Consider the following 61,097-nt stretch of genomic DNA (forward strand, 5'->3'; position numbering starts at 1 on the left):
AGTAGGGTTCAGCATGACGGGAAACGTACGGCGACAAGAAGCGCCAACGCACGAGCATGTCTCGCTGTTGGAGTTCTGCGGAAGGTCGAATCAAGTGGGGAGGTGCACCGTAAATCCAGAGACGCAGCAACATTCATGTTAAAACATGCGCCGACTTCTCTTCTCTCGCCGGTCCTTTTTTTTGTCTGCACAGAGGCTTAGGAGGTGATTGCCGGGAAACTGTCTCCTCAGTTGAACGGCGATCCGCGGGCTTTATTAGTTTCCGAGATGATTGTCAGGGCCTGAGGTCCTGTTCGGTATCTGTCTGGAGGGCAGGACAGTCGCAGCCCATGACGGTGGTAGACCGTCACCACACACGAAGTTTCAAATGTCGCGTAAGGCCCGACTAATTAGAGACAAAGTTGAACAGAAAAAAAAAAAAAAGAAAAAAAGAAAAAAAAACTGGAGTTCAAGATAGACCAAACCGGTGGAGCTGGCAATGGGGAGTCCGCTGCACTTACTTCGGTACTAGTAAGAATGTATGAACCGTGTAAAGCTGGGGTCGGATAGAACTACTAGATGAGAAATCAGTCAATATGCGACATTGCCTGAGTCACCCACAATGGACGAAAACAACTGTTTGGATTCACAGCAATGCAAGGTCTAGATCCACTCTACAGCATAGAAACACGCCAGGAGCAATTGAGTGTCGGTGGACATCTGAAAAAATTCCCTAAAAGTCTACGAGGAGCACGGACTGTGAATGACAATACCGTAACCAAGCACTACACGTGACTCTGTAATCTCAGATTCGAGTTTGATTATTGGTTACTGATAAGGAATATCTATGGTTTTGTCATCACCAACCAAATTAATTACGCGTTTCCATGAGGGTACACAGTGGAGTCTCAATGAATACTTGGCAGCAACACCGTTCCTTCTAGACAATTAACTAACCTATGATAATTATATTAATGTCCAACTCTTCGAGGTGATCGTCTCAGTACCTATGCACTCGCACTACTCTCGAGCTCAACTGGCGTGGTTGTCCGGTTGAGGAATAGTTTCCCGGTCTACCCCCTGTTCTTCCCTCGATCCTAGTCACTTTAGGATATTAAAACTGTATGATATGCGCCGGGATTCATATGGGATATCAATTAAGCCATAGACTCAATCCAGCCCGGCATATTCATCCTTCTTCCATACGTCTGCATGACCTATTCCTTTAAGGAGTCCAACTCGTGTCATGCTAATAGTGGATGAAGCTATAAGATCGTCAGGATAAGTTACCCGGATCGAGAGAGAGAGTATGTATGCACCCACTAAATCTGGCCCAACTTTTCATTCAATCACCCAAGCAGAGCTAACGCATTTCCTCTTACATTGATAGCACATACTATAGAATAAACACTAAAGCTTTAAGAGCGGTAGAAACGGTAGAAGGACCGCTGGCTGGAGAATGAGAGACTCGGTAATCTCATATAGGGGAACCACGACGAAAACGGGATTGATTAACTACCGTGATAGAAGCCGACCAGGCGAACATCTGTTCTGAATGCTCCCAGCATAGACTTTACTCTATTGGAATGTTGTCCGATGAGGTGCAGCGTTGGGGAACGTTGAAGATTATGTAAGGTGCCAAAGTACGAGGGGCAATGCAGGCTATCGCAGAGCGGGCGGGGCCAAAAATGAAGATATTCACAAGCCTTGCGAGCACCGAGTCTACAGGGAACAACACGGAGATGGAACGACCGGAAAAGTTAAGTCAAGTCAAACAGGGAGAATTCGGGGGATTGTTCGTCCACCTTGTTCTCCAGAAATAGATTCTGCGCTCAGATGAGTTGGATATATGGTAATAACAAAAGCCTCCCAGATGCATAATAGCGTGCCCAACCCAACAATGCTCAAAAGATGATGAAAAAAGGAAATAGCCAACCCCATGCTTTTAAAGATGCATCCAGTCTATGAAATGCGCCTTCACCCAAACTTATATCATGATGTAACACAGAAAGAAATACACCAAAATGAAAATAAACTAAACCAAATCAAAGCTAGCCACCATCATATGAGATATTCAACGAATCCAAAATGCAAGTCAAACAAGTGTATAAAATCAACAATAGATGATTGAAGGGGGACAAAAATAAGAGAGTAAAAAGAAGTAAATAGAGGGGAAATGAGTCCAGCAAGCATGATGTCAGATAAAAGGAGACGTGGTAAATGATGTCGAATGTCATGCGGAGTCGTGTTAAGGTCACGTCATGCGAAATGGCCAACTCAATCATGCTCGTGCTTGGCGGGAGTTTGTGTCAAATCGACATTGAGCATTTCAGAATCGTCAACACTAGTCCGTGCAGAGGACAATAATCTCCGCACTTCTTCTGGGGTGGCGTCCTCCTTGCCCGCAGTGTACGAGCCCCGCAGGTTGGTCTCGCTTGCATGACATTCATGCTGCTCGGTGTGCTTGGAAACGGTCTTCGAGTCACTCTCCTCCATCCAGAAGCTCTGGATGGCTCCAATTATGCAAACAATGCCACAGGCCCACCAGGCCAGCACAGAGTATCCACTCTCGAGACCTTTCGAGTGAAGTAGGCCAGTTACGGTTGGGCCGAAAGCACGGCTCAGACTTGCCGTAGAGGCAGCTGCACCATTAATGGATCCAAGCACTTTGGAGGACGGAGCAGCATTGGCGAGCAAAATGGCGGTTGACGGGAAAGCGATGACATGGAAGGTGATCTTGCTGATCAAGGCAACATACACCGCGGTCATCTGAAGCGTTTCGGGGAGGAGAATGAGGTATGGAACCAACAGGTAAAGAGGAGGCCAGACAAGGAGCACGAAGCGGAAAGTACGCAAAGTGCCAAAGTGGCGTACAACGAATGGAAACAACCAGAGCTGGGCTATCATAGAGTAGACACCCTGCACTGCGAGCATGAAGCCGATTGTCTTCGTGGGCAGACCGAGGCCTCCAGTAAACTTGAACGGCAATACGGTATCTTCGTCGGACTTTGGGGTGCTTAGGAAAACGGGCATCAGCTGATCGAAAGAGACACTGTGGCTGTAAGGGATGTTAGTATCAACATCGGGCCTCGTTCTGCTAGATCGGAAAATGCTCGGGGGTGTTACTCACTATGCAAGGATTCCGTAGGCAATGATGTTGAAAATAACTTGTTTAGTAAAAGCCTTAGGAGTTCCGCACTTCTCATTCTTCATCAGGCCTTCAATGTCGTCATCATCGGACAGATTATCCAAATCCTTCATCGGCGACAACTGCGGGGAGGATTCATTGCTCTTGTACTCAGGCGGGGGAATATCGTAGTCGAGATAATCCGCTTCCTGTGATTCCACCTTGATATCCGTGTCCTCGGTCAGCTGTACAGAAGATCTGCAGCATTTTCCGATGAGCCAGTTGCCCAACTCCAAGCCAAGGTCCCGGTGGTGCTTTTTCTCCGGATGGGTCTCCTCCAAAAACAGGAAGCCAACCACGATGCCGAACAGTAGAACAACAACGCAGACCACGTTGGGCAGCAGAAATGGGAAAGTTTCGAGGATAGTTCCGCGCTGAAATAACCAAGGATAGTTTTCGCACGGCTGTGCCAGCGCACCGCCCATGGCGGGTCCGATGATCGATCCTAAGCACCAAACAAACGGCATGATCGAGTAAGCCCGGGGTTGGTGTTCCTTGACCGTTACAATCTCCGCGACGGTCGTCTGAAGCACTCCGATGTTGCCGTTCAGCAAGCCACCTAAAGCTCGGGCGATCATAGCAGTGGGTAGGTTCGGGGCGAATCCAAACACAATCATACTGATAGCGGTTCCGATCAGCCCCATGATTAGGACTGGTTTTCTGCCAATCTTGTCGCTCATGCGCCCCCAGAACATGCCTGTAGAGAATTCGGCGAATGTAAATGCAGAAGTGATCATGCCCGCGTAAAGGGCAATTTTGCGATCATTGTCTGTCACGTGGAATGATTCCACCATGTGATAGACATAAGGAAAAATGGACATAAACGCAATTGGCTCGCAAATTCGGCAACATGCTTGTCAAGCTGTCAGTGATAAATTCGGGGTCAAGGAGAATCATGAATCGATAAAAGGAGAAAGGAAAAAGAAAAGAAAAGAAAAAGAGAGAGAGATAGCAGCAAACAGACATTGCCGCACCTGATACAATACACATTCGGATCTTGAAATTGGGCGACACTCCAGTATCGACATACCTAACACAAAAAGTTGGCGTACAGGAAAGGCGGACCAATCACCATCCTGGCGCTGTAGACCACCCGAGAGACGTTTGAACATTTTGGCGGCAGAAACTCTTTTCCAAGATTTGAATGCCCTTGCGAGGAAGAGAAAGGGATTTTAATCAGTCTCTTCCTTGCTATAGGATAGCAATTGACGGAAGATATGGCCGAGAGGAATGTGTCTCCGTTCCAGATCCTCCGGTTGTTCTGAAGGGAGGGAATGCAATGATGATAAGATCGTTGAAAACGGTAGTACGTAGAAACGTTTTCTTTTTATTAAAGGGGCTTCGGCATATCTTGCCCCTGGCGCAAGTTAATCTCAGTGTTGTTCTGACCGAATACCACCTAGATTGGTTTTTTGACAATTGCAGCAGTAATTGCGCAAACCCTGATTGTGGACCAATATAGGAAACACCAAAAAGGGGTATTGAGAGGAATGGAGATTAAAAAGACGGGATCTTCCAAAACAATGGCGGTGTAAAAGGTAACAGTGAGAAGGATTCAAAAGTGTTACCAGGTGTTGGAAGGAGGTTAGAGTCAAGAGTGATTATAGTTGTCTTCAGGTCCGGTGGGTTGAAGGATAGTTGAGAAGGTTAAGGACCGAAGCAAAAGCAGAAGTCAATTATATTGGAAACGAAAATGATATATATCTCTTAGAAAGAAAGAAGGAGAGAAGAGGGAAAGAAATAAATTATAAAAGGAGGGACCTGGACGGGAAGTGGAATAAATGAAGTATTTGAAGTGGATAACTGAGATATGTGATCAGGCGAAAGACTAAAAAGCATCAAACTACAGTACATCGATCATGACAATACTATGGAGCCCATTTCGGTTACAGCTGTACAAGAGAGAGAGAGCCTGGTGCGTGATGCAGTACAGCAAACAGTTGAGTAGTAACGGGACCCACAATAAAAGTATTTTTTATTTTTTTATTTTTTATTTTTTAATTAATTTTTTTTATTATTTTTTTATTATTTTTTTTTCAGTTTTAGTTTTTTTGGGTTAAGGTATGATGTTTTCAGAAGATAAACCGGCAGAAAGCAGATTATGGATCGGGGCCGTCCGACTAAACCGGAAGACCAACCAGACCTGACAATGGGACGTACCACATCCACGGAAGGGAGTCCCAAACTCCCAGTGCCTGTTGGAAAGGGGTGGAGCCAATAGCAAAACATAGTCAACGGAAGGTTACCAATCACTCCAGAGAAATGATTCATTGGAGGTCAGGTACTTTTAGGTACCTATTTTGCTTACTCCGTCTGGTGTTCAAGCAAGAAAGGGAATAGTAGCCCGGTTCCTCATCATACGCAAGTATTCGTTCCTTTTCCTGACGGAACTACACCGTAATTGCCTGTGGTATTATAATAATACCACTGGAATATTAGACAATAACAATCATCTTAAGAGTCGTCACTGTCGAATCAAACAGAAGCTGTGCCGCAGCAGGATCAAATTCCGATTAGAGTCGGGCTAGCATGCTACAGTAACAGGATATTATCCCTCCCACACCACATAGATGAGTTAAAAAAAAAATCAAATCAAATAATACAGAAAACAAAAGGGAGACAGAGAAAGAGAAAGTGGCCCAGCTGCTCCCAGCTGAGAGCCTCCGCCACAGATTGACCGGTAGACCCATGGCCCTGATCCCCGGGGCCCGGGGAAGTGAAAGAGAGTGTCTCTAGAAGCGCGCTAAACAGTCCCATAAGGCAAGGATGATCAGCTTTCCAGAAGTCTGGTTTAGTGCGACTTAGTGAGATGATAGATCTAACAGCCCCTACCCACTTGCTCCTGTCCCGCCCCCGAATAATTAGGTCTCCTCAGGAATTAAAATAAAAAAATATATAAAATAAAAATAAAATAGATAAATAACAAAATACAATCGAGGGAACCCCGTATGCATTCCGTATGATGTATGTATTGATGCTGTATTGTCCTAAACACATCCTCCTTCCTCTCTCTCTCTCTTTCTCTCTCTCTCTGTGTGTGTATCTTGACCCACTACCGCGGAATTCAAGTAAACCCAGCCGGGTGCCCACTCTAATCCTGGATAATTCAACTATTTTGTAAATAGGCCAAAGATCGATGATTTCATTCATACTGTCTTGATGCTTACTCTTTCAACCGCGCACGAACAGGGATGTACTAACTATTACCTGCGAGGCCGGGATGGACAAAGAATATATACAAGTCACACCACCAAGTCCGACTTACAGCAGGAAATTAGCTTATGCTCAGTGACAAGCATTTGGCAGTCACAATGGCGGGGGAAACGGGGAGAGATAAAAAAAAACTTGACTTCGAGTACAGTTAATATGCGGTGTACTCAGCCAGGGCAAGCGGTAACTGCTACGACTTGAATAAGTAAATTAGTTCGAAAAAGAAAAGGAAAAGAATAGAGGGGAGAAAAGATGAAAAGAAAAGAAAAAGAGGCTAAAATGATCTGACATCGAGGGGGGATCCCAAAAAGAGATCAAGAAAAAAAATTAAATAAAATAAAATGAATAATTAAGAAAGGGAAAAAATGGAGTGGGTCCGATAATTGTAGACTGGTAACGGTGGAGGAGGGAAGTGAGCAATCGACAATCAGCCCTTACGGTGAGAAAGGCGCTATTGCTTCCTGTTACCCTAAGTGGACCGGCAACGGGTTGGAAATCGGGAGACAGGATGATTGACGTCTACTGCTCATCTAAAGCTGATCTCCCCCGTTGGAAAAAGGAACATAAAACAATCATAAAGATGAAATTTGTTCTGTATTTTTTATTAAAAAGGGAGATAGAGAAAGAGAGAAGGACAAAGAGACCCAAAGCTAGAAGAGAAAAAACAAGAACAAAAATTGGTAAATTTACAATTCAAATTGAATAGCTCGGATAATTCCTGCCGTAAGGTTGTTTCGGCCATAGAAATTGGTTGGATCTTCCACTGGCATGAGGGAGCAGGTAAGCATAACCCCTCGATATTCTCCTGTACTATAATAGTTGGGCAAGAAAATCTTCCGGAGAACCTAGTTGCTCTCCATATGTACTGCTACATGGAAGGTCTTATTAGACTTTCTACCATCATGCGTATGATAATAACAGTACAGAACCTGGGGCAGGAGCAGGAAGGGAGAGCTCTTGAGGAAAGGGCCAAAAGCGAGGAGTTGAGCTGGTTGCAGCATATAATTTGATGCTGATTTACGCTGCAGTCAAAACTCTATTTTCCCCTTCTTTTTGGGTTTTGGTCGGCCGGAAGAACAACAACACCTAAAAAAAAAAATTCTCTCGTCCATTGAAAGGGACAGCGCCTTTTGGGCAAATATCTTTGACGTCATTCTTGTTCAGTGTGAATTACCCGCATGCAGTGGGTACAGTTGCCAGTCTGTTGGGGTTTTCGCGACACTAAAGATGACTATCGCAACAACGGCCATAACTCATACCCGACGATTTTCCATGTGTTGCATTCCATGACATCTATATAGGCTCTTCCAATCATAATGATAAAGTAGACTAATTTCAGTTAAAAGAGGTCGGTAGAGAACGGGAAAAAAAGAAGGGAACCAAAGAAAAATGGAAAAATGGAAAAAAAAAGCCAGAGGTGTTAAAGCCACCTGTCCGCCCCGTTATCCTGGATACAGGCGCTAAGAAAGGCGGAGGTGGGAACCTGTACCTTCCGCCTAAGGACCAAGGGATTGGAATTCTATTGCAGATCCTGCTTGCCGATACAGGCCCCATACCGTACGGACCAGGGCCGGGTACCTCATACAAGTACATACATACCTCAATGATACGTAACAGCTGCAAAAGGTAAATAGTCTAGTACATGTTATCACATAGGCGGTGGATCTCATAGTGCCTGTCTTAGCGTCGTCCCCGATCTGGAGCCACGCGAGCCAAACGGGGTGGAGGAAGAGGAAAAGAAAAACGATAGAAGGAAGGATGCTGCAAGTGATCTCTTGACTTCTCACTGAGATGTGACAGGACCCATAGCCATTTAGATCAATCTCTACAGGAGCGCCCAAAGGAATTGACAGAGGAAGCAGCTACGACGTCATCGTACTTTGACAGGCAGCTCTCCAATCGATCGGAGTTCAAGCAAATTGGTTTCATAGGAATAGGGATTGTGGAAGAGAATTCCGGAAGTCAACTTGAAACTGAATCTGGTGATCCAGTGTAGCCGTTGTGTTCAGAACAGCCCATACACCACCCCTACACATGGTTCCCACGAGGGAGGATGCAACCAAGAGATCCTATACGGTGAACGAGGTTCTTAGGTCTCAGGGAACACTTCCCAACGGGGTTAAACAGGCTAATCGAAAGCAAACAAAATGAATTTCCTCAAGTCCGACTGTCACGAGTATTTCCTCCCCAAGTAACCAACAGGTGCCACATTGAGGCCAATGCCAGTGCTTCCCCGGAGATCCCGATACGTTTGCTCATTCATGCGGTGACGTACCAAATTCCTTTTTCTTCTCTGAAATAATTACTCTTCTGGGTTTAGACCCGTCCTTTACTCACGTACCATATACAACAAATGTATATCGAAGAGTGCTTTCATTACCTTCTTTACATATATAAATATATATAGTATTGGTTTCTAATTGGGGTTAGGAGTAATTTCCTTTGTAAGAACTAATAAAATGACAGACGAAATATTCCCCAAGTTTTTAGTGTTGGCGGATGATGCGAAGATGTCACAATACATTATCTGGCGGTGTCGGCGCGTCACTCTTCAAATCAATGTATGTTACGCAGGATAGGACGATTGAAAACATCGTGTCTCTCTTACGTTAGCATCGTGTCCATGTCGGTGCCCATTCGGACGGACCGGAGGGAAAAAACAAGAACAACCGATGAGATGTCATGGCAATGCACCTAACGATGTATGCATCAATGCTAGTCATGTGAACCTCACTTGTCCGGGGTGTTACTGCCCATGGGTATTGGGCGTTGTTAATTCTCGGGGATTATTGGGCCGTTGACACCAGTTGAGACGTTGGCACTGACTAACAGGAGTCATTTGAAGGTCAAGCCAGTCGCATCGGTGAGTTTGTTGGCAGCTCAACGAAGAAGCCCTGCAGCAAGAATGACTTCAAGTTGCTTCTCGATGAAGTGGAGGTGAGGGGCAATCAGGGATCGTGAAATCACCGGCAGTAAGCGGTCAAGAAGGAGAAAGGAGGGGCTTGCAGATTCCTTGGGTACAACCCTCCATGCAGGGCACATTTTGACAGCATCTGTCCAGATCCTGGGCCATTATTACCTGTTGCCGCAGTTTATTCTTGCAGGCAACTATTATCATAGGTCGGCCAGGGGGACTACGTCCTATTAGCTTGGGCAGGAATGAAATGGCGGATAAATCCTGATACGATCAGCCTTAACGTATCACTGGTGGACCTTGTCGACCTTGCAGAAGGCCGATCAGGATCAGAATCAAAATATACGGTGAGTAAGTAATAAATGATGACCTGATCGGATTACTCGGTACACAGCCACAATAATGGACTGGTAGGCAGCCATCTACAGAAAACGAACATTCGTGGGATATGGAGATAGGATAAAAATTACCTCGGGCATGTATGTGCATTACTCTACCTATACAGCTCGTCATGCAAGAGCTAATTCATTATCTACTTGCTGACTCTTACGACTCTGCTGGCTTGAGGCGGGGTTTGGGTTGCCCCGCGATCATAATGGATTGCGCGTAGGGTATTACCACGATATGGGAGAAAATACCGCAGCGTCATGCCATTCTGTAGTTGCTCTTGAGAGGTCATAGCGAGGTTCTTCGGTCAATTTTCTCTTGCTGCTCAAATAATGGCATTAACCTTTTAGGGGAGGTCAAGTCTACCTACAGTCATTCTTACAGATGTGCAAACTTGGTCCGGGAACTATCATTATCCTGTCATGATGTTTTCGGTACAGGGAAGACCCTTCTTGATCAGTATTAGTTTTGCCCTTAATTAACACACTTACAGACCACTGATAAGCTCCATATTGCAGCTCTCAAAACAACAAGCCACCAATTTTTTTGTTGGATGGAGACCATATTGTTTTGTGGATCATTCTAAAGCCGCAGCTCCGTTCCAGACTGTCGGGACGTGACGTCGGGATGCCCTCAAAAGTCAGGCAAGCTCGGAGTTGGTTTTCGTACTATCATTTTTTTATTTTCTTTTATTTTGCCCCTTTCACTCCAGCAAAATGACTCAGGATGATTGTCAAAACATATACATTTAGCAGGAAATAGAATAAGGGAGGTCAGGGAAGCGAAATACAAAAAGAACACAGAGAGAGAGAGAGAGAGAACTATTTCACCGCCTTTTCCTAGAGATGTCAATTTCTTAATCTCCGACCGAATAACAGAATGATTGATTGGCCTTTTATGGAAGGCAGGCCGGTGGGTGTGCGTGGACCGATGTTTCATGATGATTGTTTACTCCTTATTATTAATGTTGCAGCATCTGTGTAACATGTGTCGAATCTTTCTAGAATCAATGTGGTATTATCCACGATCAGTTAGCCGAGAAATCAGCCCACCTGCACTACTCAAATATCGTAGTAGATTCAGGCGAGGCAAATGCGAGTGCGGTTGTGGCGGGTATTGTGTGTGGTTCCTGTTTAGAGATGGCTGAAGGTCCTCCGCTTGCATGTTATGACAGCAGCCTTTCATAGTAGCTGAGCTAAATTTACAATACTGTAGTGCACAGGGTCGTATCAGAGAAAGAACTAGTGTAGTTAATTCTCACTTCAATGTTTTGAGATTATCCCTTCGGACTTTCCCTTTCTCTTCCAATCCTGCCTTACCATGGTTTCTGCGGATACCGTCCACTGAACATAATCGTAATCTCCAGGAGGCCGAAGGGAAAACTCTGCTGAATCCACTCTTGCTTGTGTTACGATTGACGTCAACAATAATACCACTATTTTCAAATGGAACAAAATATGGACTCTACTAGTACTAGTACTAAGCATCTACCGAGTATGTACTACTAGGCAAAGGTACTGACCTAGTACCAGAAAAGGTACAGCGCAGGTATGGGAAAATCCACGGCTTTGTGCCTGGAATCGGATGCCAGCCCCCGGGCCAATAAATCCGTTCGCTTTGTAGATTTACGCCTACATTAGTGCGAGGTGAAACATGGTTCTGGGTCATTAGAATGCTTTTGGAGGCGGTACCTTGTTTCATTTGCTGGGATGTCACGAGCTAATTCCGGGGAAGGCTTTCGGAACCAAAAAAAGTACATCCTCGTCGTACTTCCGGTTCTGGTGGCTAATGGAAAACTCCACTCCTGCGAGCAGATGGCAAAAGGTAATACTACATACTAGTTTCCAACGATTTCCGCGCCGGAATGGCAACGAGGTAATTTGTTCTCCACATGCCCAGGAAGGAAGGGGAGAATAAGTACGTACATACAAGATCCTTGACCGTGGCAAATTTTCTAGATTTCTAAAACCGTACTAGTCAGTAGGAGTCGGAACGAAGGATCAATTATGCCGTGTGCTGTGTCGCGATATGGCCGGCCGGGCCTTTCGGGTCTGTGAAAGTTAATCCGGCAAAGGTACCAAGAATGGGGGGGAGCAACAAAAGACTCAAAGTACGACGACCCAAGTAAGGTTTGTACGTATGTATTGGAGGGGATCCAGGCTAGCCACTCCCGGTCCGGTCTAGGAATATTAAAAAAATGCTCCTAGTGGCAAAAGACGCGAAGTTAGAAACAGTCTGCCAGCGTACTAAAAGATTTCTCCACCGGAATGCATGATCCGGTGCCGCGGTGACGGATAACAATCGTCCTTCCCCCAGGGGTATGGTCTTTGTGGTCCCTTAGCCCAAAGTTTCTTGTCCCTGTCTCATAAAAAATGATCACAATTAAATTGGAATGATTGATTTCTCAATTTTCGACTTGTTTACTCGTGCTAGTACGGACTAGGAGTAGGAATTGCTTCCCCTGCCGCCCCTTTTTTCAAGACCCCACTAGTGCCCTCTATGATCATGTGAGGCAGGATCCTCTCTTTCTCTTTCTTTCTTTCTCTATCTTTCCCGTTGTATCACTACTGTATTTTCAGCTGCCTATCAGCCCATCAATTATAGAACAGATAAACTCCACTCCGGAAACGCCGCTCCAACGGCTGTCTTGCTTGTGTTACAACTTGATTTCCGTCTCGCGAACATACCCAAATGCGGAATTTTAGCCTTCCAACTGGAAGGATCTTACATCGTACTCTCAAGTACATACTGCGTAGTAAAAGTACGTCGTGCACGTCTGCGTCAAGGCCAATCATAGACCCGATCCTTTCTCTCCAGGAAGATCATGTGCCGATCTATACCACACTAGCCTACAGTAGATTTAAGATTTGCTTTGCAGATGCAGGTCCTGTGATAGTGAACTACCAATAACTAAAGAGATCCCATTGGATCTATCACGGCCCAACAATCTAGATCGTACAGTCATATAGTTACCAAGTACACACTACAATTTGCAGGGTTAAGATATGATGACAACCTAATTTTAGCCCTCTTGGGAGACCTTGCTTACTTGCACTGTATGCGTGACTGTACATATGTACATACAGGTGGAGCCTTGCCATATCACAAAGAGATGATATTGATTCCAAGTGGGTAGGTTTATGTATGCTGGGCACGTAATCCATTATTTCATTATGATCACATTATGGACCTTCACCAAGTTACCGACACCTTCATGCTTGTTTGTTCCTGGTTTATAGCCACCTGGTCACACAAACCTGTTTGACCTTACCTGTTATGCTGTCTTACAGCCTGTATATCTGCCCAAATGCCGCCTTTGCCTTGTGTATGCACAATAGACCAGCACCATTACAGTCGCATAGTATGAATGTATAATCATCACGGGTAATCTTTGGAATGAATTCCTACCATTTACCTATTGTGGACTTTGCAAGATACGGAGAGATCAACCTTAATCTACGGAGTAGATAATCGATAATTTGTCACAGCTGTCAAATATGCATGCAATCTAGAACCAGGGGTTTTTTTTTTTTTTTTTTTTCCCTCCCTTTTATTCCATTGTTCCCTGTTCGACGCATCATCTCCTAACTGGCTCTTGATGTCGATCGTGCCCATACCAGATACAAATTCCCCACCAGTTGTATTCTGGCCGACCACCTCATCCATCCATCCATCCTGACCTATAGTAATACCAGCGAAGTTCGCTCTAGAAGAAACGCCCTGCCAAGTACGCCAGGTATGAGGCGCACAATTTCCAGCAAGTTATATTGCTATCTCTACGGTGATGACGCATCAAAGTAGGCCAGCTGGTGATACCATATTGCATTGAAACAGGGTTCCTTTGTTCTTCTACAAAGCTGCCTTTCCATTTAAGACTTCCGAACTGCGACGATAGATTCTAGACCCTCGTAAGTCTGGGCCTCTGGAGCCAGGATACCCGTTAGTAGTGAACAGTCATTAGGGAGCCACGACAACAATCCGCCTAGATCATAAGATACGGAAAAGAAAATACGATCCAACTCCCAGTCCAGACCTCCAGACGCCACAACGATGTCCCGAGTGAATCAAGGATTTATTTGTGTATCGGTGAAGGGAGGCCGTCGATAAACTAGTCTAGCGTAAGCTCAGATCACATAGTCAAGTGCTAGAGGCGATCCTCCGCCCCAGAATTGGCTTCGCCCCCCGGAGCTGGCAAAAGTACGGACTCATTCTTAGGGTCTGGACTTTGGACTGGCCTCGTTGACAAATTTTTTCGTCATCCGTGGTTCACGTCCCGCATCCGGTCAGGAAATATTCCCCAATTTTCCCCCCGTCTTCGACAAACTCTAGATGTGAGGGTTCCATGGATCGAGTTTACCGATCGTAAGGTAGCTGGGCGTGCGTACGTGCTTAACTATCGATTTGTTGGAACTCAGTCGGCAGAGCATCTCCGGCCAGGCTGATTGGCTCACTTGATCTGTCACCATCACATTTTCAAAGTATCGATTCGTGAGGAGGGCGAATTATCGGGTTCGATCCATGGATTACTGGGAATATCCTTGTTGATAAGCCAGGAACTAAGCATATCGACTTTTTTTAGTTCTCAATGAGTTCAAACCCTATTCGAGTCCATCGTGTGAAGGATTCAACCATGCGCTATTGGCGCCACTCGTCTATTAGTCCCGCCCCACCAGTTGAATATCAATATGTGACATGTCCACTGCGCAATCTATCCATTATTAATTGTTGGAGCCAATGTGACAGACAATGCCATTATGAGGAGTTAGTTGGATGTTTGTCGCTTGTTCGCAATCTCGGTTACGCCGAAGTTGTGGTGTAGAATCAGTCTTGGGGCTTGCCTGCTGCGTTGCGACGGCGCCATGCAGCTGTTATCCACTTCATGAACATACGGCATAACTATCGAGGGCTCAATAACGGACAAGTGGTGCTATTAGCTCGCACAGTATCCAGTCTAATGGTCTATTGCAGCTGCTACTGCTACGTTCGTCGCATTGCTGTGTGCCGTCCGGCGCAATCACGCAGGTATACAGTAGCGCGCGCTATCTCCTCGGAACTCTGCCCCTGCTATTACCTGCTTGATACCATGTACAATCGCTTCTGACGTTTAGCCTCATTCTACATGCTCGGCTATGGCGGTTAGGAATCTTATTTGGAGCGTTTGCCCGAGTCATGGAAGACCAGGGTATGCCACATGCCTTATATTATCCTTGCCCTATGCACAGTTTATCACTATCAGTAGCCTTAGTTTTTTTGGTAAGTGTCCACTTGGCGCTGTGCTGTATTCCACTTCTTATTCTGCGGCCGACGATGCTAGTCATTGATACAGGACTTAATTATCGTCAAGTGATACTCGCGGCCGATCGCGGAATAGCTTCATAGTTACTATGGTAGCCGGGAGAGAATGTAAACCAATAGTAATTCTACCTTGCAGTAGTTTTGGCAATCTCGTAAGGCAACCGTTCAACGGTTACACAGAAAAAATGGTCCAGAGCTATAGCGCAGGGCCTTCCATTATACATATATACTAATCACAGCATGGAATCGAAATCTCTGTCGTGTGAATGCCTCATCATGCAGTTGCAGTTGCGATGCGCCGCAACCGCTAGTCAGGGGCGAACTGTCGTGAACACGTAGTTCATTTGTTAGTCGACCCTGTATGTTTCGTAAGGCTAGATGTATAGTTGACGTTGCAACTCTCATATAGCAAGCTGACAAGTATCATATCTCGCACAGGGAACAGGCTTCGTGATTGCAGTTGGAGGGTATAGCATGGCTATCCTATAAATTGAAACGGCGGCAGGGTTACACTGAGCTGCGAGGGACTATGGAACAGAGATAAAGCATAGAGACCCGAAGCAATCCGGGTGGTGTCGCATTTCAATTTGTCCGGATGTCAAAAGTACTCAATAAGCAAATCTGCTATAGTTCTTTCTATGACTAGAATGTAACCACTTGTATGGATTAGGGTAACAACGAAAGGTATTTTCGACCACAAATACCTACAGCACATTCTAGACCATGATTCTCAATTAGTCAAGCCCAAATCAGAACACAATTCTTGACGAAAATCATTGTCCATAAGTGGTTGTCAAGTGTCCAGTTTTGCCTCATTTGCAGGGCATCGATATGTATCACTTATCATCAGGTGCTGATAAGGTCACGTGCAATGCAGGTTTGCTCCAGAGCGATGACAACATCGACTATCAAATACTCTCTTGACAATCACTTGGGAGTAAAGTGCTTTACAAGTCAGACGGAAGAAGAAAAATGCTTTTGAGTTGACTTTAGGCTACCTCCCGGGCTTTATATTGACCAATCGCTCATCCTAGCATGAGCGACAGAGCTTGTGCTGCACAATGACGACGCAACGAATATATCTATCACGAACCCTCCCTTCTCTCCTCCGACGCACTGTTCATATACCCGATAGGAAAGGATCGATAGGAATTTCCTGGAAATATCATCGACAGTACAGCACAGAAGCTAAATCCGTGCCACCAGCAGAAAATCCTACCTCTCCCGACCAGCCTTCCGTACCTTCGCATCTCAATCCCTCACCCGAAGACTATTCTCGATTCATTTTCCAGGATAAATGTCGCTCGGTAATCTACGCTGGCGCAGGCGGTAACGGGTGTGTTTCGTTTCTCCGGGAGAAATACGTTGAAGAAGGCCCGCCGAATGGCGGCGATGGCGGCAGTGGTGGGAGCATCTACATCCAGGCCGTTGAGGGGCTTACGAGTCTACATAAGCTTGCTCGCAGGGGCGTCATAAAGGCTGGTCGAGGCAAGAATGGACAGGGTAAGAGCAAAGGCGGCAGACGAGGCGAGGATGTTCTCCTTCAGGTGCCTGTTGGTACAGTGGTGCGTGAAGTGAGCAGGTATGATCCAGTTGCAGAGGAATGGGCACTTCGGAAAAGGCAGAGAGCCCAGGAGAAAACCGAGGAAGTCGACGAATTAGACGAGATTGGGCTGCCATCTATTCGTCATGATCGATGGGTACTTTATCCAGGTGCAAATCCTTCAGATTTCTTGACCACGGTGTTTCCAAGGAACCCACCTAGGAGACAGCATATCGCCGCCTTGGAACCAAAAGCTCCGATTCATCTTGATTTGTCGCAACACATGGATAAACCTATTCTGCTCGCCGCCGGGGGTGTCGGTGGCTTGGGAAACCCGCACTGGGTGTCCCGTTCGATTAATCGACCGAAATTTGCCTCTAGAGGAGAAGGTGGCATGCGCCTTGAGTTAGAATTCGAGTTGAAGCTGCTTGCCGATGTTGGGCTCGTTGGAAAGCCTAACGCTGGAAAAAGTACACTGCTCCGATCGTTGACCAACAGTCGCACACGGATTGGGAACTGGGAATTCACGACATTGTCGCCAAACATTGGGACGGTCGTCATCGATGATTTTAAAGGACGGCCACTGGTTGAGTCCAAGGGAAAGGCCCCGCGAACAAATTTTACCATTGCCGATATCCCTGGCTTGATTGAAAACGCACATCTCGACCGTGGCTTGGGTCTAGGTTTTCTGCGACATATCGAGCGGGCGGGTATCCTGGCTTTTGTGGTGGATCTTAGTGCCGGAGACCCCATCCAAGGACTTAAGAACTTGTGGCATGAGCTCGGCGAGTACGAGCGGATACGTGACACGGAACCAGTGCTTAAAAATGAGGATGACTCCCTCGCATGGGTTCCACCGACCCATGGTCTACCTGAGCTTCAGTCCGAAGCTCCTGAGACATTCTCTAACTCAGAGCTTCCCGATCTTACTCTCCCCCCTATTCACACAAAACCTTGGTTCGTTGTAGCTACCAAGGCCGACCTGCCAGAGACTCAAGAGCAGTTCAAGAAACTGCGAAACTATCTTTCAGCTGTGGAGAAGGTTCAGGTTGAGCATCCCGGAGGTCATTCTGATGGCTGGAGGGAGAAGATATACGCAGTCCCCGTGAGTGCCATGAGAGGAGAAGGTGTTGAGCGCATTCCAAAACTTGTCATGGAGTTCCTGTAATGATCGCCATCGGATCGGCAAATGCAGCTAGGATTCGAAGTAATATTCACTATACGGTAATATCCTGACTTCAGTCTTTGTATTTATAGGATCCTTGTATATTATTCACATTGAAGATATTTGAGAACTTCACGCAACTATTTACTTGAATAACCTTTAAATTATGGGTTGTTGTAATCTTTATTTTGAGCTACTAAATAATGTTGTCGAACTTAAAATATAGTCCCCGCATGACGTCGCGGTAAAATTAGTGAACCAAAAAAACAAAAAAAATAAGTGTGACCGCAACATATGCGACGCTCATCAATTACAAACCACCGCTCTCTAACCATACCTTCACTTACAGATTGGTGCCGGTGATAACAATTCTATCCGGGTATTGTCTCTCAAACCTCTCACCAGGGAGACAATGGTTCACCTCCACCAAATCATTCCTATCGCACTCTCCGCTATCGCAGATCCAGCCTCCGACGACCCCATCCTCGATTGTCTCAACCATCTCAACCACGACCTTGAAGCCCATCGGGAACTCGTTTTAAACACCCCAGATGAGGCTCTGCATCTTGCCGATGCGAATCTACGCGTTTTCCCATTCAAAGATGTCCAAACATGCTGGCGACGCCTGTACACAGACGCGACTGTCGTCAAGGCTTGTCTCAACATATGCCACAACTGTGAATTTCCACGCGAAAGAAACTCGCACAACGACAATGCGACACACAATGTATCAATTTATCCGCATTTGCTCCGCGACATGAACAAGTACATGGGTAGTGGAAAGGAGCAGGAGGCGCTAAAGGTGTCCCCCAATGCCCCATGGTTATCACACACTATACGCATTCTCGACAAAGCCTTGATCATGACGGGTGCTCCTTTACGCGAATCACTTATTGAATCTCTACTCGATGCGCTTCAGGCTGCCACTATATCCTCTGAAGATGGAGGGGCCAAGGGTGAAAACCCCCAAGACATCGATGATACATCAGACCGAGCCGCGAAGCGCAGAAAACTTTCTCCTCCGCTGTTTTTACCAGATACTATCCCTGCTCCCGAGCTGAAAACCCCCATCCCTCGCATTTCGGCTCCTTCATTCGACTCCATCGAACATCATATCCGCCATGTCAAGACTCCCTTGGTTATTACCGATGCGGTCGAACACTGGCCGGCGATGTCGAGTAGGCCCTGGGCCTCGAAAGATTACTGGTTCGATCGCACATTTGGCGGACGGAGACTTGTTCCAGTGGAGATTGGGCGATCGTATACAGATGAGGGATGGGGACAACGGATAATGGAATTCCGGGACTTTGTCGACCGATATCTATGGCATGGCCAGATGCAGTCTTCAACCCATTTTGACAGTGAACAGTGCCAAGATGGGATCGAAGACGATGAGGGGCATACCGGCTACATGGCACAACACGATCTGCTGGCTCAGATTCCAGCTTTACGAAAGGATATTTGCATCCCCGATTATTGCTACATTGATCCACCGGGGCCGGAACCTGGAACACCTGTATACATGAAGAAGCTCCGGGAGCAGGAAGGAAAACTTAACGGGACAGGCTCGCAGCCAGCATCTACTGGCCAGGATAGCCACCACGATGATGACAATGATAGCTCGGCTTCGGAGCTGGGCCTCCCCGCTGACCCGATCATCAATACCTGGATCGGTCCCTCTTGGACTATATCGCCTCTTCACCATGACCCGTACCATAACATTCTGGTCCAGGTTGTGGGCGTGAAGTATATCCGTCTCTACTCTCCAAGGACGCCTGCGTCCCAAATATATCCGAAAGGAATGGAAGCTGTCCAGTCATCGGAGAACAAAGATAATGCGGACGGTAAAGCCAATGAACCACGGCTCATTGATATGTCCAACACATCGCAAGTCGACCTTGCAGCTATCGAACTCTCCCCCGCCGAGTCCGACCAATGGGATGCAATGTGGCCGGGATTTATGCAGGCGGAATACGTTGAAACGGTCCTCCAAGAAGGGGAGTGCTTATATATTCCTGTTGGGTGGTGGCATTATGTGCGTGGCCTGAAGGCAGGAATCAGCGTTAGCTTTTGGTGGGAATAAATCCTTTACGATTACGATGGCTTTCTTTGCGTGTCTTGTCAGATACCCTATTATCGGCTGGTTATTATCTTCAAGAGCAAGAATGGGGTTATGGAGTTCAGGTGTTTTCTCTTTCTTTTCTGTCAACATATTCAAGCTTTGATTTACCTGTCAAATTCATTGATCATTGCCTACAGGTATCAAAAAGTTGTTGTATAAAATTCGGACAAACACCATAGTGCCGAATAGCTTTCCAGTTCAAGTATTTCTCACTAATACCAAAGGTTTCCCGGCCTCTATAGAATCACCCGGTTGAACCAGGACCTTTTCCACTGTCGCACCAGCGGCATGCAGTTCAGTCCGCACTGCGATTTCGAGTTTCATCGCCTCCAAAATAACCACAACCTGGCCCTCATCGAGCTTGTCACCCTGCTTGACCTCGACTTTCCAAATATTAGCATTCAACGGAGCTTCGATTGGAAGAATCCGAGGGTCTAAAACGGCACTTAGTAGGCATTCTTTCTTGTTGCTGTGTCTCCCTTATTCCCAGAAAGAAATATGGACTAGAGGTTTGTACATACCTTTCAATAAACTCTCAATGGCATCAACCGGGACACCTTTCTCAGCTTTCTCCTTTGCCCAGCGTTCTAAGAGTTCCGCCTCAAGTTTGTCCATCTCAACTTGTGCCTTGCGCTGGCGTGCTCGGATGGTTGCGACTTCTTCTTTGGTGTCGCGGAGGAGCTTGTTGTGCTCTGCCATATCGAAAATCACTTCTTCCCATTGGTATTCGTATCGGCCGCTGTTGAAGAGGGCCAACTCCTTTTCGTATTCTTTTTCTGATACGCGATAGAATGTGATTTGGTCGAATTCTTCGAAGAGCCATGGTCTATCAGGTGTGTATCCCCTCTTGGATCCTAGGATGTCGACGCCTGGGATCGTCATTCCAGTCATTTGGTAGCCTCCGGGAGAGTTCACATTGTATAAACTAGATGTGCACGGAGCTTCCGTTAGGATCCACTGGACAAGATAATACAAAACTGGTTGGTGTGGATATAAAGAAAGGACTACTTACGCCATGCAACTACCACCCCACGACACTGAGCCTGCAGGCGTGTAGACTCGGCTGGGATTCATTTTCGGGCAGTTCATTCGCTGGCGCGGGTCGACTGGGAGTGCTAGAGGGAGCGCTGTGAAAAATCCAACGGATACGACCATTAATCGTGCAGTTAGATAGATATTCTCGACTTCCGCTTTTGTGAAGGCGTTGTTCTTTGCAACGAAATTCATGTTGTCTGGGAGGTAGGAGGCGTAAGGGCGCTGTGTCTCCATGTATCGTTCGATGGCGGTCTTTTGGCGCTGGCTTTCAAATGCGAGTGGAAGCTTGAATAGTCGGCTGGGCATCTTTGCTTCGCTGAGATCGCCCAGCTTGGTCTCGAGGTCACAAAGGTAGGCTATGAGTTTATGCTGGGGGAGTTTAGTGCCGTCGTAGTAGAGCATGAGGGCTTCATTCGAAGGGTTAGCACTATATCGTCTTGCTTAACAAAGTGAATCTTACAGTTTCCACATCCAATCATTGAGACCAGTCCGTTGGAGAACGTGATATCTCCATTGCCTTCACTTAGGATTTTCTTCAGGGCAGTAACTCTACAGCGGTGGTTCAGGTCGAAGGACCCCGTGCCATAGTCGATCAGGATATAGTCGTCTCCCGCCTATTTGAAACACTTATTAGCATAAATTGCACCTTGTAGCACTTCTGCAAATACTACCTACCTGTCGATAATTAACGAGTGGTTGAGTTCCCTGCTCCTGGATCTGGTGAACAACCCCAGTACCACGTATCTCTTTCGTCAGCGCTGAAGGGAGGGTATCCTTCAAAGGAGCTATGTCACCAAAGTTTCCTCCATCGTGACAACATTTGACAACTTCGCGAACAAATCTCTCCGTATGGTTGCGTGACGCTAAGGCATCTTCCAAGGAAGTAGCTCTGTATTTCAGTGTATCACCTGCTTTCACCTGCCCTAGCTTCCACAGATCCGCCTTAACGATCGTGTGGCTACTTATAAACCCACCGAAGTCCGGCGCATCCTGCGGGAAGATCACAGGGTCGTCACCTGTCCAATTAAGTGAGCCTATAGCGTACCCATACTCTATCAGATTGGATGGATGGGCGCCACCCTCTCCTCCATCCGAGCGAGCCCACTTCGGCTTAGGTCCGAGAAGACGGATGCCGCCTCTTGCTGCATTGTGGGAGATCTTCCATTCCGTTTCGTACAGCATGTCAATACTCTCGGGGGTAAGATACCCTTCATCATAAGGTCCCGGCATAGAAAGGAACTCCCAATGGTCAGTGTATTCGGGAAGGAGGTGCTCCGGTATAGAGAGATTACCAAGACCATCGGGTACATTGTTAGTTATTGATAGTAAGTCACCGGATGCAAGCTGCCGGCCTTGATAACCTCCGACGCCAACCATTGGAGATGTAGACTTCGACCCGAACCATTCGGCGACGTTCAAGAAGCCTCCGAATACTGCTAGGTAGGCTCTGCAGCCATTCCCGATGGTCTTGCCAATCTTCAACCGTTGGCCGGCTTCTACTTTAATTCTTGACCACATACGTATAGGGACGTTGTCAAGGCTGGCTTCAATGGGCGCCCCGCAGAGAGATATGAGTGCAGGTCCCAGGAAACGTAGTTCTGGCCCGCTTAAGGTTATCTCAAGAGCCTCCAACCCAACGGGATTTCCCACAAGCGCGTTTGCGATACGGAACGCTAAAGGATCCATTGGCCCGGAATGGCAGAACCCTTTGCCCAAGGTTGGACGACCAGGCCAGTCCTCAATGAGCGTATAAGCACCACCAGACATAACATCAATAGCTGACAGCTTCCATTGAAAATCGTCCAGGAATCTGGTTAGGGTATTTCCGGCGACAAACCGTTCGTCAGTAAGAATCTCAACCATAAACTCCAGGTTAGTTGGGGGGCCGCAGATTCGGGACTGTGCTAATATCGTCCTCATTCCCTCAATGGTTTGCTCTCGGCTTGGGGAATGAAGCATGACCTTCGCCAGCAAAGGGTCTGTTGGCTTAGATGAGTTTGTACTCTTGTTATTACTGAAAGTAAGTCAAAGGCAACTCACCATAGTTTGCGGATATTTTAATGCCTCTGTACACCCACGTGTCAATCCTTGATCCTGGCAGTTCCTTCCATTCCACATTCTGTAACGTTCCAGGACAAGGAGCAAAGTCTTTTGTCGGATTCTCGGCATATACTCTAGCCTCGATGGCGGCACCTGAAGGAGTATCGACTGGGATGCTCGTAAGAAAGGCTACCTCAAGACCCTTCTTTCCCGAAAGTTGAGCATCTGCTTGATTCAGCATGAGTTCCACCAAATCAACACCGTAGCATAATTCTGTTATTCCATGCTCGACTTGAAGTCGGGTATTCATTTCAAGAAAAAAGAATGCACCAGTCTCATCGTCAACAAGATACTCGATCGTTCCGGCTGATCCATAATTGATAGACTCCGCAAGACGAACAGCAGCGTCGCTCAAGCTTTTGCGGAGCCCAGGGTTTCTGGTGACAAATGGACTTGGGCACTCTTCGATTATTTTCTGGTGTCTTCGTTGTATGGAGCATTCGCGTTCGCCAATGGCAATGGCCCTGCCGTTTCCATTTCCAAAGACCTGCACTTCGATATGGTGGCTAGACGGATAATATCGTTCAATGAACATTCCGGCATTCTTGAACAAGGCCTCTCCTCTAGACCTGACGGTAGCGAACGACTCGCGTACTTCGTCTTCGGAACTGCATGTCAGTAGACCCATCCCACCGCCGCCAGCGGTAGCTTTGAGCATAACCTGGAGTGCAACATATTAGCTTTGCTAGGGAAGCAGGTTAGCTGATGGCATACCGGAAACCCTAGGTCTTTGGCTACCTTCACAGCCTCCTCCTCGCTCGTCACCAGGCCTGGTGATCCAGGTACGATAGGTACCCCGGCCTTTGTGGCGAGGTCTCGTGCCGTATGCTTCAGCCCAAATGCTTCGATACATTCTGGCGATGGCCCAGCAAAGACCATACCGGCCTTGGCAATGGCTCTTGCGAAATCTGCATTCTCTGACAGAAAGCCATATCCTGGAACGATAGCGTCCACATGGTTACGCTTCGCTAATTCGATTATTTGGTCTCTAAGATCCAGTCAGATGGCGGCCATTGCAGAGAAGAATGGGAGAGAAACCCATCGATGTATGCTTTTGAAGGTGGTCCGTCAAGCAGGAAGGCCTCATCCGCTAGTTGAACGTGAGCGGAAGCGGCATCTGGCTCGGTGTAAAGAGCAATTGTTCGCAAATTTAGCTTTCTAGTGCAATCAGTCGGTTAGGGTTCAAAGCCGAGCGACAGGCATGGTCTAGAGATTCGTACTTTGCTGTCTTCAAAATCCGCACGGCTATTTCGCCACGGTTTGCGACCAGCACTGTCTGGAGTGATTCCATCGTAAGTCAGGGTGCATTGATAGTAATTCTACAAGTCTCGCCGTTTGGGTAGTATCGGGTGTTTAATAAACTGAGTAGACAAGTAGTCAACCTCCTTCACCCTCCTGGCTAAAAAGTCCTCGGCGCTATAGACCAATAGCAGGGGTGCCATGACTTCAGAAACGAATCACGGATCCTTGATAAACTTGGAAGGCTGTCTCAAATTTGGGGTTAGGCGTTGATGGATGGCAATAGGTTGGAGAAATTGGAGGCGTGCGGAGTCAATGCAGCGATAAGAGTGGGACACACCCCCTCCTTTGCGTAGCTAGGGTGGGAAGCTGATATCATAAGAAGTTCTCCCTCGCAAACTAACGATCTCTTCGTTTTCATATAATACATCTTCGTGGTTGTTGTATTCTCAGAGAAATCTGAAAGTCGGTTACATAAAGGCCCATGCATCATGGCTCCAATACAGCAGAAAGCACTGATTAACTGTGATATGGGCGAAGCTGTATGTCGCTCTCCCTCCCCCTGGCTTTGCACCGTCGATATACTTAGTTAATATGGTTTGTAGTACGGCAATTGGGCTTGCGGTCCTGATCTTGAGCTCCTCCCAATGATTGATATCGCAAATGTTGCCTGCGGATTCCACGGTGGCGACCCTCTTATCATGATGGAGACCGTTAGGAGCTGTAAAGCCCATAATGTTCGGATCGGCGCACATCCCGGATTGCCGGACCTCCAAGGTTTCGGACGACGGGAGATGAAGCTGTCACCCGAGGAACTCACAGCTATGACCATTTATCAGGTGGGGGCACTTCAAGGCTTCTTAGACCGGGAGGGTGTTCCCCTCAACCACGTAAAACCCCACGGGGTACTGTACGGGATGATGTGTCGAGACTATGAGGTAGCCAGGGCGGTCATGCTTGGGATTCCCAAGGGCGTGCCTGTTTTTGGGCTTGCTGGGACCAATATGGAGAAGGCTGCCAATGATCTTGGGATAGAATTCTGGGCCGAATTATACGGTGACGTCAAATACGACTCGAGAGGAATGCTCGTCATTGACCGGAAGAAGAAACCATGGGACCTTGGCGATGTGGAGCGACATGTCAGGCAACAGGTCGAAGAACAGTCGGTGACCGCGGTCGATGGGACTGTGGTGCAACTGCCATTGAAAGATTATCCTTTATCCATCTGTTGCCATTCCGATTCACCTGGTTGCGTTGATATTATTCAAATAACAAGGAAAGTGGCAGATGAATTCAACCAGAAACATGGGAAGTGAACCCCGCGGAGATGTGTATGTATATATATCATCTTCCTCCGTTCAATTATGAGTGCAAGACGTGACACAAAAGTTGTCATGGAATCGAATGTATAATCTGTAAGCCACTGAAGGGTTAGTGAAGTTGAATCGAAATGTTTAGATGTTTGAACAATAGGAAAACGGAGTAAAAGAAGTTGGTCTGAATGAGAACGCTGAAGGTACCTACACACCTAGTAAATGTACGACAGTACTGCATGAGATCAATTGGCTTATATATAAAAAAAGTGAATTATTCTTCAACAACATCCGATATGGTGTAATGGCTAACATCGCTGTCTCTCACACAGCAGCTCGGGGTTCGATTCCCCGTATCGGAATCACTTTTTTGTTTTTTTGTCTTTCTTACTTACAGTATAAGTAACGTAATCAACCACCGAGCGACGAATACCACCGAGCGACGAATGTTTACTGCGACGCCCACTATTTGAAGCTATTCAGCTGCCAACACCATTAAATTTAACTAACTAAATATATGAAATGATAGCTATTTACTAGGGTAATTCCGGATTGTATAATTCACTATCCTACAGCCACTGCAATGTTGCGGAGCTTGTTGTCGAGGTATAGGAGTAGACTGCTCAGATTGCTTACCAAGCTATATATTAAACTGCTGAACCCGATTGTGGCCCTTCTATATAGATAAAAATAGATTATTACTTAGTTTAGTATATCTTTTTACTTTTTTCTTATATTTCTGTTTATTTTTAGCTTATAAAGATTTAATTTCTTGCTGTAAAAAAAGGTTGATATGTATAGCTATTTGCGCAGCCTTTTTAAGATAATAAAGATAAGTAATAGAACTGCTAGAAAGCTTCTATTTTATACTAAGACTGTTCTGTAGACTGTGTACTTTCTGGTCTAGCTAACAAGTATTCTACGGAGTCTGAAATATAGAGGAAATCGAGCTTTCTGTTGGTAATAGTATTGGTGTATATAGTTAAAAAGTAAGCTTAGAAAGAATATATTCTTGATTAAATAGCTTAAGCTCTGTTTCTATAAATCTACTATAGATATTCACTGAGATAAATACTTTAGCGTGTATATCTGAATATAGAGATAGAAAATTCTCTTTATTAATATAATTATTACCAGAGTATATTTGCTCTTTAAGAAGTTTTCTGTACTTGTCTTTAAATAGTCTAAATATATCTATATCAAGCGGTTGAAGAAGCTGTAAAATATACACAGATATATAGAGATAAATAATTATATTTAACTTACAGAAATTATTAAATTCCGCAGTTAGATAACTATTATGGCTGTCAAGAATAAGCAACTGCTTAGTACTAGTTATATAGTACTTAGAATATGATTCAAAGATTTCTTATAATTAGTAAAGATCTATTTTATCTGTAGTCTAGCTATTCTAACTGGTTATAATCTATCTATCAGTAAGCTTAGGTTCTTGAAACTAGATAGTTTACTGATTACTTGCTTTAAGTATAATAACTGGCAGTATATATATATCTCTTGATCCAATTATCTCAATAATTATAACCTATTTACAATTATTTTAAATAACTCTGTATAGCCGCTTACTATACTTAACTATAGTAATTACTTTAGAGCTGGAGCAGAGCCCTATTATAAAACCAGTTTTATTAAAATTCCAGATATTATCTTTGTGTATACTGTGTTCTTGAATAGCTGCTTGTACAGTCTAAAACTAAGATATTATAATCTTTAAATCTTCTTATTTTGTGTGTTAATATATTATTTGTCTTATATATTATATATATATTTTAGAATAGTATTTAATAAATTTATAAGATTAATTAATTCCAATAGTTACTGTCGGATTTTGAAGATAATTATAAAGTAAAATCTCCGCTATTCTATATAAAAATTCAGGACAGATTAGAAGTCTATATTTATCTGTATCTAATAATTACTGAAGAAGCGATTCTTCTTTAAATCCAGTTATTATATAACTATTGATATATATTTCTATGTGTGATTTTCTTCCTTTGAGACAAGTATATAAGATTGCTTCAGGTATACTAAAAGTATTTATAATCTTTAAAACTAATTAAATTTTTTTATTTTTATAAGCTGAAATAGCCATTTGAATTCTATTTTCTTGTAATAAAGATATTTTTCAATGATAGTAATATAAATTGACGCGTTGAAGATAGAAAGTAGTAGGGTGCGGCGAAAATTCGTCGCTCGGTAGTTGATTACGTTAGTCTATGACAGTCTCTACCAAGCATTGTGCAGATTATTCACCTTAGTCCAATCAATAGATACTAGACCCTTTGCGCTTCTTCTCTTCCCCCTTCCTCACCAGTCTATATCATATAGCAGAAACGAGTATTGTTGTGGGACTGTAGTACGCCCGCGCCACGTAGTACGTACATATGTCGTTGTTTTGGCAATTCCTAGCTATACTGGATTGACGTAGGTACTTATCGCAGCCTCCAGTCCCATCCTTGTCATCGAATGGTAGTTTACTCAGCTATGATGATCAGTTCCAACTAGTTAAGCGCAGCCTGCATGCAACCTCAGGCAACAAATAGGCACATACATACAAAAGATGTTTGTAGCTGTATCGAGTCTTCTCCTGTAAGCATATACAGTAGACAGACTGGAATGTACCGAAGATGTGTTTAGGAGACTTATTCGGTATGCTCCCCAAGCAAGTCAGTTCGGGAGCCTAAAGCCTGCATCGCAGGGGCCAACATTGGTGCAACCCAATACTATGGTAAGGGGTATAGAACGTACTTGCCAGAGCGACATGATATTTAGATTCGTAGACCGCGCATGGCCTGCACGTACCTATTCACATGTGACATTGCCTCATTCTATGCAATTCCCACACAGGAAGTATATCGTCTCATGTGGCTCCTGCGGATTGATAGATATGCCGTGCTATACCACCAAACAAAGCATGACTGCCTGACATCTAACCACAAAGTGTCTCATGTATTGAACCTGAGAAGCTTTGGCACGTCAGCCAGGCGAGGTCATAATATTAGCTCGTCAGAAGTCACATGCTCACCCCCAGAGAATGGTTAGAATCGGAGTTGCAGTATTACGCTGACTAGGACAAAGCTTGATACCTGCAGCAGCAAATATCGGTGTGCTCCCCTTAGGCCTAAAGGTTGACCAAGAATTGGATATGGGGTGATATATTGTAGTGTTCGTAGGTGAACTACTCGTAGCGGCCCCATAATGACCATATGTGTTTAGTATATTTAACGGGTGATGGCGTTTGCATTAGCGCAAGAGCTTATGAAACACGGGGCAGTGTGTCGATATCACATGGGCAAGGAGACTAAAAATGGGAGCCGCAATGACGTAGAATCGATAACGCTTGTTTTCATGCCAAGTTTCGGTTGTCATTGTTAATTCTTCGCAGCATACTCCGTACGGAGTAGAAGATACTGTACTTAGTAGGGGGAGAGTTTCTCAAACTCCGGGCTCCGATATTGTCGGAGAAAACGGCCCGATGATTCATTGTTACTATCTTGGGTTAGTCCGGGCGTGGAAAAACCCCGCACAGACATGTTTGGCCGAAAGAGGCATGGCGTTGTCATTGGAAGGGCGTGCAGATGAGCCGTGACCCATTCTTTCTTTGATTCTTTCTCGCTGTCAATCAGTCATTGGATAACCGAGACCACCATGCCCATGGGTTATCGATAAAGGCGTTATCTCCATAATTTGATATGGGTCTTCGGCGGTGCCGATTGGGGCCGAATACGATCCTCACGCCCTGAAGGCGTGTCCCAAGACCAAAGACAGGTAGAAGGATGTGGTCCAAACATCGAAGGTGCTAGTAGCATGGTTGGTTTCGGCATGCTTTTGATACCCCAGACGAAAAAACCGTATCCTACTTCTCAGACCCCGTCCATCCTCCCCCCACTACCCATTCTCTCTCAGTATTAACTGTTATCTTTATTCTTCGGCGATTTGTTTCCCATTGAGGCTGCATTGATTATTATCATTTCCCCAGACTGGTGTCACTGAAGCACCTCAGCTTCCAGTTGACTCGCAACGGAGTTAAACCGGAGCATCACCACGAAAATGGAGTTCTTTGATTTCGATGGGGCCTCGTATGGGTCCCAGTCTCAAGTTCGTGACGATGATGTGGCTTCAGACAGCAGGGATTTCGATGAAAATGACGATGCTGTTGCCAACTACAAGTCACTTCTACTGGATCAACCCTTGGAGTTCCCTAACAATTTGCCGGAGCAAGATGTTGAACCCGCCATCAAGCAATCCCCGGGTCCGGTCATGGATAACGGTGTCTATCCCATGGGTCGTGCTAAAGAGCCTTGTGACTTTTGCAGGAACATGGGACTGGACTGTTTTGTTGCCAACAGGGGAGTCATGCAAAACAGTGGGTGTACCTGTTGCATCTCGCTCTACCGAGAGTGTAGTTTCACTCATGCCAAAGCACCTGGCAAATTTCTGGACACGTTACACCCGATCAATGAGAACACCTACATTCCAACCGGTGGCTTAACGGGGAAGAAAGCACTTAAATCGGCTTACGGTGCAACCTTTGTTGGCGATGTCGATGGTCGCGGGGGGAAAGGTAGTTCGCGACTTTCGCGCGAAGCAGTCCGTGTTCTCAAGACATGGTTATACGAGCATAGCGACCACCCGTATCCCAACGAGCAGGAGAAGGATGAATTGAAGCAGCGTACAGGGCTGAAGCGGACCCAAATTTGCAATTGGCTTGCCAATGCCAGACGGCGTGGTAAAGTTCGTCCCGCTCCACGCAGCAGCTCTCCGGTTCCCGGTGCTATGGATATCCCGAGGCAAAAACAACTGGATATAACTCTCATGACTCCACTTGAGCGTTGGAAGCACTCCCCCCCTGAAAACGAACCTGCTGCTACATCTGATATTCTCCGAGCCTTGGTGAACACTCCTTTAGATTCTGCTCGGCAGCGACCGTCTCAATCAAGTCACGTGCGCTCCCATTCTCGGAAGACTGGGTCAAGCAATGACTCAAGCCATGGCAACTCAAATATATTCCGTGCCCCTTCTATTAGTAGCTTGGAGACAAGTCGGTCAGCCACTCACTCATCTATATCTGACCTGTCCTTCGCCTCCGCCTTCTCCCATAGATCCTCATTGGGGTCATTCGGTTCCATGGACCGAAAGGAACGTCGCCGCCGCCGTAAAGCTCCAGCACTCGTGAACGCTTTCAATCAACAAAAGACTCGCAGTACTCGTATCTTCCAGTGTACATTCTGTGCCGACTCTTTCCAGACCAAGTATGATTGGCAACGACATGAGAAATCGCTGCACTTAGCTTTGGAGAAGTGGACCTGCTCGCCTCAGGGAGGTGTAGTTTTCATGGACGGCGCAAACCGCTGTGTATTCTGTATGGCGGCTAATCCTGATAACGACCATCTTGAATCGCACAATTTCAGTACATGCCAAGAGAAATCTCCTTCTGAGCGAGCCTTCTATCGCAAGGACCATCTCAATCAACATCTGAGGTTGGTGCATGACGTGAAGTTCCACCCTTCAATGGATAAATGGCGAAGTAATACCTGCGAGATAAGATCGCGGTGCGGATTCTGTGCAACTATTCTCACAACGTGGAAAGACCGAGTTGACCACCTAGCTTCCCATTTCAAGAGTGGTGCCGACATGACTCAATGGCAGGGAGATTGGGGTTTCGATCCCGATGTCGAAAACTTGGTCGAGAACGCGATGCCCCCGTACCTCATCGGCCAGGAAAAGTTCACATTGGATCCTTACAAACCTTCACGTGCCACAGGGCAGTCGCCAAGCTTGACCGTGCCAGGAGACGCAAACTGCTATGAGCGTCTCCAGCGCGAGCTAATGGTTTTTATACATAACCGTATGGCTGCTGGTGTTACCCCAACGGATCAGATGCTTCAAGATGAAGCCCGGCGCATCATTTATGATAATGCTGATCCTTGGAACCAGACCTGCGCGGATAACCCAGTCTGGCTTGGAGTTCTTAAACGTGTCGCTGGACTTGAAGACGTTCCTGGCTCAGAGGATGTTCAATTCGCTAACTTGGGCATGCAACCACCTTATGCTGCCCAAGGTGGTCTACGGCGCCCGCCAGTTGAGACCAACTCCGTAGCTCGGAGCATATTTCATCGTCTTCCCTTCAGCCAAAGTCACTCTAGCTCTGGCTTCCAGAGTCCCGCATTCCCAAGCACGGGTCGGTCCTCAGCGGCAGCGAGCGTTCCAGGGAGCTCAAATGGCAGCTACGCTGGTAGCTTTGGAATGGTCCCTCCTGTGACACATTCTGGCTTATCCACTGATTGGGGAAGTAGTCTCTCAGCTGGGGTCTCATCATTTTCGACGCCTATGAGCGGCTCAGTGGACCCGTTCGTGCAAATGGGATTTGATCCTGAGTTCCTGCAGCAGTTGAATGACAGTTATGGGGAGCTGGATTTGGATGACTTACAAGGATTGGAATTGGGGGGAAACAGCCAGCATGAGGGTGGCCTCCTACCTGGGAGAGACGAAAGTAAAGTGGACACTTTGCCCGACTCTAACGTTGGGTCTGCACCCATCCCTATTCCCAGCCCAAAACACGCGGACATTTTGATGACCGATGCTGTTCCTTATCAAGGGCCACAATCACCTGGTAAGGGTGGCTTCTGAAAGTGATGAGATAGGAGATGTGTATAGTGGGCCGTGATTTTGGAGCTGTTCAAAAGTTTCGTGATGTGCTTTTTTCTTTCTCGGGGGACTTTTCTTCTTTGTCTCAGTGACTTTCATGCATAGCTTCTCAACGATTCCCGACATGGCAGCGTGTTAGTTTATATAATGAAATTAATCCAAGACGATTTGCCTTCCGTCTAATTAATAATCGCGTCAAGGGCGCAAGTGTGTAAGCGCTAAGCTCGATGATTGGTTGCATGTGATGGGTGATCATCGGCAGGGCGTACCCGTGATCTTGGGAATGACACTTAATTTACTACTGAGAAATACCAGGGACAATTTGATAAATCATGTTTTGTTATAGATGGTTTGTTGGCTGTCGAGAACTGGTGTGTAGGTCGTAAGTACCGTTTGCCTGCCTGTCGTCTAGGGTTTGTAGATGTCAGTGACTTGTTTACTAGTTGGGATCTATCTTTAGTGTCTCCTTATCGGAAAGACTTCAACTGTGGGTCAAAAGTCGTTGGATCGCCACTTTGACATGTGAAACTCGGAGGTTTTTCGCGCCTCAACGGTTTTTCCCTGCATGGATCGGACGTTTAAACAACTACAGCGTCATTTGAACCGTAACTTCGCCCTCATCATGGCTGGAAAGTGCTCACAAGATATTTCCACGACGAAGAGACTCATCTGAACTGTGATTCTCAAGTGATCATATATCCCGATATTATGACACTACTGCGTCAGATCCAAGCTTTGTTTCTGTCACCCGAGACCCGACCTTAAATTGCCCCTCATCTGATGCCCTGCACTTATCACAAAGACTACATGGAGAAAATAGAGACAATGGACGAGCAGGCAACTCTGGGAGACACAATGATTCTCTCTCAGGGGCTTCCCGACTTCCTCCCGGCTGCTATTCGGCGACACATTCCCCGTCTGTATCCTTCACTCCACCGCGCGGCACAGTCGGACCCAAATATAAACGCAGCAAGAACAAGCCATAAACCCAAGGATCATAACTTCTCTTCATCCTTATCGGAGCCGGAATTGACATTATACGGACAAAAATCCGATTTGGCCTCGGGCGACCTGCAACGCCCTGGTACTGCGGGCAGTAGTAGTAACGGTCAGGACTCGTGTGGCTCTTCGGTTTCCGGGAAGTCATCGGACACTAGTTATATCACAACTTTCGAAGAGAAAAAAGGTGTAGAGTCTATGGGGTTTGCGATGTCCAAATATGAAGAGGAGTCAGGACTGCGCTGGAATCATATTGTTCCAGGTATGCACCCATACCAACATACTAACATGTGTTGTAGATGTAGAAAAGTATAAGACCGCCTCTGACTCTTTTCATATAGCATTTCAATTCCTTCAACATGCAGGAGTAGAAGCCCAGCGACGCGATTGTGACAGCCACCTGGTGCGGTCATTGTACATGGATGCACTATGCTATCTTCTTCAGGCTCTACCTGCCGACTTGACCTATGAAGAAACTGCAAGAATCAGAAAAACCCTCCCTGGACGAGTTTCCAACTCTCTCGCTGCACCTTCTGCAGTTGGCTTCGGCAATCAACCTATAAACACAAGGCATCCGGCAGAGCGATCTTATCTCCACCGGCTACTGGCCTCCAGTATTGTGCATTTCTTTCTCCTGCTTCAGTTCCTGATGCCATACCTCAAGATTGTGCTGCATCGACTCTACCAATTTGAACGGTCCCATCGGGTCACCGAGCGTGTCGTGTCGGCGAGCCTGGATGCTGCCGATACCTTGGGTAAAAGGAGCGTGAGTCTGGGAACAACGGTCCTTAGTCTTCATGATGGGAAAGTAGGTGTTGCGGTGTCAAGCCTGGCTGCATGGTGGGTTGAGGGGATTGCAGGTGGAATTTACGAGGGGATTGGCGAGGGCATGACCATCTTAGGGTTCATTCGGCCAAATCCCGGTGTGGTTGGAGGGACACAACTGCAACCGATGCCAAGTACTTGAGGTTGGCCCTTAATTGCTGTATAAGTTATGTTGAGATGTTCAATAGACGGTGTATCAGAGGCTATTGGCGAGACAGAGGTCGGGATGCTATAAGGGCAGGTGCGTTTGCCTGATTGTTGCCTATTTAGATAGACCACTTACGTTAGAGTTAACAACCGCAGTCCATTGTTTTATTTGTCGCATCCTTTTTTTTCCCTATAGATCAATTCTACTTTCAACCAGCGAGCGACAATTAATTAACGGTGTTGTTGTGAATGTTGTACGATTCGACAAGCCACAACTTGTTCGGCACATTACCCCCCGTTTACTATGGGTGACGATAATGATGATGCTGTTAAGCCTACCAAGGAGAGATTTGATCGCGTGCTACGTGAAATATGCATTATGGTCCAGTTATGTCGATCTTGAAGGCCCTACTTCTCTCCCAATTGAATGTATTGATCTCAAACGCATACTCGGCCAAACGCCATCATTCCTTGGACATGGGTTGATCCCCGAAAACGAGTCAGTCCCATTCAAGTGTAACGAGAGCTCAGGAACTCTTTACGTCAATGGTCGTTCGACTTGGAAACCCTCCAACGGGACTTGCCAGCTGGGGCCTAAAGAAATACACCGCACGGTTCTGCTTGCGACTCAAACTGCAATGAATGTAGAGCTCTCAGATTCTGTCCCATTCGCAGAATGGCCTGGTGTTCAGGGTCTTGAGGGGTACGACGAGAGCAACTACATCGCAGTATTATTTCTTGCCTGGGCGTATATGCTGAGTGCTCGATGGTCCGAATTATTGAGTAGATCTCCGGAGCACCGGTGTATGATTACGTTCAAGAAATAGACTCTCCAATGTGAGGCCCCATTGCCACAAAGCCGTATTGAAGTAGACATTGGTGATAATGCTACTGATGATGAAGTGCATTGGTGGGAAGCAATCTTGTCAGCTTATGAAGGATGGAGCATAACGACAGTCTATAACGGCAGGACGTATGTCTCGCCTTGGGCTGTTGCAATATCAGGCGCCACAGAGTTAAGAACTAAACAGTCTTTGAACGCCGAAATTAGACTGCCTTCTTCACATAGGGCTGTGGAATAATTTGGACGTTTCTGCTGCTACAGGCGTTTATATGGTCAATGCTCGGCGGCCTTGTCTGCAGCACTTTGCATCCCTTTTGTTTGGACCAAGTCAATATCACTCCCTGCTCCGAAAATGAGTACTACTTCAAAATGCTCACTTGAGTTGCCATATTCTCCATCAATTCACACTTATGAGTATTATGGCCCTCTTCCTCGCTATATGATTTTAAGCTTTGATGTGTGGGGCATTCGATCCCTGCTTCACACCGTATTCTTCAACTCAGACATCGAGTGTAACTTGGTGGCGGCGTGGATGAGTTCAGCATTCGACGTTATAGATCCAGTGACGCAGGAACGGAATATCGTAAAGCTTCTCAAAATCCTTGCAAGACGTCTACCGAAGTTAGCGCCACTGTGGCTCGGAGCTATGCTTGTGGATAACGTTAAAGCTTTAAGGCTTATAAAAACTGGGTGTGTAGCTGTCGAGCTTCACGCCGCGACATGGACAGGCACAATAGGGTCATTCATTACACTGAGCCCAGGTGTAAGTGATGGCAAAGTGATCAGACGCGAGGACGAATGCCGACTACTTCATATCATCGGCTGTGGTTCCTATGCTAGACTTCCTGTGTGGCCATGGAAGCCTTTCGGGGAAACTTTGCTTAATGATTCCGAGCTGGAGGCCCAAAAACATGCCCAGTGTAATTGCCATTGTTTAGAGTACCAGGCATGGTACTGGGAACTCGCAGACGGAAAAGACTTGGAAGCCCGTGGGGCTGATGCCCATCAGCCAGGTGACAACGTTACGCAGATTGATTCTGTGCTCAAGAGTGCTCCAAGTCAGTGTTCCATTGATTGCTTGTCAGATGACTTGTCAGAGAATCCAACACGAGGAATATTTGGATGGTTAAGATCAACTGGGTATCCAGCAAATGAAAGGCATATATACAAGCATCCTTGGTTCGACGTTGGAGACTCTGATGAGGATGAGATTTTGGACAATCAGGAGGATGGTTGTAGAGTTAATGAGGCAGCCAGACATAAGGCAGTGGAGAATTTGCTCGATAGGAACTCATGATAATAATGTTATCAATGTAGAATTTCCTTAGAAGTCAATGGAGAAAGGACTTGAGAAATGGCACTAATAGTAGGTGCTCGGAGATAGCGGACATAACCTGTTTGTTTTGTAAGGATGCTGGGGAGCTTTGACCGCCCTATTGAAATAGGAAGGCGGTTTGATGAAGCCGCCATAGTCAAACCTCGAGAACCTCCGACTGAGAAAAAGGGGTTTCAATTGTATATTTTGGTGCTATGAATTCCAGCAAAAAGGCTTCTTTAGATCAGTAAAGTATGTTACATAATGAGTACATTTCAGGAACGACAATGGAATTTTTTTTAGTGAAAAACAAATCGCTTTTTATAGTATGATAAATCGGAGACGCTGACTGTGCCAAAAATACAGTATTCAATGAGCCACCCCGCGGAAGTGTTCAAATAATTCTGCCAGAAAATAGAGTAGCCGTCGCGTGTTCCTAAGCGGTAACTCAGCAGCAGCATCACCGTCTCATGCAGCAATATGTCCACCTCCAGATTGCCTAATATCCCCGCTCTGCGTAAACACCAACTTCTCCTGGAATTGTGAGTTACGCTTACTCTATTCGTTTTGTTACAGAGCGAAGCCAAATTAACATATTTCAATTGTAGTGCGAGTTTAAATCATGCAGCCCCTCCAGGTCTCTATGTGAGCCCTACCCCGAATGATCCTACTCTTTGGACGGGTGTTTTATTCGTTCGTAGTGGTATGATATTTTTCTTCTGATTAGGACAAACAAAACAACTTGTAACTAACCTAGGGCTAATTGATTTTTTATGGCGATGTTTAGGTCCATATGCTTCTGCTATCCTCCGTTTCCAGATCCGATTCCCGCCTTCATATCCCAACCTCCCACCTTTAGTGACCTTCTCTACCGATGTATTTCATCCGCTGATCGTTCCCCTTACGACATATACCTTTAGCACAAACGCTTCAAGCGAAGATCCCGTCAGTGCTTCAGACGAGGAGCGATTACCGCCTGGCGGATTTAGTCTCCGACATGGATTTCCCCACTGGTTTGGACGAGGTAAACGAAGTGTGATCAATTCAGTGGGCTCTTCGAGAGCCGTGAGTATTAATGGCTCCAATATCGGTGTTGATGCATCCGGCAAGGACTCGCCTCAGAACCCAAACGACGCCTCTAGACCTACATCTCCGTCGAAGAATCAAGGGGATATTGATCGAGAGGAGAGTGCTACCTCAGCACCAGAGGAGAACCCAGTCGAAATAAGAGAAAATGTCCCGGTTACTGCTTTATTGAATTATATCCGATCTACATTCGACGACGAAACAGTTCTCGACTCGTTGCCACTCGAAGCTGCTGGAAATCCAAGCGCTTGGCATGCGTGGAAGGCTCACAGAAAAGATAGCAGTAACTCGGCCTTTACAAGTAGTTCTAAAAGAGCAAACCCGCAGGCGCGGCTTCCCGGTGATTGGCACTGGGATGGGATTTGGGCTAAGCGTGTCCAAGATGAGGTCGAGGCGAGTCATTCGGAAGCAACATTGTTTGGCAATGCAACTCGAAGTGGAGGAACTGAGGATACGGTAAGAAGAGTCTCCTCTCAGTGATCCCTGAATCGCTGGACACTACAGGCAGCTCGTGGTGACTATCGCTGACCGAAGCTTGCAGATACGTTTCTCTCGATTAGACGACGCTACGTTGACCTCAATTAAAGAGATGATAAACCCACGGGTGGAAGAAGCGCACCAGTAGTTCGATTCTTGCGATTTATACCCAATTCATTGTCCATGTATACAGGAAAGAATTAATATCTGTACAAACTCTGGCCCTCTTGTTTCCTCATTCGCGTTTAGCGTCCCTTGGCACGCTCTTTCCCAAAGAAGAAGCTGTTTTATGTATACCGACGATTTTCTGCAACGGGGTAGAAGGCTTCTCTTCAAGATCTGTCCATTACCTACCAAAAATATCCTCATAAATCTTTGCATACCGAATCCCCGCTGCATCCATCGGAGTAAATAGACCTACAAGCATGGCTAAGAATTACGATACCTTCGTCGTCATTGGACTAGTTACTATTCCGATATTCCTTATCGGCGTCATCTTCATAATGGCTCTGGCTCTTTCGGGGGCCTGCAGTGGTCGGCTTCACACTCACTATCTCTTTTGCATCAATCCTCAGGAGAGACAGAAGGAGAGAGCCGCTGCTCGCGGCAGTTCCGACGTCCCCGATATAACAATTTCTCCACCGGCGCCCTGCGCAAGACAGGAATCAGACCAGGAGAAGGAGATGGTTTGAAGGAGGGCTTTGGTTTCATATTCTCGGCGACGGGAGGCAGCTGAAGAAAATAAAGACGATGTACCTGAACCACGCCGTTATCCCTATCCTGATTCGTGACTCGCAATTCGGACCGTTGATTAGATGAATACTCGACTACCACTAGATGTCAACCGGTTGATGTTGCAGACTGTTACCGGAGGATTAGTTGCTGCTGGCCGAGTCAACTTTAGCTAAAAGATGGTGGTTGCTTCGTCACTTGCAGGCTGGGTAAAATTCCTATGCTTCATCCGTACCCTGGTCCTATACTTAATGGTTTATAATCAAGGATGAATTTTGTGATTATTTAACTTTTGTACAACTTTGGAGGTGTGATACAGGCTATAAAACGCACTATCTCTTTTCTTAGTCTTGCAATGGCAGAGATTCGCCATGCAATGAGTAATACAGTTGGAGTATGATGCGGGCAAATGCGAAGACTATACTAAGAATTGATTACCTCGATCACTATCCTAACAAGGATATTATTCAACTACAAAATTTCTCAAGATAGGCGCATTATCTTCAGACTGCTTCTTATTCCAGACTGGTTCCCCGTCGTCATCGAACTCAGCCCACTGGAAGAAACCACAGCTCTTTCTGCCAGGGGCAAAGCCTCCATAACACATCCACATATACCTCCCTCTAGTTTCCCGCTTGCGCTGAGCACAGCGCAGAATGGCATGCATACCACACCGACAACGAGGGGTGTTCCGTGGATGAAGGGAGTCGCGATACCAGCGATAAGTGATATTAATGCGGCAGTTTCCGGACAGAGGGTGTGGTGAGACTGTCTGGGCAGGTGCGATGGCATGTTTCCACTCTTCTTGCATTTCGGCATGCATAACCAGCAAAGAGTTATGGGGGAGATGAATGGAAATTTGACCTTGAGCATCAGCTCGAACGTCAGATGCCACTCGTGACTGCTTCGGCTCAGGTTGTGGTGCAGGCGTGTCTTTCTCACTTTGAGAGGTCTCTTCATCATCATTGCTGGGTACGATCCGCCGGACGCGGAATTCTCGTTCTACACCTAAGCTCAGACTACCGATGATGGCTCGTGGACCAAGGTAAGTCAGTTCGTCCGAGTGATACCCCACGCTCTCCGCGGGACCGTCGTAGCAATTGACGAATGCGGCATTTGGCATCCATTCTTTCGGAGACTGGTACTTGAGCTTTTCTCCGCCGGGGTAGAAGGTTTTAATCCGGTGATATACTTCATCGTTCACAGTGCGTTGCACTTTGGCGGAAACAGCTTGCATATGCGGCGTGATCTGACGCACATTCGACCGGTAGGTCCCGCCGTACGTGTATTCTGATGTGTGCTGGCGGTACTCCTCCGGCGTAGAAACGTATACGCTAGCTGAGTGAGGACTCTCAACTGTTCGATCAAACAGCTGAAACTTATACCTAGAAAAATACTTGGATTCCTCCAGAAGCTCTAGGAGGAGTGCATTGGCCTGCTCCGCTGGGAGGAAATTGTGGATGATTGTACATGGCGTGTGGGCCGCGACGTCCCCTGGGGAGTATAGATGTAGCGTTTTCCCCTTCTTGGTCAGTGGTCTTCGTTTGATGGGTGACTCTTTCCCCTCGTCTGGTTGGAGGACAAGGGACGTCAAAGACGTCTGTACAGATGGTGTACCCGGCACCACCCGCTTCTTGGTGGGAGGGATTTGTGTTGCAATCGTAGATGCGGCGGCTTCTACCGACCCACCACCTGAAACGAGGACATCCAGGAGGGTCTCCTGTGCAATGTCTGGGAAAAGTGAGACGAGGAGTGCTAACTTTACATCTGTTGAGTCCTCATCCGGGAGTGGCGATTCTGATGGTGATGCCGCCTGTGGGATTGGTGAGCTGGGCCGTGGCCTCTTCCGGGTTATGAAACGGTCCATAGATAGGACTCGCGATTGCGGTTTGAAGCCATGAGGCAATATAAGTCTATGTGTTTGTGATGAGACCTCGGAATGAAAGAGTCAAGTTAAGATGCGATCAATATTTCCGGGCCACGTGATTGCTGCGTAAGTGACCAATCAGGTGTTGAGAAACATACCGTGGAAGTCGTAAACCTCTTGTACACTACTAGTAGTATATGAATACTAGTAGCTGTGTAGTGTACATCCTTCTGGCTCATTCTACCCAGTACAAACATGCTCACCGACGCATCCTCGCACAAGGTATCACAGAGCTGTACACTAGAACCGAGCTCCCCCACATTCGACATCCACGAATTGCCAACTGATTCGTTCATCGGCGTCAAAATACCCCCGAAGTCCGTTAGTTTGACCACCTACAATCTTACTCGCGTGGTGATTATAGGGTGTCTGTAGGATGGGGCATTGCTTGTGCTTTTTTGCAGGGTCAGATGTGGTTGAACTTCACATCGGCTCCTCATTTGTTCTATGAAGATATATGCGAACCAAGCCATGGAGAGTTGGTCTTGGTAGAGGGCTACAATAATTTCTCTATAAGGATCTAGTAGCCTTATGCTCCATTTATACGTCTAGGATTGTGACGTTATTACCAAAGCAACGGCCACGGTGTTGCCGAACTGTTGTCTATATGGATTCGGCGTGCTCCGTTACATCAAGCTGCAGAATTACGAGGCAGTTTAGATCACAATCTGGCTTGTTTGCTCATTAGCCACTTAACTAAGCTTTGAACGGACCCCAAGATAATCTTATTTTATCTTGTACCGTTGCATATTAAGCTCAGCTTTCATCGACCTCATAGAAGCTCCAGTTGAGGTCTCGTATTCACCCCCCAAAATTGGCCTCTCGAACCACGATGCACATTCCTTGCTCACTAAATCCCATGTCTTTTGAATCATTGACTGAAACCCTCGAATTTCCGAATGAGAGTTGGAAGCAATGGTGGTACAAAACTGGCCCAATCCTAGTGAAGCTTATGATATCGTCAAACTATAGCATCGAGCGGCAACAACAGTATCTTAAGTTCTACGCCTGTGTCATTGTCCCTTTTCTGGGGCCCTATCCACAAGTCGTTCGAAGTACTCTTACCCGGAGTGGTCTTCCTGTGGAGTTTAGTGTCAACTACCAGCAGCATGGAAAGCAACCAACTGTTCGTATAGCTTTTGAGCCACTCAGTGGAGCGCGAGGTACCGAGGCTATTGCCTACGATCGAGATATAGCAAACGAGTTTCTCTCCACCTTGTCGGAACTTGATCTCAAAGGATTCGACTCACGATTATGGGATACAGTCTCTCAAAACATACATATTGATGCGACCGAAAAAGCCATACTGGAAAAGAACAGGGTCGATGACACATATGTGAGAACGCAAACACTGTTCGGTTTTGACCTTTTCGGAAATGGTACTATATCGGTCAAGGTCTATGCCTTTCCGGGATTGAAATGCAAAGTATCTGGGCAGTCTTCGCGAGAATTACTGGCCACCACGGTTAAAGACCTGCAGAGACAAGTAGACTGCGCTGAGGCGTTTTCAATGGTGGACCGTTACCTGCAAGAGTCTAACTCATATAATCCGTTTACTTTCTTCTCATGGGACTGCATCGAGCCGTTAAAGTGTCGCCTCAAGTTCTATATGTGCTCAGCTAGTATGACGCGGGCGAAGCTTGAAGAGGTCTGGTCCCTGGGCTCTCGGCTGCAGGGCTCATCTGTGGACAACGGATTGCGGTATCTCTTGCAACTCTTTGACCATATCCAGATCCCGGACGGAGAGCTTGAGATCAAAGTAGAACATGATGATCGAAGCGACACCTCCAAGACAACCCCGTTGATGTGGAATTACGAGATGAGAAGCGGAGATCCATCGCCGTTGACCAAGATCTACTTACCTGTGCACGGTGAGAATGACCTAAAAATTGCTACCGGGATTGCACATTTTATGGAGGAAATTGGCATGGTTGACATAGGTAAATCCTATTTGGATATTATTCAATCTTACTTGTAAGTCATTCTTCTTATGATTGAATGGACTCTAATCATATTCAAACTGGACAGTCCTGAAAATGATCTTGAGCGGACGGACCGTCTGACATCTTGGATTTCTTTTGCTTTTACGGAGAAGATCGGAGTCTATATAAGCGTCTATTACCATTCTTCTACGGACAATCCATGGGCGGCGGAAGAGAAGCAGTACTAGTCATCTCTTGGAGAACGGTGAAAATTCCCATGGGACTTGTGTCTGCTAAGCAATGAAAAGAAAACAGAAATATATGAAGAAAAGAGTGCAGAGTTTTAAGGTAGTCTCAAAGTACATTGTCTTCGTTATCTATATCGCAATCATATTTGATCTTCATGTAGACCCTGACTCTAGGGCTAACCGGACGTTCGGAAGTGATCCGCTTCGTCCCAGCGGAAGAACTCCGTCTCCCTTTCCACCACTTCGAAGGCTCGATCTTTTCTCTTCCAACCTCCTTCCGATCATTGGCTGGAGTACGTTGCACAATCGCTCTTTATCAATCAATTCCAGTGTATTATGCCGATTTAAAGTATACTCACTATATATATAATATATATGTGTTAATACCGTCACTACCATGGATTCGCCGAGGAGGAATCGGAATCGCGCCGCGTGCCGCCGCTGTCAACGACGGAAGATCCGCGTATGTTTTTGTTCTATAACTTGCGTGCTTCTGCAGCTGACGCTGGCTAATACAGTGCGATGGGCAAACTCCTCGCTGTGGGTCATGCCAGAAGGCTAGCACCCCTTGTATCAATGATGGCAAGCAGCTTGTTCAGCGCTCGTTAGTGCATAGCCTGCCCCTAGATCATTAGAAATCCTGACCTTGAATAGGTATATCGCGAGCATGGAGAAACGAATACAATGGTTGGAAACGCTGGTAAAAGAAAGTTGTCCAAATGTTGACTTGGGTGAACAGTCTAGAGACAACCTTGCCCAAGAGGAGGAGCCAGTATTGATTGAGGACCACGAGGAAACGTCTATCCTTAGCCCTCAGAGAGAGCTTGCCACAAGCGAGGAACAGGGCCCGGGGCAAAGCACACAGCAATACCAAAGTGGGCCACATCATCCATTGCGGACTCTTCCTTGGATGGAATCTCGACAAGCCCATGAGATAGGACTTGTCTCGCTCTCACCTGGAGGCGAACCCCGCTATATTGGGCCTTCAAGCGGATATTTCTTTGCCAATCTCGTATTCTCTAGTGCCGGTAGGCATCAGAAGCGACGAAATGCTGCCAATGATTCTGCAGGCTCACTATCAGGAGAGTCGACCGCTCTCGCGGCAGAGATTCTTCATACACCCGCTTCTTTGCCCCCACGACGAGAAACTGCTGCCGAATTGTCAGCCAAGTACTTTGAAACCATTCACATCATTTATCCTTTTTTGCACCAGCCATCCCATATGAGCTATATAGATCAAATGTATTCGTCGGAAGATGTCAGCCCAATAGTGGCCTTTCAGGTCTACATGGTTATGGCTATTGCTGCCACTGATCTTTCACGGAGGTCCAAAGTCCGCCTCCCTGCTGAGGGCTATTATGCCACAGCAATGCAGCATTTTAGTAATATATCTCCGGATGGAACCTTGGGTGGATTGCAGTCATTGCTATTACTCATGGTGTATGGATTCCACAACCCATCTTGTGGAATCAATATATGGAACCTCAACTACCAGTGCTTGGCTTCTCTTATCGATTTAGGTTTACAGCGGGATATACGAAACACACCCTCTCTGAAAATATCACTGTTGGAACAGGAAATGAGAACCCGGGTTTTCTGGGTGGTGTACACGTTTGACCGGACGATAGGGACAATGATGGGGCGACCGGTGGGTATCCGGGACGAAGCGTGCGATCTACGTGTGAGTACTTCGCCTATATTTGAATAACTTGTGTGCATGGAACTAATAGGTCTAGCTTCCTATGGACATCTCGGACTTTGAGCTGATGAGACCTGACGCCCAAGAAAGATCCCCTGAACAGCCACCTTCTCATGTATCATTTGGCATACACTTATTCAAAGCCGCCAGACTAAACTCAGAGATCAAGTATGTCATGCACAGTATATCTCGAGAGCCACCAGCATACGCCTACCCACCAATTCGAGACATTTTCGTTTGGCAAAGGGAGATGTTGGAGCGTCTGCAAACCTGGAAGGCCGAGACACCACATACTGATAATATCAACAACATGAGCGCCAAGCTCTGCGAAATCAAATATCATGAGATGATGATACTAGTCTTGCGCCCCAGTCCAGCCATTCCAGACCCATCCGAAGATTCTTCTATCTTATGTTTCAGACACGCGATGGAGCTGTTGGAAAGCTTCAGAGAGCTGTATAGGCATGACTCCCTGCAGTACAGCCGACTGGTTGTCCATTCAATTTTTCTGGGCACACTTGTGGTGCTTCATAGCATTTGGAAGTTGCCTGATATTTCGACAAACATACAAATAGATGAACTCACAAAAAATATAACTGCTGCTCTCAATATTCTGAGCAGTATCGGCGAATATTGGCTTGAAGCCCAGAGAGCTAGAGACTGCATCGATGATATCTCAAGTGTGACCATGAGGCGACTCTTGAAAACTCGAGCTTCAGCGGAGTCAACGGCTACTCCTCGGCTTCGTTCAAGGATACGCACTACGAATAATATCCAACAAAGTCCTAATATCTCTTCCCAATTGCCTTTAGGACAAAACGCAACAAACCAGCAACAAGAGCTCATAGATTTGGATACAAACCCTGCCGGCTTTGGTGTTTTCAACCCAGGGTTTCCTGACGCTACACTTGAACAAACGGACTCACTACAACTATTTGGGGACTCCGCATTTGAGGAGACATTTGGATTGACAGGTGTGCCAGATTTTGATGGTCTCATGTGGGAGCTTTTCAATCTATCGTGAATCGCTAAGATCTTATGCGTGTATATATCGGTATTTTCAGCGAGCCAGCCGAAGACATATTAGGCGTCCATTTCGATTCGAGGATTACTTTTACTGCATCCGAAGTCTTTCCAAAGATATCCTTGGGTGTAGTGCTTATAAGGTTGCGCCCTATAGTATATCAGACGTCTTGAACATAAACGACACTGAAAATTTGCGACAAAATCTTTTTTTTTAGGACCACTATATACGGGACACTATTAACTTGGGAAATCTAACTCTATATTGGTGAGACTGAAACAGTCATGGCTAACTAGCTATTCAATTTGAAAAGCATCATTCAATAGAATCTGCTCCTGCAGTGCATGCAGTACCTTATACCCCACAACCACACCTGATGCCGGGTCTCTCCCTGCAAACCTCACCCTCTTGTCTCCGTGGTTCTCTGTCCTTTGCAAGATGAGGTCCATGCGCGGCATCACATGGCTCCAGGAACCCCCATTTAGTGCTTCCTCTTGGCACCAGACGATATCCTTTGCGTTGGGATAAGTATCCAGGTTCTGCCGTACTTGTTCCCAAGGGAAGGGATGGAGTTCTTCGACTCGTGTTATGGCTGTATCCTTCAGACCATGGGTTTCGCGGTGCTTGGAGAAGGCAGCATAGACCTGACCCGAGCAGAAAATGACACGCTTAATACTTTGGGGGTCATTTACGGTTTTTCCGTGCTCAGTCTCAGACAATAGAGGTTGGAAATAAGGCATTTCAGTGAAATCTTGGATATCCGAGCGAGCAAGCGGATGACGGAGCAGAGATTTGGAGAACAGGATGATAAGCGCTGGGTTAATGATTCAATCTGTGCTCTGTCATACGATTCTAAGGGAAAGGGAGAGGAAGACATACGCTTTCTAAATTCACGATGGATTTACCGGCGCAGGACATGGAAGTAATTGGCTGGGCTGGTCATACACACTACTTGCATATTGCAATCCTGATACTGCCGCTGCAGCTGCTCAGGTGATGGGAAAGATCTTGAATCCTCATTGCCTAGTTGCAGGAATCTCTCCAATCGAGTTGATGTATGCTCCGGCCCCTGGCCGTCGTATCCGTGTGGCAAGGAAAGGACCACACCCGACCTTTGGAGCCATTTCTCTTCAGATGATGCAATATAGTTGTCGATAATGCACTGAGCATTATTGGCAAAGTCTCCGAATTGTGCTTCCCATATCACTAGGGCGTTTGGATCAGCTAAGGAATAGCCATACTCGAAGCCCAAAGCAGCATTTTCGGTCAGCGACGAATTGGTAATGCTGAAGAGGCCTTGCCCTTCGCCCAGGATACTCAGCGGAGTGTAAGTTTGGTTGGACTGTTGATCGTGGAGGACTGAATGTCGCTGAGAGAAGGTACCTCGTTCTACATCCTGTCCGGAGACACGTACAGTCGTGCCCTCCTGCAATAGTGTGCCGAAAGCGAGAGCCTCAGCTGTTGCCCAGTCAATATCCGTTCCAGAGTCGACAGTCTGCTTGCGATGAACGAGGATGCGCTCTAGATTCTTGTGTAGCACGAAATCATCGGGGACCGCAGCTCCCAGCTTTTGGGTTACAGTCTCTACAGCCTGATGGCCAATGGCTGTGACCTTTTGTGGTAGTGTCTCTCTTTCTAACTCCATGGGTGATTTTACACTTTTCCAAGAGTCGATTAGCCACTCGCGCGCATCAGGCTTGTGATCGCCACTCTTTTCCAAGCACTGCGTAAGTTTGTCCCAAGCATCATTTTTCATGCCATCCACTTGCTCCCGTGTTACGATGCTTTGCTCAATCAGCCCTGCCTCGTACCGGTCCAAAATATGGACCTTATCAGCAATCCGCCTGTGCATGGTAGGATGAGTGAAAGAAGCCTGATCCATCTCATTGTGTCCGTTGCGCCGATAGCAAATGATATCGACCACACAATCTTTCTTAAATTGTGCCCGGAAATCAGCTGCAAGAATCGCCGCCGAGCAAACCGCTTCGACATCGTCTCCGTTAACATGGAACACTGGTGCATCCAGCACCTTGGCCACATCAGTGCAGTAAGGGGTCGACCTTGCCTGCCACATATCCGTTGTGAAGCCAACCTGGTTGTTAACAATCACGCGCAGCGTGCCGCCAGTGGTGTACCCGGGCAAACCTGAAAGCCCTAACGTCTCGTATATCGTGCCCTGAGCGGCAAATGACGCATCCGTATGCACGTTAAGCATCATTGTGGAATCCTGGCCATCCGCAAGGCGATCCTGGATCCCGCGCGTCTTGCCCATAACAACCGGGTTCACCGAATCCAAATGCGATGGTTGAGGCAGCACGTTCATATACACTCTCTTACCGGAAGATGCTACATGCTCGCCACTACCACCGTAATGATATTTAACATCCCCAGGAATACCCCAATGGGAGGTCCCCTTGGGATCAAAATCATGGAACATGGCCGCCCCATCCTTCCCGATAATGTTGTACAGCATATTCATGCGGCCGCGATGCGCAACCCCCATTTCAATCTTATCAACACCATGTTCAGCCGACCTATCAATCGCAGCCTCCAGCGCAGGAATATAGCTCTCGACACCGTCCAACCCGAACCGCTTCTCATTCGGAAACTTAGTCGCAATAAACTTCTCCCAACTAGTAGCGCGGACAAGACCATGCAACATATGTCGTTTATCCTCGTCAGTGAACCGATGGCGCTGCGCGCCCTCAATACGAGCTCGGATCCAGTCCACCTGCTCCTGATTCGAGATATGCATGTATTCGACTCCCATCATGCTGCAATGAGTCTCCTCACAGGCAGCGATAATCTCCCGCAGGGTTTTGGGCTTCTCAGATGTGAAATCCTGCATAGAGCCTGTCCCAGCGGTAAGCACGAGATCGAGATCCTGCTCACCGAGCCCATAATGGCTCAATTGCAGCTCTTTCCGACGAATCTTCCCCTCGTTCGCCATCCCCAACGGATCAGTAGATGCATACTCGTGTCCCCATCTCTGATACTCCTGGATCAGTTGAATCGCCTTCAACTGCTTGACAGTGAGGCTATTTTCTCGCGAATTTGGTGCGATTGATACACTCGTCGATGCCGTCACTAGACCTGGAGGCGGCATGAATGCCTGGTCCATGGGTATGTGGCCATTCTCGACATTGTGAAAATACGCCTGCCATGAAAGATGCACAGAGGACGGGTCATTCTTCCACGACGAGTACATCATGTCGATGTAGGTTGCTGCGCTTCCTTGTAGAAAGTCATCATTGTGGACCTGAAGAGTGAAAGTTAACATTTTCTGTTGAAATCTCCATGTCAATGATACTTACTATTTCCTCGGTGGTCTGTGCAGTGGCCGGAACGGCATATTGTCGTTGTGGGTGAGAGAGAAGACTGCGCTGTGTGCGATATATAGAGCTGATTCTGGCTCTGGCGAGTGAAGTATCGTGCTCGCGATATTAACATTGTGGTTGTACTTCTTTGATTATCTGTTCTTCATGGAATTGGGGGGTGGGAAGTAGGAGGGATATCAATCGGGTCAGGGTTCGGCTTGGGGATTGTATGTATAATGGGCGTGGCCGCATGGGTGTATGTACCAGGGGCTAGGAGATTGCGACTCTATAAATGAACTAGAAGCTGGTGATCTCTGTTCCCCGCAGTCTGGTTGGTAGGATGCCCGCATGTATTAATTGCACAGTGGTGTGAGTGCGAATCGGTGTAATAGTATCTTGCCGGGAAGACTTTCGGTGGCTTGGGGAATTGCCGGACTTTTAGCCCGATGTGGTATCACAGTTTCCTGGTCTTAGGGAAAGAGATTTTCCTCTGTCCGCTGTAAAATTTATTTGTAATGCTTTTTTTTTTAGCCTATTTTCTGGTTTCTGTGCTAGGCGCTTCCAAAGACATGATCAGGTTCTTTGTACATATATAGTTCCATCCGCATAGCGATGATATTCCTAATTTGTTACAGTGAAACATCACCTAACATTGATGTTCTTGAAAGATAAAAAATATACATATAGATCATGCAATTTACGCGACAAGCATGCTGACTGGGTCCTCAATATACTTTTTGACCAGTGTCAAGAACGTTACTGCTTCACGGCCGTCGACTAGCCGATGATCGTAGGTCAACGCAGAATACATCATCTACTAGAGTCAGGATAATCCGCAAACTTACACAAAACAGATAATAATGACTTACTGGGCGGATCTCTACCCGTCCATCGATAGCGACAGGTCTCTGCTGAATGCCGTAAATCCCAAGCACAGCAGTCTGTGGTATATTGATAATGGGAGTGCCAAACAACGAACCCCAGATTCCACTATTACTGATCGTAAAGGACCCACCGGTTAGATCATCCATAGTCAATTTGCCATTGCGAGCCTAATAAATGGTAGATGTTAGAAAACAGATTCTTATTGTAGAGCTGTGCTAATAACAACTCTGATCGATTCACCTTTTCCCCCAGTTCGGCGATGCCCTGTTCGATTTCCACGATGGTCCGGTTTTCCATATTACGTAGCACTGGAGTCACCAAGCCTTTGGGTGTCGCAACGGCAACGCTAAGGTCGATATAGTCGCGGAAGACAATCGTGTCGTCGTTCTCAATGGACGCATTGATAGCCGGAATCTCCCGAAGAGCCAGCGCGGAGGCCCGCGCCACCGGGCCCATGAAACCCAGCTTGACGCCGTGGTTCTGAAGCACGTCATCCTTGTTCTGCGAGCGGAATGCCATAACCTTGCTCATGTCTACTTCGTTGAACGTCGTGAGGAACGCGACTGTGTTCTGCGAATCTTTTAGACGCTCTGCCGTGCGCAGGCGCATACGAGACATTTTGACCTAGTGTTCTTATAATCAGCTGCCTGGTGGGCGCATAGAACGTATGAGTGAGCTGACTTTCGTCTCTGATCGACTCCCCTGAAAGGCTGATACTGGACCTTGGCTGTTTGGTACGGGTTGTGGAGTAGTCATTGGGGTAGGTGTCGAGGTTGTTTCTTTTGTTGGCTCTTGGGAGGGTGTTGTTTCCCTAATAGGTGTCTGTTGCTTCTGAGTGACTTCCTGAGGAGATTCAGGAGTTTGTTCCGCTTGTGGTGGTGGTGGTGGTGGTGATAAAGGTAGTGTTGTATCGCGCTCTTTGAGGCTAATCTCAATAACAGCCTGTCCCACTGGCACGGCGTGGCCCTCGCTGACAAGTAACCTTGTGATCGTTCCGCTATGTGGTGCATTTATGGCGACATCTATATTGTCCGTTTCGATCGAGGCGACCTCTTCATCCTGTTCAACGTAGTCGCCGACCTGTCCGTTGAAGGTCGACAGGACACCCTCGGAGATGGATTCGGCCATTGGAGGGACGCAGATGATCTTGGTTTCAGCCGCATGGAGGGCAGATACGCTGAATTGGTGTAGCCACGGAGATGGCCAATTCTTTTTCTGACTGAATACAACTGGCCTGACAGTTGATTGAAGCGCGCATCGACTAGGTAATAAGATTGACGCGCGTAGAGCTGCTGTGGTTCGAAGGGCGTGAGGGTAGCAGCCCCGGAGATGATGCGTTGCACGGCTTGACATGGTTGACCTGGGGTATCTTAGATAGATACTCAACGATGGGCGATACAGTCACAGATTTTTTTTTTTTTTAAAAAAAAAAATAAAGATAAACCGAGAAAATCGGCTTGACTTCAGGACCCCGGCTCTCCGCATCGGCAAAGTGGCGTTCCGCCGATATATCGGAAATCCGGCATCACTAGGAAATACTTACACTATTTATCAACAGGAACATCATCCCGAGTTGTTTTAGAGCGTGACAAGTTATTCTCGTCATTGTCTTGCGTTTAGAGAGCCGTATCTTCATGTGAAGCGAAGGTAACATTGTATTAGGGCTTATGTGATGGTCTCAAGTCTCGATAAAAGGATGGCACGCAGCCAATTTCAGCTGTTCATAGCCAAAACGATCATGGTTTATTAGTTTTTTGAGATATTTTTGACTTAAGACCATGCCACCCATAATGTGTGGTTCTTGGGGGTAGGTTATAACTGGGGTATGCGTCAATCCTGGATGATAATCCACACTGTGAAGAGGAAATCCACTGTAGGTCGGTCAAAAATCCCGAGGATGTCGTGTTTAGGAGGATCGCAATAGAAACATCTTGGTAATGTAAGAATCGAATGCGCTTCAACAAAATGTTGTACAGTATACAAAAGTAGTTGAAAAGTGGATATACAACATGACGTTGACGCTAATCACGGGGACTCCACCAATCACGGTAAATGGACCTCGGCTCAAGGAAGTGAGAATCTCCCCGCAACTGGAAGTCATTTGATTCCAGTCAGCATATTTTGCGATATGATCTTTCACCGCAGTCGCTAATCTACGCCCACCGCTTTTTCCTTTTCTACCTACTTACCTCCTTGTGACATTAAGTGTGGTTTGGCCCCGGATCATCCCCCAGAACCATGCTGCATTTTCGCACCGAGGGCTATAACGGCTGTGCGGTTAAGTACTCCCCGTTCTTCGATAACCGGCTGGCCGTCGCCTCGTCGTCCAACTTTGGACTCGTGGGAAATGGACGCATGTACATTTTGGAGTTGACTCCAAACGGAATTGTACCTGTGAAATGGTACAGGCCTTCCATTGAAGATGACCAAGTCAGTTCATTCTAACCAGACGATGCCAGGTTTACCACCCAAGACTCGCTCTACGATCTTGCATGGTCTGAGATCCACGAAAATCAAGTTCTCACAGCCTCTGGGGACGGTAGCATTAAGCTGTTCGATTGCAACTTGAACGACTTCCCCGTCCAGAATTGGAAAGAGCACAACCGTGAAGTCTTCAGTGTGCACTGGAATCTCGTCGCGAAAGACCGATTCTGCTCCAGCAGCTGGGACGGTACTGTGCGCGTCTGGACTCCCGATCGTCCGCATTCTCTCGTCACTCTTCCCACACACAGCTGCACTTACTCTGCATCCTTCTCGCCACATTCTCCTGACATCCTTTCTTGTGTTACCTCCGACTCTTACGTCCGTCTTTTCGACCTTCGCACACCCGCTTCCGCATCCAACCATCTCACTCTCCAGATCCCGATCCATGCCGCCCCGGTATCTCCGATTCCTGGTAAACCGGGCGTTCCACCAGCCGCCTGTCCTCCTTCTGAAGCTCTGACACATGACTGGAATAAATATCGACCGTCTATCCTGGCCACCGCGGGCGTGGATCGGACGATTCGCACCTTCGACATCCGTGCCCCGCATCAGGGCCCACAAACCGTGATGGTCGGGCATGACTACGCCATCCGTAAAATCTCCTGGTCGCCGCACTTATCCAATGTTCTGCTTAGTGGGAGCTACGACATGACCTGTCGTGCATGGAACGACCAATCCCCCCCAGGAGTTGTTGGGGATGTCGACTCGATGCGGGCGGGTCCTAGTCCAACGATGGGAGTGGAGATGGGCCGAATGGCACGTCATACAGAGTTCGTGACCGGAGTCGATTGGTGTATGTTCGGAAGTGAGGGTTGGTGTGCCAGTGTGGGATGGGACGAAAGTCTGTATGTGTGGGATGTCCGGGCAGTCATGGGATAGACGCCCGCCTATTTTGGATGACCCGTCTTGGTTTATTTCTTCCTTCTGTATTGGATATTAGATTGCATGATACCATTTCCTGGCAGCGATTGATTGGCCTGTCGGATATTGAATACTTTATGGCTACGATTCTGGTTATTGAGTACTGTTGTCACTTGGGGTATAGAATATGCTTTTGTTTTTTTTTTTATCGTTAAAGAATCTATACTATCCGAACATCAATCATCACCATAAATATATCAATCACCTTGCACGGTGACGCAGTTTAGACATGGCATTTACCCATCCATGCCAGCCGTTGTGGACTCAACATGAAACCAAAAAGCCAAAGCCGGGTATATCAAGACCACAGAACCCATATAAAGAGCCCTGTGTGAAGAAGAGCGCTCAGACGAGCACCCCCTCCTTAAAAGGAACATGCTAAAATCCAATTGGAAGGGTGCAGGAGAAGAAAACGGCCTTATCTCGTCAATCTGGCCTCCGTCTTCTTCCTCTCCGCATCGCGAATAGCAGCAATTTCATCCTTCGATGCATCAAACGCGACATGTGCCTGGTTGAAAGGATTCTCCTCGCTCTTGTCGAATTCCTTCTTGATGAGGTCCAAACGCTGCTGTCTCCGCAGACCAGGGTTCTCCTGCTCCACCTCGGGCATTCGGCGCGCCTCATACGCCGCATAAGCAGCTTTGTACCGTCTCTCCGGATGACGATCGATCTTCGATGAATCCTTGCCCGTCAACGACAGGGCGTCCAGCGCGTTATCGATACCCGAGGCATTGAGAGCGGTTCCCTTACGAGATGCAGGCTGGTCGTCGAGCTGGGAAAGATCCAACCCGCGGGACTTCTTGACCGGTTGGTTCGATTTGCCCTTAGGCTTAGAGGGCTGAGAGGCTTCTTCGGCGGCGAGTTGAGCATCGCGTTCGGCCTTCTTACGGGCTGCTTCTGCTTTCTTGGCTTCCTCTGCTTCTCTGGATTTATAAAATACGATTAGCACACTGATTGCACTAACGGAGAAGTCATATCCCACATTGGAAGTCCTTCCTCCTTTTGTGTAACTAAGAAAAAAACAGACAACAAAAAATCAACACTCACTTCTTAGCATTGCCCTTAGCACCCTTCGCCCACTGCTTATCCTCCTCAGCTGCGCGCTTCTGATCATCAACGGCCTTCTTAGCAGCAGCCGCTTCCGCTTTCTATTCCAAATCCATACTCATCAGCAATACAATCCATAATACCTTGTTGGTCGCGTGCCATAATAACCATGTGGCGGGGGCGGGGCAAAAGGCAAAAGCTCAGATTTATCAGATCCGAATACATTATCAGATCGGATAGAGGGGACTTTTCACGTACGCGGGCGTTTCCAGCTGCCTTCTTGGAGTTCTCGCCGCCCTTCTTAGGACCCATTTTGATACGTTTTCTCCTTCCGGTTTCCTTTTGTTATTGGGGGTTTGGTGAGTGAGGTATGAAGAAGTGTTTGGTTGGGTTTCTTGGAGGGGTGTGTCAGAGCTAAGACCGATGGGGTAACTAATGGGTGGAGACTTGACTAAACATTTTTACTTATGTAACTTTTTATGCACGTTCACATGATTGACTTAAGCCCTGGTTTTTGTTGCTATGTATATATACTTTAGATCTGCGAGCTATCAAGTTCGGAAATCATATATGTTTCGGTTATTACTTGTATTTTTTTTATGATCTGATTGATTGAGGATACGCTAAAGCATCAGAACTGATATGATCCGCATCGCCACTGCCCGGACTTGATGGGACTGGTACCCAAAGAGGACGGACCAACTGTGATGTAGAAAGTTGATTCCTGCTAGGAAGGTGCCATTGGGCCCAGGACGGCCCTCAGATTTTATCTCACCGTTCTTCCCCCTAGAATCGGCTGTGATTGTAAGGCACATCTCACATCAACATGACTTCATACCAACTGAACCAATAAGAAGCGGAGTACAGCTTGAACTTGCAAAGCATCGCGAAAATCCACTTTCCATTTAAGGCCAGTAGAGAGGTTTTTTTTTATAAGACTCGTCCCTAAAAGAAAGGACGCGTTGCTACCTAGCCACATCTTTCAACTGAAATGCCTGGAAATAGGCTGTGGTTGGCCTCAGGCGAAGGCGGATGTAAGCTGGCGTTACTCCATGCGGTCAGTGCTTACGACCTCAGGGCTCTTGAGTTCAGACTGTGCTGCGACAGCAATCAACGATTTCTCTCTTGCATCATGGACCAGAAGCCTTGTTCTATTCCACAAAGGCATTTGATAATTCAGAAAATCAAAAAGAGTTGGGATGTAATGCAATACTCCAGTATTGTATGGCTATTGAATAACGTAGGCCTTATGTAGTACCTATATAGAACCATTGTACAGTTCTCATCCATGACGTAAAGTACATTAATACATCTACATGAAATATCACTCATTTAATTACCCATAGCTGGCAGCTCATACCCTTCCGCCACATGTGGCCAAACATCAACGCCGTCCATGATGGCCAAGGCCATCCCGCCACTCAAATGAGGTTGAATATGACAATGCAGCAGAAAAGGACCCGGATTGACCACATGATATCGGATTGCAAGCCACGATGGGCCTGCATTGGCAGGTGGACTGAAAAACGTATCTCTAATCTGTGGGTTGTAGAGATTAAAGCTTTCAGGGATGTCTTTCACAGCCTCAGCAACTGAGTGATGGCGGAAAGCACCAGATCCTGATCCAATCACGAAGTACTTATTTGAATGCTTGTGGATTGGATGAGGAGGCTGGCCTCCAGTTGTCACATTGATGATAAGATCCACCCAAGTGTTGTTCAGGGTGGTGATGGTGTACGTTGTGGGGATGGAGCTGCGGTTAAAAAGCAAAGGGGTCGCCTCCTCATTTGATTGTGGGTAACTATGATTGCCCAATGTCCAGGTGTATGAGTTCTCGATCTTATTGACATTTAGAATGTATGTCCGGTCCACGTGCAAAGAAGGCACTTCTACCGGGAAGGGGATGACCCTCGTCTCATCCAAAAACACCGTATTTTCGGTGGTGTTGGTGCCAACTTCAGTGATCCATGGCTGAGATGGCCTCTTCTGGTTGTAAGTAGAAGCTCCATATCTCATAATGCCTGTGCCATTGATGATCTGGTTTGCTCCGGTGTTGGCAGCGCGGACCGTATATTCACCGGCAGGTTGGTCTAATTTAACGAAAACGGAATATCTGCTCCCAATAGGAATAGTAATCGCGTCAACACGAATAGGCTCGATATAACGCCCATCGATCGCATAGGCATACAAAGGATGTTGGTCAATAGAGAATGTTAGCTCTAGACTGCCAGCTATATTTATTAAATCCCAGCTTCTGTACCGCGAAGCTGATTCTACCTCGAATATCTCAGCCGGGCCTTGACTGGGTGTACATCCGCGGAGGAAACCCTTTGGTGCTAGGTTGGCCTTCCGGAGGTCACTAGGAGGCAAACAACTAGGATAGGTCAGTATATACTTGGATATTCGATACAGCGGATGAAAGCAGATCCATGACGCGGCTTACCCCATATCAGTAAGCGTTCTATTCCCCAGTGCCCTCCTCTGGGCAGGTGTGGTAAGTGCATTGATGCGGTCTTGAGGCAGACAGAGTACAGATCCTTTACCATTAATCAGAACCGCATTGGCGCAAAAGTTCTCAATCCCAGAAGCTACCTGAGCCTGCCAGATCTCTTCAGATGTTAAGTGACGCCAGTCGGAAAGGATGATAGGCTCAGTCTCCATTTCCGCCTTGCCCATGGCCTGTAGCTCTTTTGCGTCATCGGCGATCAAATGAAATGGCTTTTCCACTGATTCATCTGGTTGAATGTAGATAGCGCCATACAATCCATCCTCAATTTGGCCTCTAGTGTGGGCATGGTAAATATAAGTTCCATAATGCGTCGCTGTCCATGTATAGAAGAATTGATCGCCGGGGGCTATCGGTCTTTGTGATAGTCCGGGTACACCATCGGACCACGGCGTGCCTCGTTGCTCAATACCTGATTACAGAAGTTAACCGGAGCTCTTCAGCGGATGAAAGAGTATACTACCGTGGAAATGAATGGTCGCCCCGAAAGGCATTGAGTTGTTAACCAGAAACTCAACTATGTCGCCCTGTTTCAATCGTAAAGACGGACTGGGAAATTGTCCGTTGCTGAGTATCATCTTTCGCGTGACCCCAGCCACTTCATGATTTTCCCATGTTAGGTTGAGTTCGAAGTGAACGACCTTGCAGGATGCCCACTGAACAAGGCACAAAAAGGATAGCAGGCCCAGCTGGCTATGAAAAGGAGTCATGACGCAACCGTACTACAAATGTTAGGGCAGCATAAGTATAACAAAAAGAAATAGGTACAAAGAATAATACAGTGCATAGAAAGGATTGCAGAGCCTACAAGTGGCCTTTAGAGCATTTTTTTTTTTTTTGTCTCTCTTGTGTTTTCCATTGTTCTGCTTGGGACAACACCTTCTTAAATGCATACAACATCTGCAGGCTGAATCCAATTGAGGTCCTGTGTTGAAAAGAGCAACGGTCAACGAACAGCCGTGGCAACGGGGACTGAAAATGCAAGGGATAGTTGAGGACTACCGGTGAGCTTGAAAGGGACTGACACCCTTGGGTATAGAGCAGACAGAAGAGTAGTCATATGCATCCAACAGATTTACGTGGTAATTACCGCTGATCACCGTACCAGACATTATCCTGTCAAGGTATGTTTGCTTCAATTCGCAAAGCAAATAAGAGGATGCAGGGCACTTCATGCGCCTGACCGTGGAGTAGCATTGCCTTTGCATAAAAGAGACAAATGATAGACAAATATATAACCGACGGTATCTCGATGCTACCGAGGTGAGCTGTCCTAGATTGATTTCCATATCGAAAGGCAACTGCAAGAAAAACTTCCGTTGGTAAAAATGTTCGCGGAAGAATTGGCAGGCAGATGCAAAGTCCTCGATAGTTTTAGGTAAATTTAGGTTGATCTATCTTACGGTTATTAATTTTAGGGAAACTCCAAACACGAGAGGCATTGATTATATAGTCGATAGATCATTCAATAGATAGTGGGACACCTTGCAGGCAATTAATCCACTCCTCAAGAATCTGATTGGAGAATCACCAGAAAAAGGAGACCGAAACAAACGAAGAAAAAAAAAAAAAAAAAAAAAAACAAATACATAAATAAATAAGAAATAAAAATAAAATAAGCAATAAAAAATAAAAGACAAAAAAAACACAACCAAAATCAAACACCAATCCATGCTATTAATAGGTAAAATGTTATATCTTGCGCTGAAATGTGGTCATTTACTCAGCCAAAAACACTAGAAATAGAAAGCAGAACGTAAAAAACTTCAATCATATCATATTGGTCGTCAATCAAAATTCATATACGTGGAAGTCATATCACCAAAATAACCGTCGATTCTTCACCACCGCTCTTGAGGACTTCAGCCATGGGGTCCGCTTTTTCGGTCAACTCAGTATGGTCTGTCTGTGCCTCAAATAGGACTGGGTGAACGGACGGGCTCAACGGCCACGTCGAGGAGGAACGCTTTTCAGCAACACTCCGGGAGGCTACAGCTGTGATTTCTTCGGAGTGGGCCTCAGCCTCAGACGATGATTTTTCTGGCTTGGCAAGACCCACCTCGAAAGCGTCACTGTGTTGGAGATTGGTACTGTCAGGGCTCATCGGTTGACTAGGAGTTGGGGATAGATACTGGTGCGCAGATGAAACAGCTGCAGCTCGTACTTCCGAAGTCGCCACGTCTTCTTTTATGCTCCCTGTAGGATTCTCCCATATCGCCGATGAGTGGTGTAGAGGAGACATAGTCGACTGGGGAACCATCTCCAGCATGTCCGGAGGAAACGGCTGCAGATGCGCTGGAGTCGCTGTGGGTCTGGTGTTGAGAGCAAAGAAAACCACCAAGACAGTGAGAAGCGCAATTGTAACATTTCGGCGATCACTGGCTAACACCCGAATGTAGTTCACTAAAAGGGTTTGAAGTTCGATCTCTGCTGTTGAACTTCGAGGGTAGGATGGCCTACCAGATTGCCGATGCTCTTGAGGCACAGTCTGTTCTGAAGCCGGTGACAAGCTGGATCTCTCAGCCCTTCTAGCGGTGAGAAGCTTGGGACTGCCAGCTTCAAGTGCAGGAGTCGGCGAGTGGGCTGGGGCGGGGTGGACTTGTGTGGGCCTGCCATTTCCAAGCTCCTGTAACTGTGACGCCTGAAGTCGGTTATCGGGATGAGGCATTTCGCCCTCGAACAATCTCTTCTCTAGTTCTCTTCTCACTTCAGATGGAAGCCAGAGACCGACTTCCACATCTACTTTTTCCATTTCTCTCCAAGCTGCAGCCCATGCTCCAGCTCTCATCAGTCCGTTGGCTGCAAACACCCTGATTTCCCACTTTCGGCCTTCCTCACTGTGTCGGACCACGCGTCCTCCACAGTCTGGGCACTGCTCGCCTTGTTCATCGTCTGTTGCACTCTCCTCCGCCATAGACTGGCTATCTCTATCTGTATCGGCCTCTTCATGACCCAAAAAGTGCCCATGGTCAAACCTTGGGCGTTGTAACTCCAAGCTTTCCAATAACCGCTCCTCAAGAAGATCGTACATATCCTCGGGATGTGAAATGAGCACACCTCGTTCCCGTAGCACCACTGACCCAATCTTTTCCTCCAGTAACTTCCACCGCTTCCAATACTCTGGCGGCAATACTTCCCTCAAGATCTTTTGGTCCGGATAGTCCACTAATCCCGGAATGGGCAGCGATGGTGGAAGCAAGTTACAATGTAGTAGTACGAGAGGGTAGTCTTTTTTTGATATTTGCTTGGCCACGAGTCCGGTCGGCGAGTAGTACGGGGATCGCTTCAGCTGTGATGAGCCATCCGATATGCGATGACCTCCTCTGCGTTTTGGTGGTGTCAAGTACTCGCCGTCACCCTCATCCTCAGTGTGCATTTGCATCGCTCTGACTGAACTAGACTTTCGGAAGGCACTGTGGTGCTTCCGAACAGTAGGTGTCAATCTCAGCTGTTCTTCCATTTCCCCACGTTCGTTATCGTTATGGTCGCCCCACGAACGCGAAAGCATATCATGCTGCGATCTACCTACGACGGCTGATTTGGCCCCGCTGATGGGATTGGTAAGCACTGAAGCAGGAATGGAGGAAATCGAGGAACGGCTCGATGCTCTCGAGTTCACATCCTGCAGCTCTTCATAATCTATATCCCCGCCGAGAAAGTCGCCAGAAGATCGTTCCGTTGACGATGCCGAGGAATTGTAACCGCAGTCCTGAGCTAGTACATGCGTATTTCCATGTGTGGAGCTGGTCTCATTGTGGTCCGAGAGTTCGTGAAACAGATGGGCTGTCTCTACCGTCGATAGTGGTTCATCGGTAGGCACATAAAAACAGAGGTCTGATTCCTCCCGTGGCGAGGCTGTGGATCCACTTAATCGAGAATTATGATCTGGCTCCTCCATTGAACTTCGGCCCTCGAAGAAAATAGGAAAAGGGAAGTATAGGAACGGAGACTAGGAATGCTGCTTTTCTTGATCCAAAAATGCGGTAGACAACAGATGGCTCCACAGGAATGTAAAGCAGTGGATCTCTGATCGTAGTGTGATCTTATGTTGCGGATTACGAGATATCTGAAAAAAAAAGCTCCGTGCACCAGTATCCACCGATATAAGATAACGAAGATTATAATATGTATGGTATATGGAAGAAAGAATAGTTCTCTGGGATGATCATGAATACTCATTGATGATGACCATGCACTCCATTTGTTGATACTGGGGTTCACCGCCTTTGTCGTGCAGGGCAACCGTTTATTTAATTTGAATCGACAATCAATCTTATCTTCACCTCACCCAAAGTCACCAAGATACACTGCAATATATCATTAAATCCTCGTATTTGATTGTAGAGTAACAGTATAGCGATGGTATATGTATACTACTATGACACATGACCTCTGCTTCTTCCCACCAAAAAGATGCACGGCACAAATTTGGACACGACATAACTGAACGTACACGTATAGCGACACGTAAGATAATTGTGCTGGCTTCCCTTCCAGCCAAGCGCTTGCTGTATGGAATATCGGTACGGGGGGGGGG

General features: G+C 46.8%; 20 protein-coding genes and 1 non-coding gene across 21 annotated transcripts; 12 read left to right on the top strand and 9 right to left on the bottom strand.

The window, feature by feature from the left end:
• Positions 1-2,256: 2,256 nt before the first annotated feature.
• Positions 2,257-4,278, bottom strand: BDV27DRAFT_143046 (MFS transporter; the record flags this gene model as incomplete). The annotated part of the gene is made up of 3 exons (XM_032070038.1): positions 2,257-3,037; positions 3,110-4,019; positions 4,197-4,278. The coding sequence occupies 3 exons, from the start codon at positions 4,276-4,278 to the stop codon at positions 2,257-2,259; spliced, it is 1,773 nt and encodes a 590-aa protein (XP_031930244.1).
• A 5,749-nt stretch (positions 4,279-10,027) lies between these two features.
• BDV27DRAFT_124375 (uncharacterized protein) lies at positions 10,028-10,634 on the bottom strand. Its single transcript, XM_032066071.1, has 2 exons — positions 10,171-10,634; positions 10,028-10,111 (listed from the first exon to the last, which is right to left on the bottom strand). The coding sequence occupies exon 1, from the start codon at positions 10,614-10,616 to the stop codon at positions 10,311-10,313; it is 306 nt and encodes a 101-aa protein (XP_031930245.1). The 5' UTR covers positions 10,617-10,634; the 3' UTR covers positions 10,028-10,111; positions 10,171-10,310.
• A 5,282-nt stretch (positions 10,635-15,916) lies between these two features.
• On the top strand, positions 15,917-17,820 carry BDV27DRAFT_124376 (GTP-binding protein Obg). The gene has a single exon (XM_032066072.1). The coding sequence runs from the start codon at positions 16,034-16,036 to the stop codon at positions 17,681-17,683; it is 1,650 nt and encodes a 549-aa protein (XP_031930246.1). The 5' UTR covers positions 15,917-16,033; the 3' UTR covers positions 17,684-17,820.
• A 1,161-nt stretch (positions 17,821-18,981) lies between these two features.
• On the top strand, positions 18,982-19,862 carry BDV27DRAFT_124378 (putative JmjC domain protein). The gene has a single exon (XM_032066073.1). The coding sequence runs from the start codon at positions 19,017-19,019 to the stop codon at positions 19,761-19,763; it is 747 nt and encodes a 248-aa protein (XP_031930247.1). The 5' UTR covers positions 18,982-19,016; the 3' UTR covers positions 19,764-19,862.
• Positions 19,863-20,000: 138 nt separating this feature from the next.
• On the bottom strand, positions 20,001-24,228 carry BDV27DRAFT_170120 (bifunctional urea carboxylase/allophanate hydrolase; the record flags this gene model as incomplete). Its single annotated transcript, XM_032075210.1, has 9 exons — positions 20,001-20,236; positions 20,324-20,727; positions 20,815-21,244; positions 21,298-21,451; positions 21,513-22,816; positions 22,878-23,598; positions 23,652-23,925; positions 23,976-24,095; positions 24,158-24,228. 9 exons carry the CDS (start codon positions 24,226-24,228, stop codon positions 20,001-20,003), a joined length of 3,714 nt encoding a protein of 1,237 aa, XP_031930248.1.
• Positions 24,229-24,667: 439 nt separating this feature from the next.
• BDV27DRAFT_143049 (LamB/YcsF family protein) lies at positions 24,668-25,492 on the top strand (the record flags this gene model as incomplete). The annotated part of the gene is made up of 2 exons (XM_032070039.1): positions 24,668-24,718; positions 24,782-25,492. The coding sequence occupies 2 exons, from the start codon at positions 24,668-24,670 to the stop codon at positions 25,490-25,492; spliced, it is 762 nt and encodes a 253-aa protein (XP_031930249.1).
• A 287-nt stretch (positions 25,493-25,779) lies between these two features.
• BDV27DRAFT_t64 lies at positions 25,780-25,851 on the top strand. The gene has a single exon. It is a non-coding gene; the product is annotated as a tRNA-Glu (tRNA).
• Positions 25,852-29,053: 3,202 nt separating this feature from the next.
• On the top strand, positions 29,054-32,461 carry BDV27DRAFT_80055 (putative homeobox and C2H2 transcription factor). Its single transcript, XM_032077632.1, has one exon. The coding sequence runs from the start codon at positions 29,558-29,560 to the stop codon at positions 32,135-32,137; it is 2,580 nt and encodes an 859-aa protein (XP_031930250.1). The 5' UTR covers positions 29,054-29,557; the 3' UTR covers positions 32,138-32,461.
• A 95-nt stretch (positions 32,462-32,556) lies between these two features.
• Positions 32,557-34,316, top strand: BDV27DRAFT_124391 (uncharacterized protein). The gene is made up of 2 exons (XM_032066074.1): positions 32,557-33,416; positions 33,496-34,316. Exons 1-2 carry the CDS (start codon positions 32,936-32,938, stop codon positions 34,119-34,121), a joined length of 1,107 nt encoding a protein of 368 aa, XP_031930251.1. The 5' UTR covers positions 32,557-32,935; the 3' UTR covers positions 34,122-34,316.
• A 130-nt stretch (positions 34,317-34,446) lies between these two features.
• BDV27DRAFT_143053 (uncharacterized protein) lies at positions 34,447-36,267 on the top strand (the record flags this gene model as incomplete). Its single annotated transcript, XM_032070040.1, has 4 exons — positions 34,447-34,940; positions 34,986-35,156; positions 35,232-35,622; positions 35,677-36,267. 4 exons carry the CDS (start codon positions 34,447-34,449, stop codon positions 36,265-36,267), a joined length of 1,647 nt encoding a protein of 548 aa, XP_031930252.1.
• A 480-nt stretch (positions 36,268-36,747) lies between these two features.
• BDV27DRAFT_124393 (putative ubiquitin-conjugating enzyme) lies at positions 36,748-38,521 on the top strand. Its single transcript, XM_032066075.1, has 4 exons — positions 36,748-36,827; positions 36,894-36,988; positions 37,073-37,827; positions 37,913-38,521. Exons 1-4 carry the CDS (start codon positions 36,766-36,768, stop codon positions 37,994-37,996), a joined length of 996 nt encoding a protein of 331 aa, XP_031930253.1. The 5' UTR covers positions 36,748-36,765; the 3' UTR covers positions 37,997-38,521.
• BDV27DRAFT_155269 (uncharacterized protein) lies at positions 38,274-38,667 on the top strand (the record flags this gene model as incomplete). The annotated part of the gene is made up of 2 exons (XM_032072105.1): positions 38,274-38,534; positions 38,596-38,667. 2 exons carry the CDS (start codon positions 38,274-38,276, stop codon positions 38,665-38,667), a joined length of 333 nt encoding a protein of 110 aa, XP_031930254.1.
• Positions 38,668-39,043: 376 nt separating this feature from the next.
• On the bottom strand, positions 39,044-40,803 carry BDV27DRAFT_143056 (putative CUE domain protein; the record flags this gene model as incomplete). Its single annotated transcript, XM_032070041.1, has 2 exons — positions 39,044-40,339; positions 40,606-40,803. The coding sequence occupies 2 exons, from the start codon at positions 40,801-40,803 to the stop codon at positions 39,044-39,046; spliced, it is 1,494 nt and encodes a 497-aa protein (XP_031930255.1).
• Positions 40,804-41,339: 536 nt separating this feature from the next.
• Positions 41,340-42,677, top strand: BDV27DRAFT_143057 (putative tryptophan dimethylallyltransferase; the record flags this gene model as incomplete). Its single annotated transcript, XM_032070042.1, has 2 exons — positions 41,340-42,481; positions 42,536-42,677. The coding sequence occupies 2 exons, from the start codon at positions 41,340-41,342 to the stop codon at positions 42,675-42,677; spliced, it is 1,284 nt and encodes a 427-aa protein (XP_031930256.1).
• A 297-nt stretch (positions 42,678-42,974) lies between these two features.
• BDV27DRAFT_170123 (Zn(II)2Cys6 transcription factor) lies at positions 42,975-45,400 on the top strand (the record flags this gene model as incomplete). The annotated part of the gene is made up of 4 exons (XM_032075211.1): positions 42,975-43,140; positions 43,196-43,281; positions 43,332-44,325; positions 44,414-45,400. The coding sequence occupies exons 1-4, from the start codon at positions 43,075-43,077 to the stop codon at positions 45,398-45,400; spliced, it is 2,133 nt and encodes a 710-aa protein (XP_031930257.1). The 5' UTR covers positions 42,975-43,074.
• A 296-nt stretch (positions 45,401-45,696) lies between these two features.
• BDV27DRAFT_170126 (alpha-ketoglutarate dehydrogenase complex subunit Kgd1) lies at positions 45,697-48,936 on the bottom strand (the record flags this gene model as incomplete). The annotated part of the gene is made up of 3 exons (XM_032075212.1): positions 46,317-48,936; positions 46,249-46,252; positions 45,697-46,214 (listed from the first exon to the last, which is right to left on the bottom strand). The coding sequence occupies exons 1-3, from the start codon at positions 48,678-48,680 to the stop codon at positions 45,697-45,699; spliced, it is 2,886 nt and encodes a 961-aa protein (XP_031930258.1). The 5' UTR covers positions 48,681-48,936.
• A 376-nt stretch (positions 48,937-49,312) lies between these two features.
• Positions 49,313-51,027, bottom strand: BDV27DRAFT_124400 (uncharacterized protein). Its single transcript, XM_032066076.1, has 4 exons — positions 50,284-51,027; positions 49,843-50,226; positions 49,587-49,769; positions 49,313-49,531 (listed from the first exon to the last, which is right to left on the bottom strand). Exons 1-4 carry the CDS (start codon positions 50,953-50,955, stop codon positions 49,415-49,417), a joined length of 1,356 nt encoding a protein of 451 aa, XP_031930259.1. The 5' UTR covers positions 50,956-51,027; the 3' UTR covers positions 49,313-49,414.
• Positions 51,028-51,707: 680 nt separating this feature from the next.
• pex7 (putative peroxisome biosynthesis protein (Peroxine-7)) lies at positions 51,708-53,128 on the top strand. Its single transcript, XM_032066077.1, has 2 exons — positions 51,708-52,004; positions 52,062-53,128. The coding sequence occupies exons 1-2, from the start codon at positions 51,841-51,843 to the stop codon at positions 52,963-52,965; spliced, it is 1,068 nt and encodes a 355-aa protein (XP_031930260.1). The 5' UTR covers positions 51,708-51,840; the 3' UTR covers positions 52,966-53,128.
• BDV27DRAFT_124402 (DUF1014 domain protein) lies at positions 53,129-54,423 on the bottom strand. The gene is made up of 3 exons (XM_032066078.1): positions 54,313-54,423; positions 54,055-54,155; positions 53,129-53,930 (listed from the first exon to the last, which is right to left on the bottom strand). Exons 1-3 carry the CDS (start codon positions 54,364-54,366, stop codon positions 53,426-53,428), a joined length of 660 nt encoding a protein of 219 aa, XP_031930261.1. The 5' UTR covers positions 54,367-54,423; the 3' UTR covers positions 53,129-53,425.
• A 963-nt stretch (positions 54,424-55,386) lies between these two features.
• On the bottom strand, positions 55,387-57,270 carry BDV27DRAFT_170130 (multicopper oxidase; the record flags this gene model as incomplete). Its single annotated transcript, XM_032075213.1, has 3 exons — positions 55,387-56,428; positions 56,498-56,972; positions 57,024-57,270. 3 exons carry the CDS (start codon positions 57,268-57,270, stop codon positions 55,387-55,389), a joined length of 1,764 nt encoding a protein of 587 aa, XP_031930262.1.
• A 1,103-nt stretch (positions 57,271-58,373) lies between these two features.
• Positions 58,374-60,470, bottom strand: BDV27DRAFT_170132 (uncharacterized protein; the record flags this gene model as incomplete). The annotated part of the gene is made up of 1 exon (XM_032075214.1): positions 58,374-60,470. The coding sequence occupies exon 1, from the start codon at positions 60,456-60,458 to the stop codon at positions 58,374-58,376; it is 2,085 nt and encodes a 694-aa protein (XP_031930263.1). The 5' UTR covers positions 60,459-60,470.
• Between the last annotated feature and the right edge of the window lie 627 nt (positions 60,471-61,097).

The sequence above is a fragment of the Aspergillus caelatus genome, assembly GCF_009193585.1.
Source record: "Aspergillus caelatus strain CBS 763.97 unplaced genomic scaffold BDV27scaffold_40, whole genome shotgun sequence".
NCBI classification, from domain to species: Eukaryota; Fungi; Ascomycota; class Eurotiomycetes; order Eurotiales; family Aspergillaceae; genus Aspergillus; species Aspergillus caelatus.

Coding starts and splice junctions, on each gene's coding strand:
- BDV27DRAFT_124393 (XM_032066075.1), top strand. CDS start 36,766: ATGTCCACCTCCAGATTGCCTAATATCCCCGCTCTGCGTAAACACCAA. Junction 36,989..37,072: donor TGTTTTATTCGTTCGTAGTG/GTATGATATTTT, acceptor GGCGATGTTTAG/GTCCATATGCTTCTGCTATC. Junction 37,828..37,912: donor GTGGAGGAACTGAGGATACG/GTAAGAAGAGTC, acceptor CGAAGCTTGCAG/ATACGTTTCTCTCGATTAGA.
- pex7 (XM_032066077.1), top strand. CDS start 51,841: ATGCTGCATTTTCGCACCGAGGGCTATAACGGCTGTGCGGTTAAGTAC. Junction 52,005..52,061: donor GGAATTGTACCTGTGAAATG/GTACAGGCCTTC, acceptor AGACGATGCCAG/GTTTACCACCCAAGACTCGC.
- BDV27DRAFT_124375 (XM_032066071.1), bottom strand. CDS start 10,616: ATGAAACATCGGTCCACGCACACCCACCGGCCTGCCTTCCATAAAAGG.
- BDV27DRAFT_124376 (XM_032066072.1), top strand. CDS start 16,034: ATGACGACGCAACGAATATATCTATCACGAACCCTCCCTTCTCTCCTC.
- BDV27DRAFT_124378 (XM_032066073.1), top strand. CDS start 19,017: ATGCAGTCTTCAACCCATTTTGACAGTGAACAGTGCCAAGATGGGATC.
- BDV27DRAFT_124400 (XM_032066076.1), bottom strand. CDS start 50,955: ATGTCAAGCCGTGCAACGCATCATCTCCGGGGCTGCTACCCTCACGCC. Junction 49,770..49,842: donor TCGCCGAACTGGGGGAAAAG/GTGAATCGATCA, acceptor ACCATTTATTAG/GCTCGCAATGGCAAATTGAC. Junction 49,532..49,586: donor GACGGGTAGAGATCCGCCCA/GTAAGTCATTAT, acceptor TGACTCTAGTAG/ATGATGTATTCTGCGTTGAC.
- BDV27DRAFT_80055 (XM_032077632.1), top strand. CDS start 29,558: ATGGAGTTCTTTGATTTCGATGGGGCCTCGTATGGGTCCCAGTCTCAA.
- BDV27DRAFT_124391 (XM_032066074.1), top strand. CDS start 32,936: ATGCCCTGCACTTATCACAAAGACTACATGGAGAAAATAGAGACAATG. Junction 33,417..33,495: donor CTGGAATCATATTGTTCCAG/GTATGCACCCAT, acceptor CTTTTCATATAG/CATTTCAATTCCTTCAACAT.
- BDV27DRAFT_124402 (XM_032066078.1), bottom strand. CDS start 54,366: ATGGGTCCTAAGAAGGGCGGCGAGAACTCCAAGAAGGCAGCTGGAAAC. Junction 54,156..54,312: donor AGGCAGCTGGAAACGCCCGC/GTACGTGAAAAG, acceptor GATTTGGAATAG/AAAGCGGAAGCGGCTGCTGC. Junction 53,931..54,054: donor GCTAAGGGCAATGCTAAGAA/GTGAGTGTTGAT, acceptor TTATAAATCCAG/AGAAGCAGAGGAAGCCAAGA.